The 72,089-nt window shown below is 34.9% G+C and overlaps 2 protein-coding genes and 1 pseudogene across 3 annotated transcripts; 2 read left to right on the top strand and 1 right to left on the bottom strand.

The window, feature by feature from the left end:
- Positions 1-30,822: 30,822 nt before the first annotated feature.
- Positions 30,823-31,612, bottom strand: LOC108328784 (non-specific lipid-transfer protein 1). Its single transcript, XM_017562671.2, has 2 exons — positions 31,202-31,612; positions 30,823-30,973 (listed from the first exon to the last, which is right to left on the bottom strand). Exons 1-2 carry the CDS (start codon positions 31,537-31,539, stop codon positions 30,961-30,963), a joined length of 351 nt encoding a protein of 116 aa, XP_017418160.1. The 5' UTR covers positions 31,540-31,612; the 3' UTR covers positions 30,823-30,960.
- A 1,145-nt stretch (positions 31,613-32,757) lies between these two features.
- On the top strand, positions 32,758-45,775 carry LOC128195627 (protein transport protein sec31-like). 2 transcript variants are annotated; one of them, XM_052873860.1, is made up of 9 exons: positions 32,758-32,902; positions 33,763-33,821; positions 37,726-37,811; positions 39,947-40,259; positions 43,762-44,263; positions 44,336-44,462; positions 44,541-44,819; positions 44,911-45,015; positions 45,095-45,775. In XM_052873860.1, exons 4-9 carry the CDS (start codon positions 39,950-39,952, stop codon positions 45,611-45,613), a joined length of 1,842 nt encoding a protein of 613 aa, XP_052729820.1. In that variant the 5' UTR covers positions 32,758-32,902; positions 33,763-33,821; positions 37,726-37,811; positions 39,947-39,949; the 3' UTR covers positions 45,614-45,775. The 2 variants fall into 2 exon arrangements, with proteins under 2 accessions (XP_052729820.1, XP_052729821.1); XM_052873861.1 differs by lacking the exon at positions 39,947-40,259.
- Positions 45,776-52,058: 6,283 nt separating this feature from the next.
- LOC108328778 (non-specific lipid-transfer protein 1-like) lies at positions 52,059-52,822 on the top strand (annotated as a pseudogene).
- The last annotated feature ends 19,267 nt before the right edge of the window (positions 52,823-72,089 follow it).

Below are 72,089 nucleotides of genomic sequence, written 5' to 3'. Positions count from 1 at the left end.
AACTTTATATCACTAGTAAAAAAATAGTCTTTTAACATGCTTAATATGCCTCGATTTTCACAAAACCGAAACATATTAAAACGCGGTGACATTTTTGTAATTAAGACGAACTTATACGCCTCGGTTCAGTGGGAATCAAAGCCTATGCACTCTACTGCTTTGGTTATTTAGGAAACCGAAGCATAAAACCCTCTACGAGGCCCTACAACTTTGGTCTTTTATGAACCGAAGCCCACCCAACCTTATTTCATTTCTCTCAATTCGTCTTCGTCGTGTCTACTATCTTTCTTAGAGAACTTCATTTCTTTTCAACCACATCTTGCACCTCAAGGTATTTCTTCTTCTTCACCGAATCATCATCGTCTTCATTACCTTCCGCGTCTCCTCCAACACCAAACCTCATACTCTGTTAGGGTTTCTCTTCCATTTCGCCTTTCCCTTTGTTTTAACTGATTAAAATCCATTTTCCATCTTTTCCACCGATTAAATACCATTCTACAGATTGATTCTTCGATTAGCGTCATTCTCACCGTTCAATCTCCATTTCACATCAGTTAATCGGTTCATTTATGTTTTCCCCCTTTTCTAGGGTTCCAACAGTCCATTTTAGGGTTCTTCGTGTTTCTAGGGTTTTGTACCGTTTAATCCCTAGCTTCTTGTGTTCTAGTGAATTTGTTCTCACTTTTGTGTCCGGTTAGGGTTTCACTGTTCTTCTTCGCTTCTTCGATCCATTTCAAGGTTCTTTGAGTTTTCGTCAAATTCCCCTGCGTTTCTATGTACGAGGAAGCTTGAGTATGTTCGATTCATGATCACACAACTCCAATAGATCTTCTCCTCAGGCGTCTTTCATCAACTTTACTATGAGGATTGTGTCCCTAAGGTGTGATTTTGATGGGATGGTATTTTTTTTTTGTGTTTGGATTAGCCTCTTTTGTTCTTTCATTATTTCTAGTTGTAGAGAAGCTTATAAACTCTTCTTTTCTTTATAGTACAAGCAATGTGGGACTTCACATAGCTTGGACTTAAAGAAAAAGAAGAATAAATAGGCTTTCTCCTTTTGTTGTTTGTAGTGCAAGTAAACATGCATAGTTTGTAGTTTTTAGTTTCTAGACTTGCTACGAAGCTTATAAACCCTTTAGGAATGGAAGAATTAAGAGATGTGGGACTAAGAGCACTTGAAAACGTGGCTGTCCAGACTTGGAAGCATTCCAAGTCCCACATCCCTTAAAAATCTCCAATTACTTCATCCTAAAGGTTATATAAGAAGCCTAGGGGTCTCCTTTTGTAGACACCTTTGATTGAATGAATATAAGAGTGATTTGCATTCATTTGCTTATCTTCTTTGAGATAGAATTCTGTCTCTAAGTCATCTTTTGGGTCTTATCTTGTGAGAAGCAAGTGGTGATCCAACCTTTGCACTTATCTTGGATCATTTCAAGTGGCGTGTCCTCAAGTTCATAAGTTCTCTCTTCCTTATCTCTTCCATTTTAAATCTTTTCAATTGCCATTTCTTAATTGTCTTTAGAACATTTATCTCTAAGCATGTTATTCCCCATCATGTGGTATCATGAGCCTTAGGTTTGATCATCTTAGGAATTGCATGTTAGAGTAGAGTAGACAAGCCTTTTTTTTTTTTCAATTCTCGCGCTCTGGCGCACATTGCATGCTTGTCCAACTTGTTTGTTTTCGTTTGAGTTCATTTCTTATCCGTTTTGCATGAATTTTTTTTTAAGTTTCGTTTGCATGTCTACTTCAATGTCTAGTTTTTACTTTGTTTCAATTCACTCTGTACTATTAACAATAAATTGTTTTCTCCATTGTGTTCATCCAGTATTCTGCTATTGATAGATTTCTAAAACTTTTTGCATTGTTGCTTGCTGTTTGATGTAATTGGCTGGCTGGAATTCATTCCTGGACCGTGAGATAACATCCACACACTCTTAAGAAGGGAATCAAAGCTTTATATCAAGGCTTGGAGGTGATAAACTGTGGCTGTCTAGAGGCTTGTGCAAGCATTTTTCTTTAAACCGCAACAATGCTATTGGAGGTCTTCAACAAGTAGGTGTCCGTATTCCCTTTTGTGTGCTTGTTCCAGCTTTTATTCTTGTCTTGGCTGGATTTTATATGTCTTTTATTGCTTGTTAGCTTTGCTTTGAGTCATATGTTTGTTCCTCTTTAGGAGTTTTCTAGAAAAATTTTCTGAAATTGCATAGCTAAGAAATTTTTTCCATCTCCATGCTTTGTATGCTGAATTGAGTTTGATCATCTTTGGATTTAAGTGTGTGAACCTTGCTTATATGATCTGTATCCATAGAGGCATTAAACAAGTTCAATTGTGCTTTTAATCAAACACAGTTTATTCCGTAATTATTCCTTGGCCGAGACACTTTTGCCAAATCTGCTTGCTGAAAAAACAAAAAAATTTAAACCAAATCTAGTGTTGTTTGTTGTCTGGCCAAGAGCTTTCATCTTGTGTGGTTTGTTTCATAGCTTCTATTAAAGCCTCTTTTATCTTAAAACATATAGAATCTATAGGTTTGAGGTTTGCCAAATTATTTCCAGCATTAATTAGATCTTACTCTTCATGTATGCTTAACATGTTGGTGTGATTTTGCTTCTTAGTTGTGTTAATTTTGTTTGTTGCTGTCTTCTTAATGTGCCACTGTTTTGACTCCAATTTCTTATTGTTTTGTCTCTTCTAAATCTTTAGATTACTACCACCTTGTTTTGTGCCAAGTTTCTTGTTTTCTAGGTTCATTTTTCACCAATTGTCTTGCTGTTTTCATCCATTGTTTTGGCTTCTAAGGTGTGCTGTCTTGGTTTGGTCTCCCTTTTTGGTGTTGATGATTGGATTGTTCATTTTTCCACTTGCTTTAGCCTTGAATTGGTACTCTAAAATTGTGACTTTAGAGATATATTACTATTTTGAAAGAAGAGTGCAAGTGAGTGGAGTGATCTTGTTTTTTCTTTCACCATAAAACCTTGAGTCTTGAGCCTAAATTTTTTGGTGCTATTGGAGTGAACCTTGGCTTCAATTTGCGCCACTTTTGTTGTTGTTTTAATACTGTTCTAACTTGTTTTGATTTTGAAAGTGTTGCTGTTGTTTGCATTAGAACACCATGTATGCAGGTTCAAGCAATTCCTCTTCCAATAGAGCTAGCCATCATGGAAGTCCTTCTAGTAAGTTTGATTTGATGAAGGCATTTCAACAAATGCAACATCAACTTGATTCCATTAGCAAACAATTGGACAAGGACGCGAAAGCAAAAGGGGATCAACCTCATGGTCATGATCATGGTTCCTACAAGAAGAAGCAAGAAGCTAGAACCGTAAATGTATACCTTCCCTCGCCAAAGAAGCATCAAGAATATAAAGCTATGGACCAAGCCCTTACACTACCAAAGTTGAACTTGCCTACTTTCAAAGGGGAAGCCGAGCCGTCTATTTTTCTAGATTGGATAGTTAAAGTAGACCAAATTTTTTATTTGTATAGTGTAAATGGACCTTTGCGTGTAAAGTTAGCATATTTAGCTTTAGAGGGATACGCCAAACAATGGCTAAATAGGAGATACTTAACCATGGCCTCACCCGCGAGTACATGGGAACATTGCAGGGACATTTTGTACCAACGTTTCGTACCTCCATACTACCATAGGGACCTCTTGATTAAGCTCCAACGACTTACTCAAGGTAGACGAAGGGTGGAGGAGTATGCTCGCGAGCTTAAAGTGCTCCTACATCGTACTAACCTTAAAGAAAATGATCATGCAAAAATAGTTAGATTTATTAGTGGACTTAATAGCAACATCCAAGATATAATTGAATTCCATGATGATGAAACTTTAGATGTAGTTGTTCATAGAGCCATGAAAGTAGAGAAGAAACTCTTGAAAAAAGAAGCTTGTCACAACAAATTTTCTAAATCTTCAAGAGATGTTTTCTACAAATCCTCATCATCAAAGGATAAAACCAAGGATGTTTCTAAGGAGCCCACTAATAAATCTTGTCCTCATTCTTCTTCTAACCATTCCTCTTCCCCAACTAAATCTCCTTCTAGACCAAGTCACATTAAATGTTTTAAATGCTTAGGATATGGTCATATAGCCTCTGCCTGCCCCACCAAAAAGGCAACATGCACTGAGGGTGAAGTAATTATGACTAATGAGTCTACCTCTTCCTTACCTTCACCAACCTGTAGCTCTTCTTCCTCATCAAGTGATGCCAAAGAGAAGGTCATGCTTACTTGTTTAAATAAAGCAAGAAAAGAAAGAGAAGAGAAAGTAAAAGAAGAGACTGAGAGGAAAGAAAGAAAGGAGAGAGAAAAGAAAGGACAAGAGGACCTTGTGAGAGAAAAGGAGAAGGAAAACGTCCTACATACACAGGAAGTGCTACTGAAGGCACCTTCTACTCCCATCATTCTACAAGATTCAAGCAAATTTAGGGGAGTTTTTCCATCCTTCCATTTTTCTCCAATTATTAAGCTTTCTTCTTTTCCTCAAAACTTTTGTGAAAATATCCCACCTTTCGCATCTCATATTCCCACTTCTTCACACACCATTTCCAAACCACATCTTGAGTTAATGTTTTCTTTTTTAAACTTAACTCAAGAAAAAAATAAAAGTTTTTCTAAAGAAGGATTTTTAGTTTTCATTAAAAAAACAAATCCAATTTCAAAGACCCATTCTTTCAATATTCCTTTTCTATATACATTGTTTGGTAAACATCAATTCATTCACAAAATGTTTGATGTTTTTTGCAGGTTAACATTTGATCCAGGAGGAGTTCCTTTGGATTATCAACCAAATAAGTCACTCATCTCTCTTTTTTGCAGCTTTTTCAAAGATTCGAGGTCAAATCCTCTCCAACCTGGGGCGGATGATATGATCATACATAGGTAAAAAATGAAGAGTTTCAAAGTGACAAAAAGCACAAAAAGAGTATAATAGGCTTGTATTAGCCTCTTTTGTTCTTTCGTTATTTCTAGTTGTAGAGAAGCTTATAAACTCTTCTTTTCTTTATAGTACAAGCAATGTGGGACTTCACATAGCTTGGACTTAAAGAAAAAGAAGAATAAATAGGCTTTCTCCTTTTGTTGTTTGTAGTGCAAGTAAACATGCATAGTTTGTAGTTTTTAGTTTCTAGACTTGCTAGGAAGCTTATAAACCCTTTAGGAATGGAAGAATTAAGAGATGTAGGACTAAGAGCACGCGAAAACGTGGCTGTCCAGACTTGGAAGCATTCCAAGTCCCACATCCCTTAAAAATCTCCAATTACTTCATCCTAAAGGTTATATAAGAAGCCTAGGGGTCTCCTTTTGTAGACACCTTTGATTGAATGAATATAAGAGTGATTTGCATTCATTTGCTTATCTTCTTTGAGATAGAATTTTGTCTCTAAGTCATCTTTTGGGTCTTATCTTGTGAGAAGCAAGTGGCGATTCAACCTTGGCACTTATCTTGGATCATTTCAAGTGGCGTGTCCTTAAGTTCATAAGTTCTCTCTTCCTTATCTCTTCCATTTTAAATCTTTTCAATTGCCATTTCTTAATTATCTTTAGAACATTTCTCTCTAAGCATGTTATTCCCCATCAAGAAAGATGTTGTAGTCCATGGAATTATTTTTGGGACAGAAACAACAAGGTTGTGGTAAAGCTGCTACGTGTGTTAGAGAATTGTTTGGAGGAGAACGTGTTAGAGGTGGACAATTGGTAGAGGAGGTAGAAAATAGAAGTATTATATATAAGAATTGTTTTTTATCTTCATTTATTTTGTATATTATTTCTCTGATAATTTGGCAGCAATATGTATAAGTACAACCATATAATTGACATGTGATTTGTTTCAAGCTGAAGCAAAGTTTGGATATCTTCTGGAAGCACTTGACATGGGAGCTGCACCACATGGTATGGTGATTATGAAAATAGTTTATAGAATGAGTTAGTTAGTTAGTTAATATATAGTTCATATACTCACTTTCCTCTATTGAAAACAAATATGTTAGATTAATGACATCATGTGTCTAATCTCTTCTGATTATTCAGTGTTGTTGATATATATGCTGGGCATTGTAATGGTTCAATTTATTTTGTTTTGGTATGATCTCTTCCTCCTTTATTTTGGTTTGATGTTTACTGTTAATGATTCAATTTATTTTGTTCACTGTTATCAATACTGGAAACAATGTCTGTAATGTTTTTCTAAGAACTCAAAACTGGAATGAATTTGATGTGATTAATCTCAAAGTCTTCTTTTCCAGTCTTAAAAAATTAAACCTATAGCCATATTTTTAACACGTCCTATAATTTTGGTAATATCATAATTTTCTGCATATTGGTCATATTTCTGACTAATGCAACCTGAATTTTGAAGCTTGAGGAAACCAAATTTAAGAATGTTGACTTGTCAAGTGTAGAATATGCTGACTATGACGAGAAGGGAGAATGCCCAGTCATGATATCCGATCTTCGAGCTACTTTTGAAGTCACAAAGTAGAAAACCGGTTCTTTAAGAGAGAAAAAAAACAGCTTCAAGTTCTGTGTGATTGATGAAGTTTACTTTTCATTGGGATCACTAGACATGACACCACAACACCACTCTAAATATTAAATTTTAAATTTGATTATTAATATCTTTATTTTATTTTATTTTATTTTATTTAGCATATGCTCAAGGCTTAATCTAATGTTGTTGTTCCTGTCAGAATTATTTCACTATATGATATTTGATAAAAGTATTAGGTATAATAAATAGTTTGATTTGATATTTGAGTATTAAATTTATTTTATTGGCTAGTCTTTTTTTTTATTAAATTTTCCAAGATATTGCCTCGATTCAAAAGAGAACCGAGACGAAAAGTCCTTTAAAAAAAGGGGCAAGATCCTACTGCCTCAGTTACTTTTGAACTGAGGCAAAATCCTACTCCTTTTGCCTCGGTCCACAACCGAGGTAAAAAGGGGTAGACTTTTTACCTCCCCTATATATGCCTCGGTTCCAGAACCGCTGTATTTGGGCGAAAATAACTAGTGTCGTTTCCCTTGACTGTACTAGTGTATATGACTCTTGAGTCTTGGAAAAACTATGGACTTATTGCAAAACAAAAGCAATGGAGTATTAGACTATAATAAGCATTCTAGTTTTTCTTGCTTCATACAAAGAGTGATAATACTTATTTAACTAATTGAGTGATGTTAGTTTCTCCTAATTATGTAAAACTAAAAAAAATTGGAGGAATGGAGAAGTTGTAATGAATTGAAATCGTTTAAGATTTAAGTCTGTTGGTTAACAACATATTTAAAATTTAAGTTTGTTGGTTCACAGTTGATTTAAAATTTAAATTTGTTGGTCAACAATAGATTTAAAATCTAAGTATGTCGAATCTAAGTCTGTTCTAAAACAAGACTTAAAAGACCTAAAATAACAAACATAAAAAGCTTGTTTTGTGATAATAAAAGGTTTAGGCATGGTGTGGGTGTTCCTCCCATTTCTCCATTCACCACTGTAACAAAAGGTTTGGAATTATCCAAAATGTTTGTATCGCAATGATCATTCATGTCAATCCATACCACAACTAGTTGTTTGTTCATGGACGAAATGTTTTTCATGGCTTTAGTCATCGTTATAAAGTCCCCTAGGCTATCACCATGGATCCTAACAACGACATTTATGGGAAAGGAAAAGGTTGTAGCTGTGAGGAGGTGTAGAGTGATATGTAATGCTACTATTAACATGACCCATCATCTTTGTTGCAATACAACTTAGGTAATAAAGAGAACTTTTTATATGTACATTTATGGTTCAAAATTTGGACCATTAGATCAAAACTAATATACAGAGTTCCTATTTATTCATACTAACACACACAATTTATAATATACACGACAAGAAAATTGTAAGTTACCTACAAATAGTTATATACAGATTTGGATCTGTAGATAAGGTAGATATTACATATGAATTTTACCAACAGATACGTAAAAAGTGGGGTTACATATGAAGGTTTTTGTCGGTAGTGCAAAAAATATTTTTCATATGTAAAATCTGTATGTACATTTGACACATTACAACATAAACTTTTCGAAGGATATTATTTGTAGGTAATAATACAAGATCCTTAGGTAAATGAACAAAAAATACCTTATGAATCTACTTACAGATTTGGAAATAATTAATCATTAAAAAGTAAAACTCAGGTTTAGCGCAACACACCCCTTGAAATTTTTCACACTAGCGCGCACTCATTCGAAACAGAAAAAAGAGGCTCTTAGAGAAGAAGAAGAAGAAAATGATCATAACCCTCACATCTTCATTTTTCTCACACTCATATCCAGCCTAATCTTTGTTGATTCTCCATGCACACCCACAAAAGAACCATTGTTCCAGCGACGACTTCATAACCATAACTTCCACTCGAGCTTGATCTAGGTTTCTTGACTTGTTGAGATCTCATCCCGCGACCACGAAACCCTTGTCATTGTGTCACAGAACTTTAATCCTGTAACCACTACTATGTCTTCTCACCTTTAACAAAGCTTCTAAAGGTTAGGATATACTCCCAAGTTGAAATGGTATGAAACCCTAGATCCTAGAACTCAAACCTGAATGGTTTATTTTATACTCAAACCCTAGGGTGTCTTCTCTATTTATCTATTCCAACCACAAGCCTCAACAATAGAAGTGATTATTGTGCACTATCATCTAGCCAAAGTGATCATCATCGATGATGGTCGTGACTAAGTGTTCATTGTCATTGCTCATGGTTCTCCATCCTCCACCTTTATTAGAGACATGAGGGGTTTCTCCCTCTTTCCCTTCCTCGTCACCTCCTTTCATCCATTAATCAGGTTCATTGCCAATAACGAAAGACGAGCTCAGAGCAACTAGCAACTTTTTAGGGAACACATATAATGCCACTGTCGCAACCTCTGTTCTCCTCCTTCCTCTATTTTTGATTTGTATTGTAAGGTGTGAATTGAGGAATGGTATTCTCTGGGTTGATGGTTGAGGATTGATTTTATGTGTGCACAAAAAAGTGAAAGTGATTATTGTAGGTATCAGTGTCTCGTGCAACAAAAAGAGTTTTTAGAGCAGAAAAGCGTGTTGTGATCAATAGCCAAGATAAAAGTGGTTCATTTAAGAAATCATGTTTTTCTCTTAGAACTTTTATCAAACAGTTGGTAGATAACAAGAGTAGAGTAAGAGAAGATCACACAAAATATTTTATCCTGGTTCAAATCAAAAGATTCTACGTCCAGTCGTTAATCACTATAAACAATGATTAACTTTTCACTAAAATATTGTTCACAGATTACAATAAGATGAAATAAAAATAAAGAACAGAAAACACATTCCTTCGACAAACGAACGGAAGAACCTGCTCAGTCAACTTGAAGAGAACCACTTCGACCTTAGACCCATAAAGCGCAAGCTTCTCCTATTCACAAGACTTGATATGAGCACCAATAACACTTGAAACCTTCCTCAAAGAGTATCTGTATTCTCAAGTGGCTTAGATTGACCTCTAAGAGGTTTGGTAAAGAGTATATATAGCCCAGAGGTCAGAAACTGAAAAGACAACTCCCAACTACCATTGATAATCGATTATAACAAGTGATAATCGATTATTCGTATCCGTTATGGGGTTTTCAAAATGTTATAATCGATTATCCTAAGGAATAATTGATTATTTGCGCGACTTTGGTAGTATTGACTCAGACTGAAATAATCAATTATTTTGAGAATTAAACCATTATTTACGCGAGAAATGGTTTTTAAAATTAGCTCGTGATAATCAATTATACACCAAATAATCGATTATCTACGCAAAATTTCTAAAAACAGGAAAACTTCTAAGTGTTTACATCAACAAAGTTATTCTTATTACAATTGATTCTACAAAAATGTTTTTAAATAAATACAACATGAGTTCTTCAAGTTCTTCTTCTTGTAGCATCATCAAAACTATAATATCTTCAAGACACCAATGCTCCTCATTGGTAACAATCTCCCCCTTTTTCATTATGATAAAAAAATCCCTTGTTTAAAAGCATCTTTGAATTTCTGCACAAATTTCAAACTTACAAACATACATGTTAGTAATAACTACAATAGTAGAAGTTTTTCCCCACTTTTTTTATCATAAGCAAAAAGTAAATGAAAGTCTCCCCTCAAGTGTTGCTCCCCCTCAAAAAGAGAATAAATGCATTTCAAAACTTAATTAATTTTTTTTTCATAATATGAAATAACAAAGTACATTAGGGAGATAGAGCAATCGTAGAAACTCAAATCCTAATACAAATAGATCTATAAAAAGGAGGGGTTGGAGGATAATATGATGGTTGAAGATTTAATCGCCCCTCAATATTGCCCAATCTAGTGTCAAAGTATTCAAACCTCTCAGTGACATAATCATAGTGAGATTGTTGCATTTCAATGATCTCATCAAATCTTGCTTGATGAGCCAAACTCATGTCCTCCATTTGCTTTGAGAGATTGGCAAAATATTCTTCCATTGAGAATGTTGAAGATGCAGGAATAGAGGAGGGACCAACAATGGATGGAGTAGCTTCTCGTACCGGTTCTGCCATGTGAGCATCTTCATCGTCATCTTCATCACTTTGATTTTCTTCATCCTTGTGAAGAAATACATTTCCCTGGGCAACAAAACCCATCTGGCGAAGGGTTGTTTCTCTAATTTCAGTGTCAATGGATTGGATGGCTTGGGTATCCTCACCTTCTACATTTACTCCTTTGAATTCAAGAATCCGTGAAATGAGGAGAGCATAGGGAAGATGATAAGCTTAGTATTTTTTGCGTTGAGCATAGTATTTGTAATGAATGCAGGCCAATCAATATGAACATGGTTCAAAATTCCATGTAGAAGGAGAAGATCTTGCTTAGAACATAGAGCATGATTTGTAGCACGAGGGCAAAGGATCCCAAAAATTACATAGTGGATCATCCTCTCCTCCACTTTGAAGCCACCTACCAGTAATTGGCGTCGATTTGATTATTGGTTGGGATTTCGCAGAAAAGATTGATAGGCGGGAAGGCAGTTAAAATCTGGAACATCGAGATGAAATTTTACTGCATCAACCCAAATAGTGATCTTGGCGACATTTGTCCAGATATTGTCATCAAGAATGATTGGTACCCCTTTGACCTTGGAAGTCACAATGCCATTATAGTATCGTAGATTGTGGTAGAAAACCCTAATAAGATCGGGATAGATACACCCCTTTTTCTCAACCAAATTTGTGAGACCTTGGGTTTGAAATAAATTAAGCAATTGAAAGCCATAAAATCTATAGTATTTCAAACCTGACATACTTAACTCCCATTATGCATCACTCTTGCAAGAAATGAGGAAATTCTGCTTGTTTCTCTGGATCGGAGATCCATCCATCAATGGTGGCAGAACGGGGAGCTCTAGGGCGAGAGGAAGATGCACCTCCAGTGCATCTTCTTATAGTCATCTTCCTCCTTGAATCAGACATGATTCCAATAAAGTGTAGAGAGAAGATGTGGGTAATAAGAGTGAGAGACTTGGTGAAAATTGAGTTTGGCAGAATATGAGTGCAATGGGTGGTTCTTAATCGATTATAAGAGAGTATTTATAGAGAAAATGGAGAAACCGTTTATGGCCATTTTTTAACGTTGCAACGACTCTATTTTTGAACCTACGTAGAGTGATAATCGATTATCACTAATGATAATCGATTATCTGGTTAAAAATTATTTTTCATATAAGAATTGATAATTGATTATCGATGAAGATAATAGATTATTTGTTCATGAAACCCAGATTTGAAGAACAAGCAAGGAAAATCGATTATGCCTCGCAATAATCGATTATTTGTTAACCTAAAGCTTTTTCTAGAGACTAAAGATAATCGATTATAGCCTCCTGATAATCGATTATTTGCGTTGGTTTACGAAAAACTTAAGAATGTCATGAGTTGTAATTCTAAGACATATCTATTACTCTAAATTGTCTTCTAAGAGCATAAAATCTATCCTTGGGTAATGCCTTGTTGAAAATGTCTGCTAATTGATGTAGTGTATCAATATATTCTATTTGGCAATCAACATTTTGAATGTGGTATCTCAAGAAATTATGCCTAATCTCTATGTGTTTGGTTTTGGAGTGCTTTATAGGGTTCTTAGTCAGATTTATGACACTAGTGTTTTCACATTTTAGAGGAATGTGATCAAGGAATGTGATCAAGGAAGATATCAAAGTCTTCTAATTGTTGTTTGATCCATAAAATTTGGGCACACTAGTTTCCAACAGCAATGTATTATGCTTCAGTGGTAGACAAGGCTACACATGCTTGTTTCTTTGAGTGCCAAGACAGCAAAGAACACCCTAGAAAATGACATGTTCCATTAGTACTTTTCCTATCAATTTTACAGCCCCCATAATCAGCATTAGAATATCCTATTAAACTAGGTGTTGCATTTGAAGGATACCATAGACCAAAAGAGGTAGTCCCTTTAAGATATTTAAAAATTCTCTTAACAGTAGTTAAATGGGATTCCTTAGGATTGGCTTGGTACCTAGCACAAACACATACACTATGCATAATATCTGGTCTACTAGTTGTAAGGTATAACAATGATCCTATCATGCCTCTAAACATTATTTGATTTACTTCTTCCCCAGATTCATCTTTATCTAGATAACAAGATGTTGTCATAGGGGTGTTAGCTTCTTTAGAAGTGTCCATCCCAAATTTTCTAAGAACTTCCCTATAATATTTGGTTTGGGAGATAAAGGTTCCCCCTTCCATTTGTTTTATCTGCAGTCCTAAGAAAAAGTTTAATTCCCCCATCATAGACATTTCAAATTCACCTTGCATTATGTTGGCAAATTCTTCACATAAGGAATCATCAGTTGACCCAAAGTTGATATCATCTACATACACTTGAACAAGCAAAATATGACTTTCAACTTTCTTAATAAATAAGGTTGAATCAATCTTTCCTTTAGAGAAGTCATTTTCAATCAAGAAAGTGCTAAGTCTTTCATACCAAGACCTAGGTGCATGTTTAAGGTCATATAATGCCTTTTTCAATTTATAAACATGATCAGGAAACTTAAAATCCTCAAACCCAGGAGGTTGACTAACATACACTTCCTCCTTTATAAAACCATTTAGAAACGCACTCTTTAATTTCATTTGATATAGTTTAAATTTCATTAAATATGCATAAGCAACTAAAAGTCTAATTGCTTCTAACGTGGCTACTCGAGCATATGTTTCATCATAGTCAGTACCTTCTTCTTGACAGTAGCCTTCAGAAACTAGCCTTGCTTTGTTCTTGGTGATGTTTCCATCTTCATCCAATTTGTTGCTGAACACCCACTTTGTGTCAATCACTTGATAACGCTCTTCTCTAGGAATGAGTTCCTAAACATCATTTCTTTCAAATTGGTTTAGCTCTTCTTACATAACAATGCACCACTTTTTAAGTTCTTTGGTTCTATTATCCAGAGGAATAATCGTGACTTGGGTAGTACTAACTCAGACTGAAATAATTGATTATTCTAAGCAATAATCAATTATATGCGCGAGCAATGGTTTTTCAAATTAGCTCGTGATAATTGATTATTACACCAATAATCGATTATTTACGTAAAGTTTCTAAAAACAGGAAAATTTCTAAGTGTTTACATCAACAAAGTTATTCCTATTACAATTGATTATGCAAAAAGGCTTTTAAATAAATACAACACGAGTTCTTCAAGTTCTTCTTCTTGTAGCATCATCAAAACTATAATATCTTCAAGACACCATTACTCCTCATTGGTAACAATTATGGTGTTAGGAGTTGTGAAGATGGCATGAAGAAGAAAATGAGGTATGGAAAAGAATGAAAATTCTATGATAGATCATGATGATGAGTGTGGAAGATGATATATCCATCAACTTGTTATCCTTTCATCGCAAAGGTTAGTTTCAACTCATAAAACATGGGAGCTTTCCTTTTAACAATTTTATTTTTACTATCAAGTCATTTTCATGTATGTTGCTTCTGATTTTGTGAGAGTTTTATTTTTCTCTCATTAGACTAAAAAAGAAAGGTTGCAATAGGAAAATGAAAAGAAAAGGTGAGTGCCTAAAAGGATATTTCTATTTGTGGAGCCTTTCTCATCTCCTTATGAGTACTTATTTTGCGTGGTTCAAAGAATTCTACATTTTGTTTGGACTGTAGGGTATTATTAAGTATAAATATCCTTTCAATATTAATTGGTTATTTTATTAAATAGTATCCAATATACCTAAATTTAGGTAGCATATATCATTTAATTGATTCTTTAACTGAGTGTAAATTTATTTATTCATGGTATTTCACACCTTAACCCAAATGCGAAAATTATATTTCTTTCTATAGACCTCTATAAAATTTGTGGTACTAGAGTGAAAAATATTATCTTAAGAACATTTCACAAAACTAGAATTGAATTGTTATTGAAGTAACTGAAAATAGAAAATAGGTAACACTGGTTCAAACTAAGAAATTTTTTTGTCTAACCATCAACATATATAAATCACTAGTGCAAAAAAGAGTTTTGACGTATGTGTTTTTCGGCATTTAATGTCTAAAATAACACGATATCATATCAGAAGACAGTAAATTGACGTTAGAAGCAAAAAGTTAAGACGTTAATTGATGTTGGAAATAAGCATTTTCTGAAATTTTCCGATCTTAATTAACATCGGAAAATGACAATTTATCACGTTAATCAACGTCTTTTTTTGCCATTTTTAAACTTCAATAAACTCTTTTGTTTATTTTAATTAATAGTGATCCATTTTTACAACACTAAAAGATCTAAAATGTAGAAAAGCAATAAATGTAGTCCAGTTTTTAGCATTTTATACAACACGAATTATGAACTATGAACTATAAACAAAAACACAAAAGATATCACAAGTGAATGATGTTATAGTGAATAGAAGTATAAACTTGTGGTTTTTGGTATTGATATCTATGATTATTGTTTTTTGTTGGATTTTCTTTTTACCACTCCTTAAAACCCCCTTTTCAGGGAGAAAATATAAGGAGCCCTTACATTAGGTATGAAGTATAAAATATATTTGAAAAGTCAATTTCGGTTGGAGGATTTGACATTGTTGAGATTGTTGGTAGGGGAGCACTGGTTTAGCTAAACCCACAACCTCAGTAATATATGAGTTTTTGAGGATGACGATGCATAATTAATAACACATGTGTATTATGTGTTACATGTTCTATGCTTACATGTTATATGCGTATATGAGAACATGATTGTGTTGTTGTTGTGTTGTTCATTGCATTTCACTGTGTTGTATATGTGATTTTATACATGAATGCATGACACATGTTTTTGGATGAGAAAAACCACATGCACTAATGTTGAATTTTAATTGTGTGGCAAAACAACAGTTTTAAGTCGATTTCGTTACGGTGTGAGTCGATTAAACCTTTTTGAAAGTGTGCTGTGAGATTTTTTAAAGAGAAAGTTTTTCAAAACTATGATTTACACTGTTACATAGTCGACTATATGCGTGTTGCATTCGACTAAGTCTGTTACTGTTTTGAAATTTTGTTAATGCTTGATATAACTGTCGAACAGTCATATTTTTAAATATATTGACCAAACATTAAATGTCATTCGACTACATTAATGGTGAATTCAATTAATTGCTTTGACTGCTGTTAACTGCTATAACAAAATTGTTATATTCGACTACATTAGTAGCTCAGTCGATTAAATTGCGTCAGAGATGTGTTATATTATAAATTGACGCGAATTTGATTTCTATAAGTACTTTTGTGAATCTAACAGTTTTTGTGATATTTTGCAGAAAGTGTTATCTTGCGAAAGAGGAAAAGAGCTCCAAGAATCAAGAAGTGACCGTGGTGATCATCTCCTTGTGATTTCTTGAAGAACAAGTTTTCTATGTATTGAAATGGCTGATCAATTCTTTTCATTTGGGTGTAACTACGAGATTAGAGTTTACAATCTTGTGAAGATTGGATTGAGGTTCCCTGTTGTGATTATAGGAAGAAGAGCATGCGGCGTTCTTGGCTTTGAGAGGTGTCTCAAAGGGTTTAGACAATAAAAGAGGGAATTCTTGCTGCTGGTCTAGTTATTGTACTGCCTATATTTGATTAGAGGGTTAGAGAGGTGTTTTATATTTTTGACGTGAGTTCTCTATAAAAGCCTTGTTGTAAAAACCTTGATCATTATAGTACATTTGCTTCCCGTGGTTGGAAGGACACTAGATGTAGGCAGGTTGGCCGAACCAGTATAAAAAGCAGTTTTTGAATTTTTTGATCCCTACTCTTTTACTTTTAATCGACTTTACTTTGTACTTATTTGATTAAGTTTCCGCTGCATTAGAAAGTATTTTACCTTGCGTTTAAGGAAAGCTTTAAAGGCATCACCTTTTGCGAAAAAGATTTTAAAAGACTTTGTTTTTACGTTTCACCAATTCACCCCCCCCCCCCTCCTCTTGGTGTGAGAAATTGAGCCATTCTATTTTAACAGACATTATTACATATCGATTTATGGTAGAAAAAAAAATTCAATCACGTGACAGCCCGCATAGCCTGCTCTTCCTTCTAGATTTAAAAAAAAAAGGTTTCTTTCTATTTGGCGTCATTTTTTTTCTTTTTTCCAAACTTTATAAAAGAAATTCATATACTTATACTTTGAATTTTGATCTAAAATATTTTTGGGGGCTTCTCATGATATTTTGTTGTTTTGAACAAATTTTCAAGTCATTCAAAGTTGTTTTGAATATACTCTCAGTTTTACCCTAAGCTTGGATGTCTAACTTGTATTTGAAAAGCAAACAAGTTCAACAATTGAGAAATGTGATAATTATTTATTATTCACACTTATTACAACCTTTTTATCAAAGATTTTTGTGTTCAATCTCATGGAAATATATACAAATTGTGTTTAATTTTTCTTGAAATAGTATAACTGTTTTTATGTGTTTATTTTGAAGAAAAATGAAGATTGGAGAAGAATAAATTGTCACTGCCTACACTACTCCCCCAGCCAGCAATTTCTCTCGCCGAGCTAGAGTATGAAGATCACTCGCTCAACGAGTGGATTAGCTCACCTAGCAAGCCAACACTTTAGAGCACTCGCCCAACGAGTGATGCAGCTCGCCTAACGAGTTGTCATTTTTGGGCACTAACCCAACGAGCTCTTATACTCGCCCAACGAGTTTTGGACGTTTTGGAACACTTTATAAAAGTGTCAAGAACAAAAACAGAGGCAAGTTTTGGAAGGGGGAAAGCTACAAAAGCTTAGAGCCTTGAGTTTAGGTGCTTCCATTGTGCAAGGACTCCATCATTTCAACTTCATCTTGCTTCCTAGATGTATAGTAGTAGCTAAACTCCATTTCGTTACGATTGATGTAATGTATCGAAACTCTATTTGAAATTTTCTATCCAATGCATTATCTTTCATGGATATTACATTCTATTCTTATTATTCATGTATATGATGTGAATCTGTATTATTTTAGTGGTTTTAATCATTGGAAATGCTTTGAAACCATGGATATAGGTAGAACAACCAAGTGAGTTTGATTCTAGACATAGATTGAAACATTTGGTCATTATAAACATCGTGTTTAATATGAATATTGTGTTTGAAACATCTAAGGGATTAGGTTTTTTACATAAAGATTTAGACCTTGTCATCTAAAGGATTAGAGGCATATATGCTTATGATGTTAACGCTTGATTATGTGACAAATATATTGTGTATATTATATTGAGTTTTCAACATAAAATCCAACCCTAGTGAACCAATACCTGGATTTATTTCATAATTTATATATTTCAAAATTTATGTTTGTTTGTTAAAAATCCATTGATGTTCATATTTCTTGCCAAGATTAGTAAATAACCACAATTAGTTAAATCAACATAAATCTTTTGGAAAAGACGATACTTGGATTTACCATTTATATTACTTGTACAATTTGGTACGCTTGTCAAACCTTCAACAATTATACAACAAACAAGTTCAACAATATCAATATCAATATCAACAAGTTCAACCCTCTTGAAAAAAAAAACGAAAATGAAAACTAACCTTCTTGAAGGTCGGTTCGTCAGAATAAAGTTTTTCCACGTGAAAGAAAAACGCGCCTATGAAGGAAAACATGAAACCAATAGATCAAAGCAAACGAAAATCATACCTAAAATAGTTAATCAACATGCATTTGTATAAATGAAAGAAATATTACATGTGTAGGTCTCATGCGAAGATATAGTAGATGAATTTTCAACCTCCCGCCCAAATTTTATTCAATTCACTAACATATAATATTTGAAAGGTGATATTTTAACGTTTTATAACCTTTTGACGTTTGAAACTAAGGCATTTGACGCAATATGCGACTACATTTTCACCTTCGTTCCAAAGATTTTTGAGAAATTGACCCAATATTACGTCAAAATTCTCAAATTTTTGACGTCTAATAACCAATTGACGTTGAAAAAGTCTAAACTGAACTTTTATTTACAAAAATACCACCGGTCATTTTTAATGTTGGCATTTTTGTTTTTTGACGTTGAACGCGAGACGTTGAAGCCTTATTTTGCACTAACAAATGGAAATCGCGATGGTCAAAATGAAGTATTATGTCTTATGAATTTGGAATAAAAATGTCATCCTAATCTAACGGTTAACAAAGAAAAAAATAAAATCTTTACCAAGGGAACTCAAAACTAGACAGTATAAGGAGATCTAATTTTTGTACTAAAATGTGAGAATTATTTCTCTTAGCATAACCTTCAATTATAAATCTCATCAATCATAGTGGAGAATAATATTTTAATAATACTCTGTAAACATTTTAGCCTAATCCAATTGTTTTTGTAAACTTGTTGAAACCTCTAAATTCATCGTGACGTTTCGCTCTTAGGTTGCTGCGAAGGAGAACCCAGCCTCTACTGCTTCGAAGGAGAACCCAGCCTCTATGATCCCCACCGTGATGACAACGCGCCGAATCCAACCTCTCCTCCTTGCGAACCTCCAAAAACTAAGACACAAGGGAAGAAGGAGTGATACCTTCCTTCCTTGGATCAATAACCACAAAAGAGAAGAGAAAGATAGAAGAGGAAGGTTCCCTACTTAATCAAACCCTCAACTAGGAAGACAAAGAACGCCCTTGCGCGAGCAGGAACCCGAATTATGGGAGTTTTGGTTCAAGAAAAAAAATGGTGGTGAAGCGTGATGCGTTGGAGAGGACGACTGCCGACAAGGATGGCGGTGACAACGCTGGATGGTGCGACGACTAGGGTTTCTTGGAGAGAAATTAGGGTTTGTCTAGAGATGGTGATGATGACGTGCCAGGGTGGTAATGTGGGAGACTTTTTTAAAAAAAAATTAAATTAAAAAATACTTTAAGTCCACCTATTAACGTCTTTGCGTGCCACGTGCTTATGAGATGCCACATTGGTATTTGCACCGTTATGTTTTTAACGGCGTGAGCGAAAAGGACTGGATTGAACATTTTTTAACGAAATATGGGGTCTTACTAAACTTTTTTAAAAGGTAGGACTACTTTGAACCAAAACCCTAAAAGTACGGACCAAATGATGTATTAAACCTTTTTTATATTAAATATTTAACTATGAAATTTAAATATGATTAGTAACTAATATGAAAATAGAGAGGATGTTACACTTTTGGTCTTAAATATTCATTTACAATTAATGAGTTTCAAACCTTCTCTTAATGGGATAAGTTTTCAAACTTTATTGTCTTGCATGGACTTATACTCTTTATTCATTACTTTGATCTCGTTTTTTGAATTAGGATCTTGCATGACTTTGCAAAAGTTGGTTGGATCATCTCCCAACATATAATTATTTTCCTTATTTTCTTGGAGAAATACCACATAATCATCTACGAAAGAACTTGTTTTTACCACATATGATTATTAAGAAACCAGACCCACTACGGCTTTCCCGTGCCTCCACCACTTCAAGCCTTGGATGCGGGAATGAGAAACCACCATGGCTTCCCCATGACTCCAAACCCATCGCCATGTGCAATGAAGAAGAAAAAGAATAATGGTTGGATTTTGTAGAATTAGGTCATGGGTTCAAAATCAAAAAATGGGAAAATCAATTGGGGATTCAAAAGTAAAGTAGTTCAAAATTGGGAATTTTTCAAAAACCAATTAAAAGAAAAATCATAAATTTCAAAATTAGGGTTACTACAAAAATTAGGTAAAAACTTATTATGGTTCATGCAATTTAGGAACAAGCACTAGTGTAGTCAAAGGAAACGATAGTGGTTATTTTTGCTTATAAGTAGCGGCTCCTGATCCGAGGCATATACAAGCGAGGCAAAAAGTCTACCACTTTTTGCCTCGGTTCAAAATCGAGGCAAAATATGGTAGGATTTTTGCCTCGGTTTACAAGTAACTGAAGCAATCTAATTTTTCCTTTTTCTATTTTTTTTGACTGACTTTTCGCCTCGGTTCCTACTGAACCGAGGCAATATGTGAAGCCCTACTGTCTTAGTTGGGACCTGAACCGAGGCTATAGAGTGTTTTTTATTTTTTATTTTGTTGCTTTTTTGCTAGCTTTTCTGCCTCGATTGTGACCTGAACCGATGATATAGAGGACTTTATGCCTCGATTATGGTCACCACCGAGGCATATTCCTTTGGATTTTTTTAAGAACATGTCTGTTTCTTTAACATTCCCAACTGCAAAAACACACCTGCATATATTTAAATACCCAGAACAGTCCAGAATAATCTAGAAGCATAAATCAATTCAATGTAATCATAAATCAATTTAGAAGAATAAATCAATTCAATGTACAAAGTTAAACTAATAATAAATATGCTGAGGTAGAATTTACTATATCCTAATATCTACATAATATTATAGACTTGAGTTACATATTTAGCAAGTGCTTTCCTTATGTTAAGGGACTTCTCTGGAATTGAAGTAGTAAAATTGAATCTCTACATAAAACACAATGATTTCAATTAGTATATATGAAATGTAAACTATAGAGAAAATAAAATTCAAACCAAAATATTACCGTTTCCCATCCACTAGTAACATGTGCACGAATAATGGTCATCATCCAATACATGATGTAGTAACCACAATCATATGACCTGGTTTGTTTATTACACTACAATATATCATCATAATTATAAAATGTTAAGTAATATCATTGGAATGGTACAAAATGTAACAAAGTATGGACTAAAATACCAAACCTTAAAGGGCCAACCATGCAAGCTTTTTAGCTTTAGCAGTTGATCTCCCAGAAAACATCATATGTTTTGTAAGGGAACTATTAAAAAATATTGCTTTAGCATACATTTATATAACAAAGACAGTTCAAACATTGAGGTTCTTACCAATCTACTACTTGTCTAAAGGGGTTGGGAGGAGACTTACATGATATACTAAAATCGTACAACAGTGTTCTTCGGTATGAAGATCACAAGTAGCTGCCATTGACGCCTGAAATTGGTAATAACTTAATTGTCATATACTAAAATCATAAATGAAACTTTAAAGTTAACAAAATTCACTTACCCAAGTAAATATAGCTCATTCCCCATTGCAAATCAGCTGGTGATGTATGCATGGATGTCATCAAATTTATTTCCTTCGTGAGTCATTTGGAGGTCAATGAACTCATATACATCATTAAACTCCATCTTGTTACTTACACCAAAAATATACCTGAAATGAAGAAATGATCTGATATAAGTAACTTAATAAATCAATCTTATATAAAAAAGTTCTCATAAACTTACATCATCCACAACTGAATGAGTGAAATACTAATCTCTTCTCTCCTTGACGCAAGCTCCTTAAAATCTTGTTGATGCAAGTACAATGGGATCTCAGTGTGTCTTCCAAATGTAGTAGAATCCCATGGTACAATCATCAACGTATCTGCAATGATGTTACAAAGCTTATCTAACGCACCAAGAGGGTCGTTCTTAGATAAATGAGTCTTCTTCGGTGTAGACTTCCATTTTTTTTGTCTACTATTACATGAAAACATGGTTATGTTATGACGTCAATAAGAAGTAAAGTTTAAAATTGGGAAGTATATAGTAGGAGTTTTTACCAGGGTCAGATACAACACCAACCAAATGTCTAGGTCAGGTGATGAAGCACTTAAATTCCTGTGCCACAGTCACAAACTCCTCTGTAGGTAAATGAACAAACGCATTTGGTATGACAACTTCATCGACCGTGACCTTGACCTCATCTTCTCCTAGCTCCATACCATGCACTACAATGGATGCCTCATAGACTGTGCCTCGAGCCACTAGCATGGTCCCGGTAGGATGTAGAATATATAGCTGACATGGACGAGTATCGTCCATGTCGTCCCCTAAAGCACTAGCAGTTGAGAAACTTCCTTTGCCGCTTCGACTTGTAAAATTAATTGTTAGGTTAGACAAAAAGTAAATTAATAAACAAAAATGATTATTAAGTTTACCTATAGGAGGCACAACATGTTCCGCTATAGGAGATGACAGCGAACACATGCCATAACTCTCAAACTGTTGGAACTGGCGCATAACCATTTCAACGACTTCATCATATAACTCTGCCTTGACCTTTATTATGATCTCCTGCGTGATCTCCTTTCTGATGTCTTATTTCAGCCTTTGTTCATATTGTTTACTTAATCCGTATGAAGATGGACGCGAGGAAGACCCAAAGAACTATTTAATGCCTATGTCAGTTCCAGCAGCACGCACTCATCCTAGGTGCTCAAGTCGTCCAATAGTAGTGGTAAGAATATCCTGATGACCTTCTTGTGTGACCTTGGGAGCTCTGCTCAACCAAGGAGTCTTGTAACATAACAAAACTTCAAAATTATTTAAAAGATCTCTGTAATATATATATATATAACAAAATTGTTGTCAAAATAAGATAAATGACATCTTAATATTCTTTTTTATATGTCTCTAGCATTGTCGGAAGTGTAGGAGCCCGATGATCTTAGACGAGCTAACTTCCACTTCTCGTGTCGAGATGGTGGTGAAGGAGGAGGAGGAGGGTCACCACCATCAGAAAGTGGAAGCCTACTATCTGACTTCTGCTTAATTATTTTTTCCTCAAGCTTCCTATATCCACAACGAGATAGTAAGTATGGATTTTTATTTTGAGCACTTATACCCTATGCTTTAGACCTTGTTTCCTGTGACAAAATGAAATAAATTTTATCATATAAAATTGGGGGAATTATGAATTGAATGATTTTACCTACACTTACCTGCCACGACTCGGATGAACAAAGTTGTAAAATCTGACGCCAAGTTTCTTCGTCTATTGCAGAATACTTTGACCCTGGAGTTTCATTTCTTTTTGCTCCAAATATATATATTGACGTCAATTTTGTCTTAAAACCCTGAAATCTTTCAACAATTGCAGATAAACCTACTCCTTAGGCTCGCGACATTTGGAATATCAAATGTCATCTGCAATAAAGAAAGTAATAACCTTATATCAATACAAATTTATCAATATAAAGAAACTAGAATTTGGAGCAATATTGATTAACTTACTAATAGATCTTGCCATATTAGATTCTGATTAGCCTTAGATACATGGTGAAATGATGGATTAAGGATAGAGATACAATCACGTGCTAGTACTCCAAGGTAAGACCTAAAAACATCTGCATTTGGTCTAGATGCTACTCTGGTGACCACATCAATAATGATAAGTGTTCTCTCACTTGCATTTTTTCTAAGTATAAGTTGTCTTAACCTCGTCGCTCCTCTGGTGGGTCTAGATGTGGGGACTTCATCCCCTGATGAATGTGGTGTCTCAGCCATATATCTGTCACAATAATAAATAAGATGAAAGATTAATACAAGACTTATAATATAACATATTATTTAAGAAAAGCCAGAAATTTTTACACAAATATGAAATTCATACATAATAATATAGATTAGTCATATGTATATTCCCTCATTGTGATCTTCCCGAATTGCATGTACATCATCAACTAGAGGGTCATCATCCAAATTTATTGTCGTTTTAAATGGATAGTTGTCAACAATATGAAAATTTCTTAGATTCTCTTCTTTATGTTCATTTTTTTTCCTTGAAGATAGTAAATAATTTTGGTATTGAATCTCAAACGAGAAACTAAAGTTAATTCAAAACAAGAATATAAACAAATAATTACATATGCAACATACAATATATTCAAGTAACAATATATTCAAGCAATAATATATTCAAGCAAACAAATAATTACATAATTTGTTTTCAAAACTAAATTTGATAGAATGAATACTAAGACTCCAAGGATATTTAAAATAACATCAACTTCTACTAAATAAGCTTCTAGGTTCTTTACCTTAAGTGTTTAAATTGTTTTCACTTGCGCTAATATTATGTGAATAATTATCTAAAATAAGGGAATTTTAGTAGTCCATCTTAATTTCAGTTTTTAACCCATATAGTAGTCCATCTTAATTATATGAAAAACATTATCCTAACACCGATTTTTTAATCTATATATAATTTAGTTAGATTCTAATGTCAAAAATAATGTTGAATCAATATATAATATAATGTTAAACCAATATCAATATATCTAATTTTCTTATACACATAAAATAATACATATAATGTTAAACCAATATCAATCAAATACTACATCAAATACCATATATCAATCATAGAAAAGTGAAAATGTAAAGGGTTTTAAAACTTACCGTGGCGGCAACGGACGACAGCAAACGCAGTGGAGCGGCGGCACAGCGATGGAGACGATGGCGAAAGCAACGCTTGGAGAGAATACCCATGCAGTTTGCTCGAGAAATAGAGTCACCCAACTTAGACAACACTTCGCCGGAGACAATGGAGGCACTGGTGGTGGACGAACTGTGGCGGCATGGCGATGGACACAGCGAGAAACCCGCGAGAGAAACCAAAATGGAGACCGCGAAGTGGAGATTTCTTTGCCCGAGATAAGTGAAGGACTTGAAGACTTCGCATTTAGTGGTGCATTTGGTGGTGCACAATGGTGGTGGAGGTCGTAGGTGAAGAAGAAGAAGGAGGGGGTGCACGGAAGAAGAGAACTGTAAAATTTTTTCACGTTTCTATAATTTGAATCAGTGAAAGAGCTACTACCTCAGTTTCAAAAATAACTGAGGCGGTAAGCACACTACTAACTCGGTTCAACTGCAAATCGATGCCTAAAGAGCTAAAAAAACTTCAAAATAAACTTATATGCCTCGGTTGGAGGGCAAAACGAAGCATAAACATCCCATGACATCGGTTCGTAGAAAAACGAAGCAGTGGAGGTCAACAAAAGGGATTGGAACGTTCAGTTTCAAAGAATTTCAACAGTTGACAGGACCTACTGCCTCGGTTCTGCAAGTAACCGAAGCAGTATGTCCCCTTCAGATGTTTAACAGTTGAAAGGATTGACATGGTGGTCAAATGCGTAGATTTTTCTGCTTCGGTTGGCTAGAAACTAAGTTAGTATAGCCTTTAGGCCGCGGTTCAAAGCAGAACCAAAGCAGTAAGGCTTTGACGAAAAGTTGTCAATCTGACTTGCTAAGGGTTTGGGTGGATTTGCAGAGGGTTTTATGCTTCAGTTTCGTAGATAATTGAGGCAATAGAGTGCATACGCTTCGATTCCCAGTGAATCGAAACGTATAATTTTGCCTTAATTACAAAAATGTCATCGCATTTTAATATGCTTCAGTTTTGTAAAAACCGAAGCGTATTAGGCGCGTTAAAAGACTATTTTTTTACTAGTGAAGACTTAATTATGAATCTAACTTACTCTAATACTAATTGTTAGATAATACACCTAAAACATGAATAATTAATAAACAATCAAACCCTATAATTAAACGAGCAATCCCTAAAACTCCATAGAAAATAATATCCAAACCTCCATAAAACACTATGTGGGAATCATTGAAAACAATATAAATGCAAAATAATATATGATACGGTAAAACTCCTGGGTTCCCTCTTGATTTTATTTTCTGATGGAGATAAAGAGAAAGAAACAAGCAAAAAAGAATATGTACGTTTTCTACATATGTGAATCATAACCCCTTCATGTTACTTTTGTCAATAATTTTTTTTTAATTTCAATATTTCTAATTTAATCCCTTGTTAAATTAAAACTTATTTTCGATCTCTACACAATTAATATTTCATGAATGTATCTTTAAACATAAACTTATATTATTTAAATCATTTTAATAAATTGACTAATAAAATATAATCAACTTAACACATTTTATTATTATTCTTATTCTTATTATATATATATATATATATATATATATATATATATATATATATATATATATATATATATATATATATATATATATATATATATATATATATATATATATATATATATATATGCACAATTATATTTACGAACAATTATTTGTTGAAGAAAATGGGTGGCATAGAAATGATGATTCTTGTATCTACCCATCAAAATTGTAATTAACATATTGAGTCAAACTATATGTCTCTGTTAATTTATCATCACCCCTTACTACTAGTTTTAGTAGTGATTTTAGTTTATTTAGTGACAGTATTAGAAACTAATTAGTAACAAAGAAATTTCCGAGTTTAAGTTTGGACATAGTTTTATGTTTACAAAAAATAAAAGGTACAGATAAAAGTTGAAAATTTAGGCTCATTTTGGATTAATGAGATGAAAAATGATTTCCTTGTTTATTTCACATATTTTATTGTCTACATTGTTGCAGAGTTTTTAATCTTTACGTATAAGGGTGATATAATAACGACGGCAAATCTAACTAAATAAATTTATATTTGGACTGGTTAATGTTGATGCTGCTGCATACTTAAACTGCAGCTGCAATCAGAGTCACTGTTGGAGGATTTGATCATGTTGTTGCAAAGACAAAAAATAGTTCTTATGATTGTTAATGCATTGTAATTATTTTCTACATATTTTCTAAAATCTCCAATTCTAAATTATAAATTTTATTTTCCAATATTTTAATTCCTTAATTTTTAACTATTCCTAATTTTGATTCATTAATATTTTCCTTCATATTTTGACCTCTCTTAATTTTCAATTCCCATTTTTGAAAAGTATTTAATTACTGTTAAACTGTATCTTGTAACAAGTTATTGGAGTTGCTATAACTTTCAATCCTGTAAAACAATTCCTAGTACTTCTCCCAATATCGCTGCTTTTATAAGTAAAAAAAAATATAAAATAAAAATTAAATAAAATTATGAATAATTAATTTATGTAAGACAATCAAAGGCCAAAACTGTAAAGTTAAAAAGTAAGAGATTGAAATTGCTCAAAATAAAAAATAGGACCAAAAGTGTGAATTTTTGTAAAATATAGAACCCGAATTACAGTTAAATATTAATTCCTATTCTTAATTCTTTTATTCATACCGCATTTCAAATATCATAATTTTCTGTATCTTTTATTTGTTTTTGGTCTACCACCCCAAAAGACTCCCTCCACCTCCTCAATTTTTTTTATTTCAAAATTATCCTTTCTTACATTTATTATATACTTTTTTAACTTTTAATGTTAAAATCCTAATCTATTTTCCCACTTCTCATTTTCACTTTCAGCAGCACTAATACCCTGTTTTCTTTCTCTTTCCCTTGTTTTCTTTCTCTTTTTTCTCTGCAACCCCACCACTCACTTTCCTTTTCTTTCTCTCTTTCTTTGCAACCCACCCCCCCCCTCCCTTTTTTTGTTTCTATCTCTTTCTTTCTCTGCAACCCCCCTCTCTCCCTTTCGTTATTTCTCTGCAGCCCCACTCCCACTCTCCATTTCTCTCATTCTCGTTTGGTCTCTAAGAGCTTAGTGTTTCTTTTCTCTTCTGTTGTAATTGATTGTATGATATGTGTTGTATGTGTTTTGCATTGTATGATATATGCTCTGTGATTTTTACGGATGTCAATATCCGTTAATGAACGTCGACATCCGATGGAGGAGAAGGGCCAACGAATCTCCTTGCTTCGTTTTTCGTTTTCTTGTTTTTTTTAGGTTATTAATTTAATTATATTTAGTTGGTTAATTTTTGTACATTTATTAGTTGCAGGTGATGGAGTCGGGGTCCACGGCTATAGAAAAGAAAGTGTGGTTGTGCAGATATGTATGAGTGTGCATCGACTGAATGGAAGAAGGGTTCATAAAATGCATAGGTTAGATTTTACTAGGTTTATAAATTTGAATGGTTGAAGAGAAGAAGGATGGGGGAGAGTTTATTGGGTCATGCAGTATAGCATATGCAAAGGGAAGAGTGAGAAAAGAAGGAAGTTGGATAATTGGATGATGTTATGTTGTGGTTGGTGAGGGAGTTATTGTTACGTGAACATTAATTGGGAGAGGAAAGAAGATGAGAGTGCATGGAAAGTCTACTTGAGGTGCAAGAGTGTGTGTGTGTTTAAGAAGGTTGCCTTTTTATTTTGTTAGGATGTATGATGTCTCTGTAGAGGCCTTTTTAGTATATAAATTGTAGTGATAGGTAAAAGGTGGTCTCATAGGTGGGAAAAAGAGAATTGGTATATGCAGATGTGTTTTTATACTTGTTAATGGTGGAAAGAAAGCATGAAAACTGAAAGGATATGGAAAATCTAAACATCCGTCCACGGATGTGAGGATGTGTTTCCTGTGGAAGTGGAAGGGTGTGGAGGTGCATTCATGTAGGGGACCATTAATATTTTATTAAAAAGTGAATGGATGTTGGTGAAAATTAATCTTAGTAATAATTATCGAAGGGCAAAAAGAGGAATGGGGAGGTGGAGAGAGCGGTCTGTAGTGGTGTAAGGAGCAACTCACCTATTTTTACTCTAAAATAAAGCTTTTAAGTGGTAACGTTATACCTATCAGCTCAAGCCCAATTATATGGGCTCCAATGCTAGCCCAAAACATTGTTACTGCTGGGCCATTTCCTCCTGCTCCTCCTTTTTTTTTTCACGCACTCCATAAAACTTGATATCTCCATTTTTACCCTTTATTTAAATTATAATAAAAATCCAAAATTAATCTTTCTAAGGGAGATCAATGTGCATAGTACTTCCATCTCCAAGCTTCTTCATGCACCAAAAAATCCATGTGCACCGAACCTCCCTTCATATCCATTCACAAGCTTCAGGTCACCCATGGTTGCTCTCACCTCCTTATCCTTCTCTCTCCGCCCCCTCTCTCTCCATATCACCATCTGCATCACCAAAACCACTTTCATCCCGAGGAAACAAAAACATGCAAAACGTAAAAGGAAGAAGGAGGTTACTAAAATACGCATGGCCGTGGCAAAGGCGAATCCGAGTGGTATTGCAGCAGTGGGGTCTTTGTGGGGAATGGATCATTGGCGGCATTAGTGCGTCTCATGGCAGGCTCATTGGCTTCAGCAGTTAATGCATTTGAGCACGGTGACCAAGTGGGCCTGGTGTTCGAAATGTACAGTTTCTTTACGCTGTTGAAAGAGACAATTAGGGGCACGCCAGAAGAGAAAGACACTGAGAAAAGAAAAATATCACAAAATCCATAATGTATTTTGGGTTATTTAATTCTTGGGAACGAGATTTTAGATCTTGCAAGCATTTTGAATTGTATAATCTGTTATGCTTTTAAATCCAAAATCTAGTTCTAGAATGTAGAATCCAGTATACATTTCTAATCTAAAAAGAGAAAATCACATGACAGAGATTTTTTTCCACGAGTATATCCCAGCCACCTCTTACTCTCCGGAATGCACTATGCAACAAGGATGAACCACTTTATTTTCCTCAAACTTTGAGCAATGGATGTATGGAGCGTTGAAGCTATGGAGGTGCAGACCGTTCAAGCTTCAGCAATGGAGATGCAGGGAATTCCAATTTCCACCGATACAGAGATGTAAGTCGTTGCAGCATTCCAACAATGGAAATGGTGCTTCCGACAACGAAGGTGCAGACTCTACGGAGCTGCAACGGCTAGGTTTAGGGTCACTTTCATATAAGGATTTTTAATAACTTTTAAATCAAGTGTATTTAAGTCATTTAGATTGAGCTATCGGGTGCATAAAGTAAATATGGAGTAACGAAAAAAAAAAGCCTTCCTGCTGCCATCGGTTAGGCTCATGTGTTTTGAAGGGTCTTAAGGCTACATAAATAAATATTTGTAGTTCTTCCAAAAAGAAGAAAATGTCAGTGTTAAAATAAATATTAATTTTTAATTTTAATTTAATTTTCATATTTTTTTAAAATAAAAATCCTGGAGATGAAACTTTATAAATAATTAAATATGAGTTTATTTTATATACACACGTAAATAGTTATTCACCCATTTATAAAAAAAATTAATCAATCTATTTATGCATTGTATACACCTATTTGCAAAAGAAAAAACAAATTGGATGCGTAGTAAAAGCGATGTATTGGATATGGTGAGAATAAATTGAGTTAGAGGTTATCAACTCTACTTAGAAGAATCCTACTTAAAAGAGATTTTATAAGAAGTCGTGACGTAAAATTTATAGAAAACCAAATGAAGTAATGAAGAAGTCTAGCCCAAAAGAAAATGACTAGATTAATAGACGAAAAAGTAATTGCGATTTTCACATATCCATCAGAGAGCAAATTTTAAGATTTTCACATATCAACCGTTGCATATTTAATAGATTCGGAATGGTAGTTAGAATTTTGTTCCCCCATTGGATCAATTTAAAGTGGCACAAGTAGGTTTTAGTTTCTTCAATTTTTTATTGCTGATAAAACATAAGCATCAATCACACCGAGGAAAAGAAAAAACTAGAAAGTCTCATGAAAAACATAGAAATAGAACAACAGGGTCGAGAATCACACACACTCATTCACATTCTCTTATTTTCGTAATAAGGTTTACACTGATGCCTCCTCACTATAGATCCCGAAATAAGAGAAGCTAACCAATCCTTTCAGAACCTGATGCTGCACCGTTACAAAAACAAAGGCATCAACTTAAAAATATCGGTTTTTACTATAGCACAACTAACAAACGAAAATGATCAGAAACAGTATAATAAAAAATGTACGTAACTTATAAATATGATGAGAAGTCAAAATTATAGAATTGAACAACATAAAGTATGGAAATGTAAAATCATACAACGTTTTAGTTTTAGTTTTTGTAGAAACAAGAAGAGCAGAAGAACATACTTTTCACAGTTGGTGGAGCGGCTGATCTTGTAAGGAACGCTGACACCGCAGCGAGTGGGGAGTGCCTGAGCGTAATCATCGTTGATGCCGAAGTTATTAGCATCTTCCTTAAGACAGTTGCAGACAGTTTGTTTTTCAGAGGTTGTTCCAGCAGCTCCCAGAATGGTCCTAACTCCTCCGCAGCACGCATCTGAAACCTCTCCACCATTGGTTAGGTAAGATAGGCACGGTGACATGTATGTTGTCACTTCGTTGCATGTAATGCCCTGCACCATCATCGGTGCACCCACCACAGCCATGCACATCACAACCATGCATGCAACCTTCAAGCTGGCCATGCTTTCAAATACTGATATTATATCTCTCAACTTAACTAGTTCGTAGGCTAAAGGAAAAGATGTCACTGCAATGTGTGTATGCTGTTATGCTTTTGTGTTATAGGGTGGTGGTGTTTTTATAGATGCTTTGACACTGAATTTTTAATTTAAATTTGAGTCCAAGATACATAAATATAACTGTATTTTTAGGCTAATATTTAAGTATTGTAGATAGTATTTCATGAATTTATTGAAATTCATGGGGATTTATTGTGATGGGTGTGTGGTTAAAGAGTTTGGTGTTACGTGAGTTCCTTATGCTCTGTTGGTATGGAGTTGGCCACTTTATTGCGCAGCTGCTCTGTTCTTGAAAATGATTTAAAAATTTGGATTTGTTGTAGTGATTGTATTTGTAATCTAAAAGAAATCGAAGCCTCCCACAAGGCAAAAAATTAAGATTTGCTGAGAAAATTATGATATGTTTTGTGAAAATGTTGAAACTTTTTGTAAGTTTGGAGTTGGAGTTTTGATCTTTATGGAGCTTTGAAAGGAGATAGGATCTAAGTCCACGAGAGAAACAAGGTGAGCAAAAGCAAGAAGGATGAGACAGAATAAGCATCGATGTTCTGTTTATTTTTTTTAAATATTACATAGTGTGGATTAATAACCAACGCTTGTCCTAAATATATATATATATATATATATATATATATATATATATATATATATATATATATATATATATATATATATATATATATATATATATATCTACTGTGTTTAAATTCTTGTAATGATTTTCACTCATGCTTTGTCCTATCACTACAAGATTTTTGCTTATTACCGAAGGTTAATTACCGAAGGCCTAGGGACCGTCGGTAAATAAAGTTTTTCGACGGTCAAAATGAGCATTACCGAGGGACATGGTGAAATGAATTTACCGAAGGTCAAAAGAGCATTACCGAGGGGTTTGGGGCCTTCGGTAAGAGGCTCGACCCCTTAAACTGAGTAATTGGGCGTATTGGCATAGGTCGTTCCTAATTTCGTAAGACAACACCCTATTCCCTCTCTGTTCTCGCGCCCAATTTTGTAAAAGGTAAACTCTGCGTTGTGCTCCCTCATCCCCTCCCTATCCGTTCTTGTCCCCAATTTGTGCTTCCCATTGTCGTCGCCCAAGTTTGTCTTCCTCTCCCTCTCCCTTTCCCGTATGTCCGGTTAGATTGTAGGGGTAGGGTTCAGTGGTGTTCCAGCAGTGCATTGGCATTGCCGTTAAGAGGGTGGTCCGTTAACATTACGAGGTCTGCGAAGGCGTAGAGAGGAGGGTGCTCCCGTGACGTGAGGGCGGCTGTCGTTGTCAAGGGAGGCTATTGGGAGACGCATTGAGGTATGTTCTTTACTGGCTTTTGGATTAATAAACTGGGACAAGTTTTCCTTAATATTATTGGAAAGTCAAAATAAAATGAAAAGCAAGTTATTTTGAATTGGTTTAGTTAAATGGGAATAGGAATAACAAGAAAGAAAGATGTAGATTAGTTGGTAGAAAAGTGGTTCGTGTTGATTTGAGGAAGGAACAGATGCAGTATAGTTACCCATTGAAGCATGTTTAGATGACTGAGTTAACATAGTAGAGATGAGAAGCAACATGCAGAGGAAGCAAAAGAAGAAAGTGGTTTTGGTATTAATATTTACTACTAGGTTAAGAGTTAGTGTGAGATACAAAGAACCTAAAATTAAACTACCTAAAATTAAACTGGAATAAATTGAATAAATTGATTGGCTTGTTCTTCCGTAGCTGTGTGCAATGTCAAACCTCTCTGAGAAGTCAAGTCTCCAGTCAAGTTGTTTCCATTTTCATGTAAAACCTGTCTGACAATACAAGTTGTTTCCATTTACACGTGGAATTGTATCAGCAACAATTAGACCTGTTGGTTATTTGCTCTTGCAGCCATTTATGATTGAAATAACTCTTTTGTTCTATATTTTCTTTTGCAAGATAAAATGTCTTATAAAGTGAATGTACTTCTGTGGTGAGTAAGTACAGATGCTTTCAGCTTTGATTTCTCATGATTGTAGATCATGATTCACTTTAAATTAACCCTTCATACATGTAATTGTCTTGTCACAATCCTAGGTAAATATATATAAAAAAAACCATGGTTAAATATATATAAAAAAAAGCTTTATGAATTAACCCCCGTTTTTTGTTGTTGTTCCTAAAATTGTTAAGTTTGGTTTCAATTGTAGAAGTTGCTGGTGCTGAAGTAGTGGAGTGTGCTTGTGTGATTGGTCTCTCTAATCTCAAGGTAATGGATAAACTGAATCAATGTTTTTGTAAGTTGTGTTTTAGTAGCCAGTCTTAGAAAATTCCATCTTGTTCTTGACATGCTAAAGTAAAGTTCTTTACCAATTTGATTACCTTTTTGTCATACTATGAGTGATCCCATAATATTTAGAAATAAGTGTTGGAAATCCCATGTAAGAACAAATTACACTGTGTGAGTGTGAGTGAAATCTCACATTACTCAAGTTAGGATTGATAGAACGTTAATCTTACTACTTTAATATCATTTTAAGATATGTATAGTTTGAAATTATTAGCAAAGTGTTAGATTAAGCAAGCTGTTGAAACTATTGATGTAGAAGGATAAAGTACCTTAAACTATTAAAGGTTGTACACACATTCTCAATGGTGCATGATGTCCATTGCTACGAAGCAAGGAATTCTTAATCTTCAGCTAATCCAGAGTTTGAACATAGTTTTGAACTCTTTTTACGTTAAAAATTAATTTTTCACTAACATTAGAAGTAGAAGTGCCTAAACAAATGTAATCTGAGATACACTGAGTCAGAAATGGACAAGGTTAAGAACCTTGTCCTTCCTAGGCAGTTAGTCTTTTGTTGATTCTTACCTTAGTGTGTAGGTAGAAATCTTTCAAAACTTTTTCGATGCAACAAAGCTATCAACCTAGAAACCAAAAGAAGGTTTATCTATATGAAACACGCTCCTAAGTCAAAGTCCAAGTGCAAGTGACAGTTGGAGCTAAGTGTGGGTGTTGTTTCACAAAGTGCCGGTCCAAAATCATGAGCAAAAAAGGCTTATGGTTGCTGAAACTGCAGCTGAAATTGGTGCTGGAACAACAAGAAAGAAGTGCAGTCGGAGTCCAGGCTTGAAGCCCTTTTAAGACCTTATCCACTTCCTAAAAGATGCTACCCCCTTGGACCAAGGAATGTGAGGTAAAACAGCTGCACCAATTCGTCACGACACCCAAAACCAACACCAAACAGTCAACAAAAAGCAGTTGACACCTCAAGCAGTTTGAAATTAACACTTGGAGTATGTGCAGACTGTTCAACAGCAAAGAAAGGAACCACAATAGAAAATCAATAGTCCACTTGGCAAGATCAAGCAAATTCAATGGTTTGGATAGTGAAAAATAAACTTCCAATGGTGTTTGCAACTGAAAAATGACCAAATGAACAGTGCACACAAGTTTGAAATGGTGAAATAAACTTGCAGAACTGTTTAAATCCCACTGAAACAATTAGATTCATTAATTCACAATAACTTTGGCCTAAAATGCAGCAAACTTTGATGGTTTAAAGGTCAAGTCTGCATATAGGCTTTTGAAGGACCATTTGACAAGTTCACAGTAGTTTGTAATGACCAAATACACTTGCATGAGTGGTTCAAAAACAGAAAGGTACACAACTTCTCAAAATCACTATTGTAGTTGCTATTTATGCAGCAAAAAGTGCTAAAACAGCACTATAAATGACCAAAACAGCACTATAATGCAGAAATAACGTGACAGCAATATATGGAAGCCAATAAAAGTGATTTTTAAACACTTTGGGGCTGGAAGAAAGGCTAGCACACAAGAGGAACTTAAGATAGGGTGTAGAACAGATTAGAAAAGCAAGAAAAACCCAAAAATAGTGATTGAATTCTGTGCTGGAAAAGTGTTTGATGAAAATTCAAAATTGTTTGATAAAATGCCACAAAGAACAGCAGATTTTGTGTTTTGTGGTTTTTGACCTTTCAAATCTGGATAGGAGGGTTTAAAGTGCTTTTTATGATTGCTATACACTTGGATAAGCATATAAATGTATTTGGAAACCTAAAACCAGCTTTTGCCAATCCAAAGATGAAAAAAACCAAAGAAAAACAATGGCAAACAGCAATAAAAATGAACTCTGCACCTTACAAAGTGGCTGGAAAAATTAACAGCAGTGGCTAAAATGAGCAACAGTGATTGTGAGGTTCAAATGATTTGTCAATCAAGTTTATATCATCAAATTGGATGTGTGCCAACACTTAAACAGCCAAGGAATACACTACAACAGAATTTCACTAGTGCACTTCCAAATATAGGCAAAAATGATGGTTTAAAAGGTGATTTTGCATATAGGTTCAGAATTCACCAAATGAACAGTGCACACTAATATCAAATGGTAAAATACACTTGCTCAATTGTTCAGAATGCATAGAAATAGCCAGTAGATTCGTATGACAGTAGGAGTTGCCAAAAATCAAGAAAATTGGACCAAAACTGCATCAGATTTGAAAACTAAGTGGAATCAAAGCTGGAAAGCACCAACAAAGATTATGAAAGTCCTAATTGACTAGATCTAGCTTTAGAATATGAGCTAGCAGAGAATATGAAAGTCCTCATCTTCCACCTTTGTTCATAATTCACTAAAATGTTAGCTAACCAAATCCAATCAGTGATCATTATCAAGCACAACACTATTTTTTCCCTACAAGCCTCTGTACTTGCAAGCTGATTTCTCAGATTGATTCTGCAGCTTTCTCCATGTTAGCATTGTTTGTTCTCTCTAACAACCTGTTGTCTTGACTAATAGGGTGTTCACTAATAGGGTCTTGACTAATTTGGCTATCGAAGTTGCCAATTTCATAAAATTTGATTGGTGGACAGCTCCTTTCAATTGACAAATTGTGCTCCTTGTCCACTACCTAAGATGCCACCTTAGTTGGAAAGTGTTTGTAGAACTGGACTGCACCCCAAAGTCTTTAGAAGACCACTATTTCACACAATAATTAGTACCAAACTAGATGAAAAAGTGGACCAGAAATGTAGAAGGACAGCTCCAAATTCTGACTTCAATTGGTCAATTTTAAAATGCCTACAAGCTTAAAACTATTATAAGTGACTTAGATAGATATGCAATGATATTATTCCAGTTCAAAGCTCTCTGTCACACACATTCATGCAGTGAAAAAATATGGATACATGAACCATAATAAGTGATCATACTAATTAACATCATCTAAGGTTCGTCACACCATACACACCCTCCTTGAAAACCACAACTTTGCTTCCTTTCCCTTCTTCTTATAAGCTTTTCATGCACCATCTGGACCTAATCTACACTGGTCCTAATCCTCTGCATAACAGATAAGTGCAGATTTTTATAAGTTGTATATAACAGATAAGCTTTTCAAGGGTCTTCTTTCTGTAATTTGTATATAATGTGGCTGGATTTTCAATGTGGCTTCATTTTCAATGCTGTAACAAGTTTAATACAACAATTACAACCTTTATAAACTGCCAAATAGCACAACATCCCTCTCCATGTTTGATGACTTAATTAGTAAAATCAAATTTAATTTGTTTGAGAAAGCTTTTGAACACTAACCTTTTTCACGATTTATTCTCACATAGTATATATGTATATATCTTAAAGAAAAGAACTTTATTGAATAGGAAATGGGCTAAGCATATGTTTATTTAAATCAAAGGACCTGACCAAGATTTCATCAATATAGTTGAACAAGAAAAATGATTTAAGATGGCCTGATCAAACAAGTCTACAGGACTTTGTTTTCTTATATTTAATTGTTCACACTTTAGAAAAGCTTAAAATAGGAAGAAAGAATTAAAAGTAAAGTCTTATGCACCTCATTGGGTCATAGTTTGGTTTATATGAAAATTTTCTTTCTAAACCATCACTTTTTGAATTAAAATGGAAGTGGAGTATTGATTTTGAGCTGCAAGCTGTTTATAACTCATTTTAGAGTTTAAACACAAATAAAATCATCAAACAAAGTTGCTTGAACATTGAGCTGTGTGTTTAAATACCTTTTTGGATACTATTAGGTAATGCTTAAACTGTTGCTATGGTTATTAAATTAATGGAACAATATCTAATGAATAACCTTAAATACACTTCTATTTGATGTCTTAGGTGAGTTTTTAAAGCAATTTGGGCCAGAAGGGGAGGAAGGGAGTCTACAAAGAAGACTTGAGCAGGAAAGGATAACAAAGGCGAAGGTATGGTCACCTAAACTAAAATTGCATGATTATATGTGATATGTTATTTTCATTCTTGTTTCATGAATTTGATGTTGTTATAAAATGTTGTGAATGTCCACTTTGAATGTTAAGTTATGTTGAATGGAGTTTATGATACTGTATACATTGAGTTTTGTATGAGTGTGAGTGAAATCTTCCACTATGAGCAGCCATTATGGAACGTAAGCCTCCTACTATGCCTTGTTTACTAATACAAATTAGTTTTATCAACAAAAGAAGAGTAGAGTTTCTACTTTTCCATTCTAATCTTGGCTGTTTCATTTCTCTTGGTAATTGAGCAAAATAAAAAAGAGATAACAGAGAAAATTAAAGATGAGATATGAGATATGAACAAAAATTCCCAAAAATTATTAAACTTTACATTATAAAAAGTTTACAATGTTTCCAAAATGGTTGTTTGAATACAACACATAACAAGATTTAGGTTCAGATGTTTAAAGCAATAAAAAAGGGTGTAGAAATGAAGGAGGCACACAAATAGACCTTAGGAATGGATCCAGAACAAATTATAGAAGACCAAAAAAATAGAAATGCAGATTGAAACCAAGTCTGCAGATTGAAATGCAGATTAAAATGGTTCTTAAACAATCAGTATCCTACATTACTGATATCTACAGTCTAGTTTTGTTATGACTAGACCAGAACCTATATGTATTTAAACATAACTACAGAAAACAACAAATTTAATAGCTTCTGTTCTGTTTTTTCCTGACAAGCAAAGTTAAGAAATGCTTGTGGAATTAACTGTTCAAACTTTTTGATATGACAAGCAAAGTTAAGAATCCTTTTTAACACTTTGCTTTACTTCTTTTAATCATTTAGTTCTATTTTAAATCACTGAACCAGGTCTTGCTGCAACCGAAATTGAATTTTAAAGCAACTTCATCAAAACAGTACCTCAATTTTCAACTCTGCACCAAAAATTGACTCAAGATTGATGGTTTTAAAAGTGAATTCGTGCACAAGTGATTCTGACACTTTGGTAACACTTTCAACTGCTTTAATTCATGAATTTAAACTTTTTTGAACTCTAATTGGGTTCAAAACCAAACTGTATAACAGATTCACCCTTCTACTTGCTAATTTCACTCAAAATGGAGGTTTGAACATACTATTTTGCACACAGATGAATCTGAATTCAATTGGAATGTTCTAACAGTTTTATAACAACAAATATGACTTGTTTAAACTGAAAAATAGCACAGAATCACACAAGCACGAAAATGACAAGTGTAGCTTCTTTTTCCCCTTCCACTGGACAATGTAGCTTCTTTGTCCCCTTCCACTTGACAATGCAGGAACTGATCAAAATAATTAAAACAAAGAGCCTCCAAATAAAATGTCTCTTCATAAATGTCCTTGATGCATCTTCCACAGCTAATGCAGCGTGTTATGCAAAGAAGTAGATGAAAAAGCTCAAAATACTACTCAAACCTCCAAAAAAATTTTCACAATTTGCAAAGTGCAGTAAAGTAGGAAAATATACTACAATAAACTATCCTAACAAGTTAAGAATGGTAGAACCTACCTATTTAAGAACTCACAGTAAAAGATATAGGTAAAAGTAGTAGCTTAAACTAAAATTTTGACAACTTAGAACCTAAAACTAGTATCTCAAATACACTAAAAGTGCAAACCTGCATTTAGACCATCAGTGAATGTTCATCTATATGTTGTATGTTGATGTATATATTGTACGTTCGTATATATTGTATGTTGATTTATTAGGCTACGAATTGATTAAGTTAATTAGTCATTTAAAGTCATATGGTGTTCAAAACATTCTCAGTAGAATGAGAAGGGTAACACTACCTTAACCACTTACAATTGACAAAATATATGAAAGTACTCTATAAAAGAGAACTTTAGTAATGTCAACATATTGACAACCCCCAAATTTTATTTACAACCACTTAGGATGTCAGAGGCATTTCAATACTGAGGACTTGTCTTTGCATGCCCTTATTGAATGCCTATGACCATAGTGTTGAAATTGCCTTCCATGTTCGACTTCAATAGTAATAGGTTTATTACTTATGTCACATGGAGTGTTGCTGTTTTGGCTAAATTTTTATTTGTTTGGCTTGTCACAGAACATGGCCCATTATCCCAACCATCGTGGATGGATGTATGACCGTTGTTATAGTGGAAGGAGAGGTTTGAAAGAATCCTTTGTCATCGGAGTTGAAGAGTTCGTGGAGACGGCACGACGATATCAATATTATGCCCTTGATGGAGGGATTCGATGTCCATGCATCAAGTGCGAATGTACAAGCATTCTGAAAGATGAAGTTGTCAAAGTTCACCTTTACCAAAAAGGGTTCATGCCTAATTACACGGTCTGGACATTTCATGGTGAAGAAATTCCTTCGACCTCCACTGCAGCTGAAAAACGGCTTGCATCAGGTTCGAATACTGTTGTACATACATGTGAGATAGATCAATTTGCCTACATGCAAGAGATGGTCGACCATGCTCTTCGTCACCATGTTGCAGAAGCAGACGATAGTCATGATGAAGAGCCTCCAAATGAAACGACGCAGAGGTTTTACAATTTACTGACAGAGGCAAATCTACCTGTATTTGAAGGTTCATCTGAGTCAAAATTGTCAGTGTGCATTAGACTCATGGCTGGCAAATCTAATTGGAACGTTCCCATTCAAGCAGTGGACTTCTATACAAAACTGATGTTAGATTTGACACCACCAAACAATTTGATGCCGAAGAATTATTACCAAGCCAAAAAATGTGTTTCAAAGTTGGGATTGGATGTGAAGAAGATTGATTGTTGTGTTAATGGATGTATGTTATTCTATGACAATGACAGTGGCAAAAATGATGCACTGTTGGTGGAATGCAAGTTTTGTGGCTCACCTCGATATCAGACAATGCATGCTGGACGGAGGCAAAAAAAACCAATTCCATTAAAGTCCATGTTCTACTTGCCTATAATTCCAAGATTACAAAGATTGTTTACTTCAATGCAAACAGCAGAACACATGACATGGCATGATGGTAACAAAACTCCGGGACTTTTGCGTCATCCTTCTGATGGTGAAGCTTGGAAGCACTTCAATCGTAAACATCCATCCTTTGCTAGTGAACCGCGTAACGTCAGACTTGGTCTATGCTCTGATGGGTTTACCCCGTACATTAAGGCGTCTGCATCACCGTATTCATGTTGGCCCGTGATAGTTACCCCATACAATCTACCACCTGAGATGTGCATGACAAAGCCTTACATGTTTTTATCGTGTATAATACCAGGTCCATCTAATCCCAAATCATTGATTGATGTTTACTTGGAGCCTTTGATTGATGATTTGAAGAAGTTATGGAATGGTGTTTGGACGTATGACGTTTCAAGGAGGCAAAATTTCCTTATGAGGGCAGCCTTGATGTGGACTATTAATGACTTCCCAGCGTACGGCATGTTATCTGGTTGGAGCACACATGGTCGATTAGCTTGTCCACATTGCATGGAACATACAAAGTCATTCCAATTGAGTCATGGCCGGAAAAGTAGTTGGTTTGACTGCCATCGACGATTCTTGCCCATTGATCACCCCTTTAGAAGAAACAAAAAGGCATTTCGAAAAGGACAAGTTGAAACGGATATGCCCCCGCCAAAGTTGACTGGATCACACGTGTGGAGAAGAGTGAAAGACTATCCAAAAGTGACTGAATCTGGTCAGAATAGGCTAGAAGGGTTTGGGGAATGGCATAATTGGACTAAAAGAAGCATATTCTGGGAACTTCCCTATTGGAAGGACAACTTGCTAAGACACAACATCGATGTCATGCACACAGAAAAAAATTTCTTTGACAATGTCTTCAACACAGTCATGGATGTTAAAGGTAAGACAAAAGATAATGAGAAAGCAAGAAAAGATTTACCTTTGTATTGTGGACGAAAAGACTTAGAGTTGAAGGCACAAGGTAACGGCCGATTATTTAAACCAAAAGCAAATTACACCATGTCAAAAGACGAGACAAGAATAGTGTGTCGATGGATCAAGGAGCTTAGAATGCCAGATGGATATGCTTCTAACTTGTCCAGATGTGCCAATGTTCAGAACGGTACTATTCAAGGGTTGAAGAGTCATGATTGTCATGTATTCATGGAGACTTTCATCCCTCTTGCGTTCAGTTGTTTGCCAATGCACGTGTTACATCCACTGATAGAAATCAGTAACTTCTTCAAAGATTTGTGTTGCACGACACTAAAGGAAGATTCCCTTAAAAAGATGGATGAAAATATCCCGATTATTCTCTGCAAATTGGAAAGAATATTCCCTCCTGCATTCTTTGATTCAATGGAGCACATTCCAATTCATCTTGCATATGAAGCTTGGCTTGGGGGACCCGTGCAGTACAGGTGGATGTATCCCTTTGAAAGGTTTATGGGAGAATCCAAACGCTCAGTTAAAAATAAAGCTAGAGTGGAAGGGTCAATTTGTGCAGCTTACTTGCACAGAGAGACAACTTATTTTTGTTCACATTATTTCAAGAACTTCATGTTGTCTCCCACTCATGTCAGAAATGAAATGCAATGGCAAGTTGAACCACGTGAAGGTGCATTATCAGTTTTCCGACAATCAGGCCGTCACGCAGGGAAAGAATTCACTCACTGGTTAACTGATGCTGAATTCAACTCTGCTCATGTCCATGTCTTGATCAATTGCAGTGAAGTAAAGCCGTACCTTGAGTATGTCATCATCCATCTTTAATCTTTCAAACGGTTTAATTGTTATACACTAATGAATTTCATTTGTACCAGCTCATTTGTTGTGGCTGAGCAAGTCGCAGAAGGAAATACTTCTGCTAGAATACACTCAGAGTTTCCGCATTGGTTTAGAAATCAGGTCCGTAGTTTTTCCTACGTTTAGAGCAAGGTTAATTTGACTATTGCTTTTATAATTTTGTTACTACCTTTGTAGGTTTTTAATCAGGCATTAACTCCCACGGTTCAAGAGTTAAGACATCTCTCCAATTGGCCAATGAGATGTGTCAAAGAATGGCACACTTACTTCATCAATGGTTACAAATTCCATACACATGAATGGTCTAAAGGAAAGAAAACATCAAATTGTGGTGTGTATGTCAAGGGCCTAACAGAGGGGTCTTATGATGATTTCTACGGCATCATTCATAAAATATATGAGTTAGAGTACAACAGCACTACTTCTCCAAACAGAGTGGTACTCTTCTATTGTGAATGGTTTGATCCTTCTAGAGCTGGTACTAGAGTCGATCCACGCTTTAATATTGTCGAACTGAACCAGAGATTAAGATATGGGCCTTTTGATCCTTTCATTCTACCATCTAATGTGAGACAGGTTTATTATGTGCCATATCCACCATTTCGCAATATTGACAAGCGTGGTTGGGCCGTAGCAATACAAACGAAGCCTAGAGGTCGCATAGACTCAAATGAAGTTGAGGAAGATGTAGCCTACCAACTTGACCAAATGTCACAACCACGAGAAATTATCGAAGTTGAACGTATAACCGCATTGGTCGACCCTGATGGTGATGGAGATGAATTAGAAGCAACAGTACAAGGTGATGAAGAACAAGAGGAAGAAGAAGAAGAACAACAAGAAGAAGAGGAAGAAGATGAAGAAGAACAAGAAGAAGAAGAAGATGATGATGATGACGATGAAGAAGAAGAACAAGCAGAAGAAGACGATGATGAAGATGAAGATGAAGATGAAGATGATGATCATGATGACGATGATTGAATGTTGAACATCTATTGTAGCAAATTGGACTATCATTTCATTACCATTATCTAAAATACCATCTTTAAGTTGTATGCAATTACTTGTACATTGACTTTGAAAACAATTCATCCTTCTTTATTTATTTATATTTATTCGCTTTGTATGTAACCATTTCAATGCAGTAATGACAGGACAAGGTACAGAGCGTCCTGATAAAGGAAAAGGGGTAGCAAGGCCTACAAAGAGGAAACGGCAGGCACCAAAGTATGTACTTAGGGTGCCTGCTAGACTACCTACCCCTGCTCCCGGTAGTTCATCATCTGTGGGGCCTCCTCCTACCCCTAGTATACAAACTCCTACACCAGCAGTAGACCCTACTCCTCCTCCTCGTGCAGTACACCCTTCTACTACCACTACAGTAGACCCTTCTCCTCCTCCTGCAGCACACCCTTCTACAACCCCTGCAGCAGACCCTCTTCCTCCTCCTCTTATTGCCACCCCCACTCCTCCCCCTATTGTTATTACCCCCACTCCTCTCCCTGACCCTACTTCTATACCTTCCTCATCTTCTGTACCTCCTTCTGAGACTGTCACACCACTTGGTGATCCAGATTCAAGTGGTGATGCTGAAGATCTTGACCCGCCCCTCCATGATCGACCATGGATTGAGCCCTATGGTAAAGGGTAAGTTTATAATCTGTTGATATCATTTGATGTTTAAACCATATTGTAATTGAAATGAGTTTTGTTATGCAGGTTTATTCCATCTAGGGTTGCTTCCCAGGCCATCACACGTTCAATAAAGCAACAGTTTTTAACTCCATGGCCTACTTGGGGAGCAATACCTCATGACGACAGAAAGCCATTCTGGCAGCGCTTTCAGGTGAGCAATCTATTACACTAATGTCCGTCTTATTTTAGTATGTTCTGTAATCAATGTTTGTTCTCTTTAATGTTACAGATGAAGGTGCAGTGGAAACCTGAACATGAAACTCAGATACACAGAAATTTCCACATGAAAGCATCTCATCGGCTGTCAGAGATGTTTAGGGATGCCCGGATTGCAGGACAGCGCCCTAACTGGCTGGGTGAGCACATTTGGAACTCTTTACTGGCCCATTGGAATACAGTAGAGTTCCGCAATAAGTGTGCCAAAGCCCAGCGGAACAGAGCGTCTGAAAGGGGTGGCACCCTGCATACTGGTGGGTCGATCACCATTCATGAGCATGCCATTCGTATGGTATAATCTCATTACATAACTTTTTCTTTCATAAATAAGTTATGTATATTGTATTTCATATGTACGCTTGTAATTCTTAATTATGTTACAGGCACAGGCTCTAGGACGGGCGGTCCATGTTGATGAGGTCTTTGCACAGACTCATGTTCGGAAGGGAACTGATCAATTTGTTGATGAAAGATCTCGGAAGACTCATGTAAGCAAATAACACTATTAGTAATTGTTCATTTATGTTATACTATCGTTCCTTGACATTGCTTTTAATGTTTCAACAGGAAGACTTTTCTACGAGACTTTCACAGGTTAGATCTGAACATGAGTCAGCTCCTACACCGGATGATGCCAGTAATGCAGATGATGACATCCGTAGGACGCAGTGCTGGATCGACACCGTTGGTGGGAAGAAAAAGGGACGAGTCTATGGTGCGGGACAGCTTGCTGCAAACTATACAGCATCCAGAGGAGGTACTCTGAAGCACCAGCCTTCTTCTTCCACCAGTACTCCTGACGAGGTTCTTCAACTCAGGCGGGAACTCCATGAACGTGACCAGGAGCTCACTGATCTCAGAGCAGAGTTTACAAATTTGAAGGCCCTGGTCATGACTGTCTTGCCTCAAACCTCACAGGACGTACAAAATATCCCTCCCACCCAATCACGACCTTCCTCATCACCTGCTGCCACTCAGCAGCCCACTTCAGTCCAACCCTCATCAGTCCAACCCACACCAGTCCAGCCATCAATAGAGGAGCAGGATGATGAAAATCATTCTGATGATAGTTATGTACATTATTAGGTTTCATTTTCTTATTACTTGTTAGACAAACATTTGGATATTAGAACATTTTGAGTTGATATCATTTCAATGTTAGATGTACTTACAGACTTTGGATGTTACAACATCCTTGTGTTACATTGTTTTATGTTTGAACTATAAATACATTAATGGATGTCCTGTGGATTATTTGATGTGCCTTGGATATTGATCATTGTTTGGATCTTTGAAATGCACATTATGCATCTTTGTATGTGTTTGAAAACTGTTATGCAGGTCTGTTTGTAAATGAAATTTGTTATACAGGTCTGGGTTGCAGAGGGAAAACCATTTCTCTGAAACCTGCTCTGCATTTTACCGAAGGCTTTTGCCCTTCGGTAAATGCCCTCGTCTGCCCATTATCGAAGGCTTTCGCCCTTCGGTAATTTCCGAGGGCTTTCGCCCTTCGGTAATTACCGAAGGCTTATGGCCCTCGGTAATTACCGAAGGGCGAAAGCCCTCGGTAATGGTTAGCGACAAGGGATTTACCGAAGGATTTTTGGCCGTCGATAGGCCTTCGGTAAACATCCATTATCGACGGCTTTTGGCATTTTCCGAGGGCTTCTGGCCTTCGGTAATGCCCTACTTTTTTGTAGTGTATAATTATCCCACTTAACCTCAATCTAACCAAGAAGAAAAATGTTGAGATTAAATATCAAAATGTTATTCTCGAACGGAACTTATATTAATTCTTCATCCTTTGTACAAAAGAATGAAAAAAAAAAGCGTAAAGATGTTAACATTACTCCTAATTACAAAATGCATTTATTAACATTACTGAAGTCCATCTTCTTTATGTCAACTACACGTAACGAGCGAATTGATGACACCAATACTAATAAATCATAAAGCATATTAAGGAAACCTATTTCTTGCACAATGACGTTTCAAGGTGTGGGGAGCGTTGTGCAGGAAGATTCGTTATCGGTTCGATACTAACAAGAGAAAGCGAAAATGTGAAATTGACAAATTAGGGGCAAAATGTTTACTTTACCTTTTAGTTCTGTGACTCAAAGCCTCTAAGTTCCTCCAGAAAATGAATGAGTTTCAAAAGTCTTTATTAGAGTATTAGAAGCCTCTCAAATACAAAATCGTTCAATATGATGACAAGTAATCTAAAGGAACATAAACTTGTTGAACTAGCCTTTATATCTAAGGCTGCTTCCTCCAAAACATAAATACAACTCCGTCAATTATTAATTAAAAATGAAAATGTGTTTTTCATCTAATAGTATATGAAACAAGTAGTATGTATATATCATCATTATTTTATTCACATCTTTCATCCTTTTTTCAATTTTATATTATATTATTTTTAAATTCCAGAACAATACAAAACTTGATTTTTAGTATTTAAATTTTAGAGCCATGTATAGAAGATAAATTTTAGAATTTAAATTCTAAAAGTATGTAAATGTGTAAGTTTGGATAGCCATTCATGTTTTTCGAGAGAAATGAGTTTCATGCATGAAAAATAGATAGTAAGAGGTGTGGTGTGGGTGCAACATTTAAGAAGCAGACACCAGTAAAAAAACAGTTTTTTAACACGTCTAATACGTCTCGATTTTTACAAAACTGAAATATATTAAAACGCGGTGGTATTTTTATAATTAAGACAAACTTATACATCTCAGTTCACTAGAAATCGAAGCTTATACACTATACTGCCTCAGTTATTTACGAAACCGAAGCATAAAAGCCTCTGCAAATTCACACAACCCTCTGTAAGTCAGACTGACAACTTTTCGTCAAAGCCCTACTGCATGGGTCTTCTTCGAACCGATGTCATTGGGAATTTATGTTTCGGTTTGCCTTCAAACTAAGGCATATAGGTTATTTTGAATTTTTTTTTAGCTCTTTAGGGATCGGTTAGTAGATGAACCGAGTTAGTAGTGTTTTTACTGCCTCGTTTATTTGTTGAACCGAGGTAGTAGCCCTTTCACTTGTTCAAATTACTGAAACCTTTTCTTCTTCCCCTAGCACACCTCCTCGTTCTTCTTCTTCCCTTGCGACCTCCACCACCACTGGGTGAACCTCCACCACCAAACACATAGTCCACCGCTACCTATAGACAAAAATAATCGTTATCGTTTCCATCAACTGCACTAGTGAGATAGACACATTTAAAAGGTTTTGTCTTTGTCAAATTTGTAGACCGGTTAGAATTGGATATGTAAAAATTTTCTAGAAATGGAAAAGAGTGGGCGAAGTTTTATTGAAAGCAAAAAGAAAATATAGTTAGAAAATTTTTTAGGACACAATTTCGTTACAGATTTATCAGTTGAAAGACATGGTCATATTTTACCGATAAATATATTTATAGAAAATTAAAAAATGAGATTATTATTTGAAAATTACCGACAAATATAATAGTCATTAAATGCTTATAATTGTCCTAAAACGAAGGGTGAGATACATATGGTTATATCCGTGAAAGATAATTATAACAAACATATGTAAATGTTGATATTTATCATCTAAAAAAAGTGAAACTATCAACAATATTTCGCTTTAGGTACTATTTGATTTTTATTTTATTTTCTTAGAAAAGTCTTCTATAAAATTTCAAGCATTTTAAGAAAAATAATGGAATGCTATATGTAAGGACTTAGAAAATAGAGTATTAGAATAGATAGATGTATTAAAATAATGAGACGAGCATTTTTATTTTAAAATAATTTTATAATATAAATAGAAATTTCTAAAGCTCGGTTCATTATATAAATCACCTCTATCTTTCTAGAACTTTATTCTCTTTGAGTTCTCTGACTTCTCTCTACCTTTTCTCACTATAGAGTTATCTGTTGAACGATCAGGAAGCGCCTACACGATCCTGGTGTCGAGAGCAACAATGTAGACCGATCAATTTCTTACTTTGAGTCAGTAAGTCGTTTTTCCCTTCTTCCCGTACGTTTTTGACCCTTGATCATGCAATTGTTTCTGTTTGCATGTGTCTAGTAGTTTCTTTCTTCAATTCTCAGCTCAATTTAGGTTCTAAGAGCTGTTCTCTATCACCAATTGGTGAATTGTAGGTTTTTGTAGAGTTTCCTTGCGGTGCAAGCATCAATTTTGGGTTTCTAGAGCTGGGTAGTACTTCTCTAAGGTAAGGAAAGGTGGATTTTTCTCTGTTTAGTTAATTATATTATGCATGTGTGAAGAGTATGTTAGTTATATATATAATAAGCTGAATTGTTGTCTTTGATGTTATAATGAATGTGCTTATTGTGACTATTCTAAGTGTGTGTGAAGAAATTATAAATATGAACTGGTTTGAATGATGATTCTGATGTTATAGACTAGATGAAATGTTAAAATTTGGATGTGATTGACTTATGAGAAAGTTGAGTGAAGTATACTAGTTTTAGGTAAGTTTTGAGGAAGTGGGGTAGTGAAATTTTGAATTAGGAGCTGTAGGCCGTATTGGTAAGTTGGAATAGGTTATATAGGTCAATTAGGACTTGCTTGAGTCCTTAAGTGGCTGAAAATAGTGCTAAAAGTAATAGAATGGGATTTGAGTCTCTAAGTTGATAAATTTGATGTTTTGGAGTGGAAATTGATCCATAAACACTTTAGATTGAGGTTAGGAAGGTTTTTAATCACTTACACAAATCTAATTAGGTATATAATACAATTTAGGAGCGTTAGAAGTTGGGAAAAATAGATAGAATTGGTAATTGGAGTTTGAGTTGTATAATTCTGCAGATTTTCATTCTACAGATTATGCAGACTCGCTTTGTGAATAGATTTGCATAGCAAGTCACCCTGACGAGATGCTCTCTGCCAAGGCATTCGCACAACAAATAGATGCGCTGTGCAAATGGTTTGAGAGGGTTGCTTTCTGTTTAACGATCTGCATGGCGAATTGGAGCGCTATGCGAATGGTTGGGGTTTGAGACTATTGCCATTTTTTTCAAATAGCGAATATGTGCGCTTTGTGAGTGTTTAGGGAGTCCGAGCCACTGCCTAGGGCTCTCGCATAGCGATTTAGGGTGCTATGCGAGGGGTTTAAGGTCTGATACAATTAGGAGTTTATTCGCATAACGATTTTGATCGCTATGCGAATGGTCATGAGGAGTGGGTCTCTGTCTGAGGATTCGCACAGCGAGTTAGGTCGCTGTGCTAGAAACCTCTAGTTTCACTCTGCCACTGTGTGCGCTGTGCGACTGGTTTGAGTTTAGATGTTCTTTTGTTCTTTTGATCTTTTGTGGTTAGAATGATGGTATACTTCGTTTAATATTATATATGAAAGTGTATGGAATTATATGAGTATGAGAGTTATGAATGGTGATTCAAAGAGAAGGATAATATGATTTCAATGCGGTGTAAGTGGGTAGTAAAGTGGAATCTCTCGGGGAGATACTTGTTTGTTTAGAATGAATACAGGGAGCTCAGTATTGGGGGTTATCCTAACACTCTAATGATCTTTCATTCTCACATAGAGATGATTAATTCATGTGGTGAGAGTAGTAGGAGGTCTTAGTGTAGGCGCTACTTGAATTGCGCGGTAACAAACTAACCTTGTGTGTGTGGTAGGGTGAAACCTATGGCAATGTGATAGACGAGGCCCAAGCCCAATTATCTTAGTATAGTATTTCTTTTATTTTTATTAAAGCATGTGTAAAAGGTGTTAGACATGTGGTAGATATGAGGGACTTTTTGTCCTATATATAGACATGCCACCACCTCTTGTAAGACACTTTTGAGAATATTGAATTGCATTTCTGTAGAGATGACTCCAGAACCAATTCACCCTTGAAAGTCAAGGCCGGAGAATCCAAGGGATTCTCCCCGGCCACCTTCCATTTACCGCCTTACCATTCTCTTTCATTTCCCATCAGATTTTACTTCTACACACAACCATTATTCTCACTAATCCGCTTGTGGCACGTCCCGCTTCAGCCACGTCTTCACGCCGTCCTCACAACACGTCTTCATTCACACTCAGTCTCGAAACCTCTTTCGAGCGTCACATTTCATTCATGTAGCACCACATCTTGAGATCTCCCTCGACCCAAACCCTATTTCCAGTCTCTCTCCCCGACGACCGCCATTTTTGGTTTCACCCTCACCAAATCTCGACTCCATCTCGAATCCCAACCAAGGACAACCTCTTCCATCAGGTTTGTCTTCCACGAGAGTGCCTCCTCCATCAACCATTTTCCTCACAGATCCACCATCACAGCATCAAACCATAAGCCTTTCTTCTACCTTTCAAACTCACTAGCGTAGACCTAACCCTCATCTGCTAGGGTTTACTCGAACCTTTCCCTTCTGTGCCTCTTGACCGATTGAATCCTTGTTTACCTTCATCTCTACTGGTTAAATGCCTCGTCTCAGTGATTTCATCGATTGAAACTTTATTCTAGCACCATTTCACCTTCGATCTATGTTCTCCACCGATTAAACCCTCTCCTATCTCCATCCCTAGAGTTTCCACCGAACAAACCTCCAAACCTAGGGTTCTTAGTTCTTCAACTGTTTTCGCTGCCTCATTTGCTTCCTCTGCGTCTTTTCGCTGTGCATCAATGTCAAGGATGCCTCGAGGAGTCGAAATCGCTCAAGCTTTCATCTTCTCCTCGGAGCGTCGTCCATCACAATGGCTTTGCAAAGCAGTAGAGGCCACTACAAGTGCATAACTCGCCATAGCTCGGTATTTATTCTAAAGTCCAAACGAGTCAAGTTTTGAATATAACATGCTAGGATATTTGATTCTATTACTTTGCTTGAGTTATCTTGTATATGTTATATGTTATTAAATTAGGTGTTTTCTTGTGTATCTAGCTTACCTTTCTGCTTGTGTTTGTATTTTGTATGTGTGGTGCTTTTCTTTTGCAATGATCATCCTATAAATAAAGTTTTAAATTTTACGATTATTTTGGATGATTGTAAAAGTTTATACTTTACTTCCTAGTCTTTAACTGTTTTATTTATTATATGATTTATTACTATATCTTGGGATCTTACACTATCTTAAAAAAATTTCAGCCAAACACTCAGTATAAAAATTATAGGATATGGTTCAGTGAAGAAATTGTAGCCTGTAGTGACACCCACTAAAGGGAACAAATGGTGCAAAGAAGGAGTAATTGCCAAACAAAAAACTCCAAATTTTTAAATCATTTTCAAGAACAGAGCAGCTGCGCAATAAAGTGGCCAACTCCATACCAACATAGCATAATTAGGAACTCACGTAACACCAAACTCTTTAACCACACACCCATCACAATAAATCCCCATGAATTTCAATAAATTCCCATGAATTTCAATAAATTCATGAAATACTATCTACAATACTTAAATATTAGCCTAAAAATACAGTTATATTTATGTATCTTGGACTCAAATTTAAATTAAAAATTCAGTCTCAAAGCATCTATAAAAACACTACCACCCTACAACACAAAAGCACAACAGCATACACACATTGCAGTGACATCTTTTCCTTTAGCCTACGAACTAGTTAAGTTGAGAGATATAATATCAGTATTTGGAAGCATGGCCAGCTTGAAGGTTGCATGCATGGTTGTGATGTGCATGGCTGTGGTGGGTGCACCATGATGGTGCAGGGCATTACATGCAACGAAGTGACAACATACATGTCACCGTGCCTATCTTACCTAACCAATGGTGGAGAGGTTTCAGATGCGTGCTGCGGAGGAGTTAGGACCACTATGGGAGCTGCCGGAACAACCTCTGAAAAACAAACCATCTGCAACTGTCTTAAGGAAGATGCTAATAACTTCGGCATCAACGATGATTACGCTCAGGCACTCCCCACTCGCTGCGGTGTCAGCGTTCCTTACAAGATCAGCCGCTCCACCAACTGTGAAAAGTATGTTCTTCTGCCATTCTTGTTTCTACAAAAACTAAAACTAAAACGTTGTATGATTTTACATTTCCATACTCTATGTTGTTCAATTCTATAATTTACACTTATCATGATATTTATAAGTTACGTACATTTTTTATTTTTAAGTTGATGTCTTTGTTTTTGTAATTGTGCAGCATCAGGTTCTGAAATGATTGGCTAACTTCTCTTATTTCTGCCACGGGATCTATAGCGAGGAGGCATCAGTGTAAATCTTATTATGAAAATAAGAGAATGTGAATGAGTGTGTTTGATTCTCGACCCTGTTCTTCTATTTCTATGTGTTTCATTAGACTTTCTAGTCTTTTCTTTTCCTCGGTGTGATCGATGCTTATGTTTTATCAGCAATAAAAAATTTGAAAAACTAAAACCTACTTGTAGAAATCTTTCTTACCTTATGTTTCGGATGTGTGGGGCTGCGTCGTCTAATGTCCACATCCTTCCCTGCTCGTACTTCGTATGTCCGGCTCTCCGTCTTTGCTCCTCAATTTTCTCTTCTGTGCGTGAGTGGGAGACCTGCGAAAGATTCTCCGATGTCAAAGTCAGTTTGAGAGCAATGACTTTTTCTATCGAACAGTAATAAATGTGCAGTAAATGCAACCTATCTACCACTCACCCTGGATCTGTATTTATAGTTTTCGCCATGGGTTTGGGATTAGTGAAAAGTTAATCACGGCCCAAATTCAGCCCAATAGCTTTTAACCACTACTTTCCTTAAACCTAGTTAATTAGCGGTGTGATCGGCCGGTCTCGCGAGGTTTGGCGTTATGACCGACCGACCCATACAGGCTACCCGGTTGGTTAGCGGTATGGCCGACCGGCTTCATGTGAGTTTTTGTTTCTACAGGTGGCATGTGGTAAGGTTACGTGATCGTGGTAAGGTTACGTGATCGTGGACGTATGAGCGTGATTGTAGACGTATGGGCGTCCGATCTACCACACCCAACCCTTCCTGATGGTAAGCAGAAGGGTAGTTTGTTGGGTCCATTGTGGTTACGTGGACGTCCGGCTTGTTTGGCGTCCGGTCCCTATTGGTACATCTTATTATATGACACATCTTATCTTAGAACAATATTCATTGATAATGTTTTAAGTAAATAAATCATAATGAGGTACATGAGATATAATAAAAATGTTTCTAGAAAGAAAAAACAGAACATAGTAAAAAATTGAAAAATAAAATAAGAGTACAAGATACGCGTAAATTTTTAATATAAAAAACTCTTCAACATAATGAGGAAAAATACAAGTCATTTAAATAAAAGAAACATAGTCATTATAAAAAATAAGAAGTAGAAAATAGTTTTAATAGCTACAAAAGAGTTCTTAACGTAAATATTCCATACAACTTAATCAAATAAAATCAAAATGCTATATAACCAAAAAAATAAACTTTTCTTAAAATAGATATATTCATATGAATAATTTTTCCCTTCTTAAAACTTTCAATTAATAATTCAACCTTTGAAAAGGAAGAACCATCCCTTGTAAATTTGTTCTCCATAAATTAATTTGATCTAATGGTGAACAAAATTCTAAATACAATTCCAAATCTACACTTCGTTGAATATGCAAAAATATGGATGAAAATCTTAAAATTTGCACGGAAGATATGTGAAAATCATAATTATTTTTCCCGATATCATTGACGTCATATTTTCCTTGAGGTTATATTTCATTGTGTTATTTAGTTCTTTTTATAAATTCCACATCAGGACATCTCACAAACTTTTTGAAAATAGAAGTTCTAAGTAGGGTTAGATAACCTGGAATCATATTTGATTAATTGTTTTTAGTATGCATCCAACTAATTGCAATAAAATAATACGTTAGAGCGAAAACTTTAGTTGCAAAATAATTAACGACCAATTTTAACTTTAGTCATTAAATGGCCATCAAAATTTAATTAGTCACTAAAAAATTGTCATCTCCAAATATAGAAGACTAATTTAACGACTGAAAAGTGTTAATAATTATACTTGCCAATTCAGTTGCAGAAATAAAGTGTATAGTGACTAATTTTTCGGTGGCAAATCAGTTTCAAAATATTTGGTCATTCCAAAATAGAAGACTAATTTAACGACTGAAAAGTGTTGATAATTATGACCAATTTAGTTCGAGAAATAAAAATAAATAGTGACCAATTTTTCGGTCATTAATGGGTAAAAAAGTTTAACTTTAAAAGAAGAAATTGATTGGTAATTGAGTAGAGATGACAAAAAAATTCACGAGTACGGATATTCGCGGATAAAATTTACGGCGGATAGTTACTACCCATGAATATTTATTATCTGTGGGTAACGGGTAACGAGTATTTTAATACCTCTCCTAAATGGGTTGAGTGCGAGTATTAAATTATCCGCTCCACGGGTACCGCTACTTGTAAAAAATAATAAAAATATTAATTTTTATTCTTTTTAAATTAAATTTAATTAAAAATAAAATTAATTTATATTTTATTAGGTTAAATTTATTTAAAATTAAATTTTAATTTATATTCAATTTACTTTATATTATATTATATAAATTTAATTTTTTTATATTTAAAATTAAAATATATTCTTTAAATTTTTTGCGGGCATTGCGAGTACCCACGAGTTTTAAAATATCTAAGAGTATTTTCTAAACAGATATCTGCGGATGAATTGCGAGTCGAGTTGCGGATAAACATTATCTGTGTCCGACTCGATCCTTGTCATCGTACTAATGACTAAGAAATTTTTTAAACTAAAATAAATGTGGTTGATTCAGTTGCAAGATTATGACTAATTTTTCAAACGCTAATACATCATAAAACTTTAAACTTAAAAAAATTATCACTAATTTGGTCACAGATAAAATTTAAATAGCTACAACTAGTATGTGGTCACTAATGGACAATTTTTTTTATTAAATTAAAATGATTTTTAGTGAGTAAATTGGTAGCAAAAAGTAAAAATATTTAACAACAAATGACTTTCAATATAAAGAGAGGTAAACGATGACAAATAAGCTAATTAGGAATAATTAGCAACTAGATATTAATAGAATAAAGAAGGGAAAAAATTTATAATTGAAAAAGCAAATTATTAAAAAGTCCCTTCCGTCCAACACAACTAAAATCATATACATACCAACAGATATAAATGACGAAAATAACAAAAGAGAAACTAACTAAATGCAGCCATCTTCTCAGCCAAATGGATGAATTAAAATATGACTGAGTTTTCCCCCATCAATTACAATAGTAAAATAATGTATTAAAGTTATCTTTTAACCAATTTCTTGTCTCATAACTAGATTCAGCAGTTCCTCAACGAGGATAAGCTAATGGATACCTAAAAACACCAACATAAGCTAAAGAACATTTGGGATCTGTTCCCAAAATGTTTAATATAAGACAGATATATGAAATTACTTAATGAAAAATAAAACTCAAGGATATTTAAAAATTGGTACGTATGAATTGATCAAATATTACAATAATTCATGTATAAAAATTGTGAAGGAAAATGAGATTTCTGAGAAGATCCAAGTAAAATAGGCTCGGACATTGACATTAAAACAGAAGGTATAAACAATTCAATAAAATATAAAATATGTCAAAAAAATTAACATAATTAAATTATAAATATCCATTATTTTTAGGTTTGAGAATAAAATATAATAAAGCTCCTAAATTAAAATCATATTTAACTCTTATTTTATTAGTAATTACAAATTATTTAAATATAGAGAGCATTATAGGGTGTTCCAACCCTTTTACAAACATAAAAAATGTGAAATGACAAAAGAATTGTTTAACATATCTAAATCATAAAATGAAAAACATATGTTCATCACTTTAATCCTAGGTCCCTTTTACAGACAAAAGAACGTATTATCTCTTTCATGTCATGTCTTATATATAGTCCTTCTAACTGGTATTTAATCCATTTAGTTTCAGCCTTTGCAACTGCTTCCAGTCTCTACTAAGACTTGTCTTTGCACCCACATCTCCCCTACTAAGAGTTGTGTCATGAAGTTGATACTGAAAGCTATACCTTATATACATGGCCATTAGCCTATTGCTCCAACTGACATCTTGAGAATTCACACTTTTTTAAATTAATTTTGTGAGACTTACAAGGTTCTTTATTTTTCTACTTTTGTCTATACTATATTGTATATGTATATATTAGTCACTAGCAAAATTCTTCTAATTTTGTTATATCATACTAGTGTATCTTTTCTCAACTATTCTCACACCGCGTTTTCATAGTGTCTCTCTTTATTGTTTGTATTTGTAGCTTTGAATTTATATACAAAAAAACACATTCAATATTTCACCACTCATTTTTCATGTCCTCACTTAGTTCACCTAAAAATAATTTAGCTCCATGCTTATTTAAAAGGCTTATCAAATCCTATCCTCCCACTCTGGATCCTTCCCCACCTTTAACATGAATTTTATGAACTAGATTATAAGTATAATTTTGAATATGAAAGTTTTGTTTATGGAATTTTGTTTGTTATCAAGTTTCAAGCATTTACTTGAGCTAAACAAAATATTCCTCTATGGTCTAACTTAAAAAAAGATTTTGTTTCTTTGCTTCCACATGTTCAGCACAAAGACATATTCAAATCATATTTTCTTTGTTGATCGTAATCCAAATAGTTGGAAATTTGTATGGGTTGTAGTGTGCTAATTTCAACCCAGATACTGCCTATAATGCTGTTAAAACAGGTCACTTGACCCAACCCGACTTAATCCACCACGGATTGGTTACTTAGTGAGCCAATCCAACCCGACTCATTTATTAGCGAGCTAGATAAATTTGAAAATAATAAAAAACGGGTTGGTGTTTGAAAAAAATTAAGTGGGTTGGGAAGCCAATCCGGCTCACTACGGGTTCAACCTAGATGAGCCAGATTCAAAATTGACCCACATAAAAAAATACATTTTTTTCAAACTCAATCCGACCCAAACCCGTGATGGGCCTGGTTGACTTGCGGGTTGTTACCCATTTTGATAGCTTTAACTACCTATATCCAATACTTTTCTTCACTAGTACAAAAACAACGTATTACGTCGGTTATTTTTGGTTTTTAATGACGAATTCGAGACCGACGTCATATCGAGTGACGTAAATTTTATGTCGAGTATCACTGGACGACGTTACTAGAACAATTTAACGTCGAGTCGATCGAGAATTGATGTAACTCTAACGTCGATTTTGTGCAACGACGTGAGGTTACGTCCACTAGTAAAGAGAATGAAGTCCAATATTTCAATAAATATTTATATTTATAGTAAGATTTGTCATCTAATGTACGAGGGAACTGACGTAAAGTTGACGTCGCTATGGAAGATAATGGACGTAATGTTCACGTCGAAGTTCAAAGAGGATGTCAATTTTTGAGTAATATTTGAATAAATATTTATATTTAAAGGAATATTTGACGTCACGTATAAGGGGAAAGACATAAGGTTAACGTCAAACTTGTCGACATATGACGTTACTGTCGTTGTATGAACGTCGAACAGTGTATACTTCGACGCTACCTTCAGTGTTTTTTTTTAAATTTGATTTGGTTTAGCTCATTTAACCAAACCTGAAATACAGAAACCAGTTTTCTAAATTATATATATTCACATAATTAATTAATTTAAACCATGCTATCATCAATTCCAATTAAATAGTAAAACTAAAAGACGCTAATGCTATCATCAAAACTTAAAAGAACCTAGTTTTCCATTCATCTATTCACAGTATTCATCTATTCAAAGTATTCATCTATTCACAATAATATATTAACAGTTTAAAAGTTACACAAGTAAGCAAATGCTACTATCATGAAAGGAAAAACCTAAAGCTATAACTATTTAAAATGTTTATTCAAATATCCTACCCAATCCTCTCTTATCGTCTTTATTACTGAAGTGGACAATGAAGATGTAGTGTTGAACTGCTGCAAAATCAAGGAAACTTTACTATTATATTCATTTTAATGTCAAAAGTTTATTGATATTTGTAAGATTTTCAAATGTAAAAATTTCTACCTTAGTCCATTCCCCTCTGATTTTTGCTCGGATGATTGCCTTTATCCATGACATGATGTAGTAGCCACATGCCCAGGAATCATTGTACTTATTACACTAAACATGTGAAAGAACTTAGTCAAATGTAATGGTTTAAATTTGACTACGAAAATTAAAGGTTAAAGATCAACGAATTCCAACCTTAGGATGTATAATTTCAAGTTGTTGTCCTCTGGTCATAGTCACAACTCTAAACAAATTTGAAACATTAGAAACATAAGTTAATATATTAATATCATAATGAATTGATAAGAATGAATGTAATACTTACGTTTGTATCAAGGACTTCAACTCTGCTTTCATCTTCCTATGAAGAGAACAAAACCATACAACTTGTGCTTTTTTTGGAATGATCACCATGAGTTGCCAATGCCCCCTATCATGTGCCAACAAATAGTGAGTTTATTGATTAAAATTTGATAAAAGTTGACAATATTGGGAAACACATACGCATCAATGTATGTCGCGATATATATCTCTCTGTCAGACTCAGTCATCCATGTTTGAATATATGATTTTCTGGAATCTAATGTGTTTTCAGATGGTTGAATGGTTTGAGGTTCAAGAAATCCATAAACTGACGCCCGACCTGATTCCACTACGATGGTGTCCATGTACCTATAAGAATAAAGTTAAGTATATTTATTAAAAAGGAATAATACTAATATAAAAATTAGAAAATAACAAATAAAAAACTTACATGCACCATAGTTGTATGCATGCAATGTTCAACATTTTTTCTCCACCAATGATCTCATATGCCTCATTGAAATTAATATATAATGGAACATGACACTCGAGGCCAAATGTTCTTAACTCCCACAGCAGCTCTACCGGTCCTTTTCTCAACTTATTTAATCTCGAGGTCAATATGGATATAGAATCATGGTCTTCTGCTTCCTCACGAGCCTCACAGGTTGAGCCATTGGTTCACTACAAGAAAAATGATTATTATCTACCGATAATTATATACGGATTTTGATCCGTATGTAACATGGGTATTATATACGGATATTATATACAGATCTTAAAAGTGAAATTATATACAAATATTATATACGAATTTTATATACAGATATATCCGTATATAAAATCCGTATGTATTTTTTGCGCATGGTGGCAGAAGAGTTTCCTAAGGATAATATCCGTATGTAAGTATAGAAGCAAGTGTTACCCACCGATGGTACATACGGATCTGAAAATTAATTTTATTTTAAAAAGATTGAAATTATATTTCATTCGAACCTTGTTTGGTGGAACACTCGCTTGAGGTGTGTTCTCTCGAATCTCTCTCGATCCCTAGCTCTGCATTCTCCACTAATTCTCCCAAATGTCTCTGCAACCCTAACCTTAAGTCTCCACTCTCTACGCACTGATTCTCTCAAATATCTCTGCAACCCTAACTTCAACTCTTCACTCTCCACGCACTCTCCACGCATTGATTCTCTCAAATCTCTCTCGAACCCTAACTTCAACCATCCATTCTCGATGCATTGAAACTCTCATCTCTCGAACGCACTGAAACACTCGAGCTGTGTTCGTGCGAAAAACCTTTTCCCTAAATCTCCTTGTGCCTCGTTGAGGAATCTCGTTCAGCACCTTCGTTTCACCTCCGTGGTTCAGTGGCGGTCTTTGTTAGGATGATGCTAAGACCTTCATCTGGTAAGTAATCCTTTCTTCCTTAATTTTCGTAGTAATCTCTAATGCTAGTATTGCGTAAAATCGAAAAAGGGTCGACCCTAATCTGTGTTTAATTCATTCAGGTTACCCGCAATAATTCGTTAATAAGCATGAAAAGATTTTAGAATTAGGGATTTACTAGTTTTTATCTTCTGAATCCACAGCCACAACCACCGCCATCGCCACTGCCACGGCGAGGCTTGGATAGAATCAGAGCAACCATAGCAGCAATCATGTAAGTGCAAAGCCATAACTTCAACTTTGATGTTTCAATTCCACTCGCGTCAATATTATTGTTAGGGTAAATATATAGAACGATGTTGTGTCGATTTCCTTTGATGCTATGATCATTGTATGTTTAAACATTTTCAAATTCTATATTTGAGATTAGGACAATGATTAGTAGGATAATAAGGTTAGATGTATACCATGGGAACGTAGATATTTTTTCTCTATTACAGAGTAATATGATAAGCAATACTTTGCTTTTTTTTGGATGTTATGGGTTTGATTTTGAATTTCTTAATTTGACATCTGAGTGGGTTCAGCTTAGTTTTGTTAGATTGTAGAGATTTGATTTTGGTGAGGAGGGTTTTTCCTTTTTCAAATGAATGCATTTTTTTCATTTACTTTCAACTGTTTGGATGCTAGACTTTTGAGTTTGACTTTCGAACTCTGAAAAAAATTATGAATTATGGGGAGTTTTGGGGAAGTTAGCGCTTGTGTTATGTTGTGGAGGTAAAGGTAGTGGACAATAGTAGTGATAAAAACTGGTTCAGAGGTTCAGTGGATATGAATATTGTTGATTGATGAAAAGAAAGAACACAATTTTTCTGGATATTTGAGAGATCCAGGACTCTACTTTGCTGTAGTACCGACTCTTCAATTGACTTCCCACTCCTCTCAACACCTCTCCCTATTTATAGGCAACACCGTTTATGTCTCTTAACTATTCTAGCTCTCAACTACACAAGCCTTAGTAGTTTAGGTGAATAGCCTGAGGCTGCTGGCAGAGCTAACCCCACCCAGCAACTCAAAATAGATTTCATTCCTCCTAGATTAAACACAAATATTTGAATGCTTCAATGCTCTTCCTGCACACATGTCTCCTCTTTCTCTTAAACCTCCCCATTCTGTTTTATCCACTCTTCCCCTCCTCTTTCTCTTTCTTTCTATTTCTTGCTACCCCTCTGTATTTCTCTCATCTATCTCACCCAAATTTCTTGAGTGAAGTTTTCCTTTGGAAATGTACCCTTCATACATTAAATTGACTTTGTGTAAAATATATATTGACCTTGTGACTGACATGCATTTGGTATTTCAGTTCTTTTTCCAATCCTTTTTTTCTTAACTTAGTGCCACCATTTTATAACTGCCATGATATTTGCATTGCCATAATTGAGATACTTTTTAGTATAAACTTTTGAAATTAACTTTTGTTTTTTGGTTCAACAAATTATGCAGCACCAGAGTTCACTAGTAATTCAATTGAGATTCCATTTTATTCTTAGCCTTGCCATTAGTGGAGGTCAAAACTTACCCATTTTGTTTTCTTGGTTGAATTGAATGCCAAAATTTTATCTAGAAACTTCTGAAAAATCATAATTAACAGAGTAAAATGAATTAGATAGTATGTAAGTGTTTAGCTACATTAAAAGAGAAGCGCAAAGGTACCCAAGCAACAACTTACTGCATAATCAGGGCACCTCCCTTAAGTATTAGTGGAAAAAGTTCCTAATATATGTTTTGTATTAATTTTAGTGCAACATTTAACCAATAAAATTAATAAAAATTACTTATGTTTTTATTTTACTTTTAATATTATTTTTTATTAACGCAAAATGTTTCATTTTTATTCTTAAACAAGTCAATAGAAAAATTAGATGAAAGAAACTCAAATATATAAAAGTGTTGAATAGAGTGAATTAAAAATACTCAATTTTATAAAATACTTAAAAGATTTAATTAAATGTAAACATAAGATATTTCTTTCATTCAACAATTAGAATGAAAGTTCAAGTTACATTTTTTTCCTATAAGTTTAAAAGCTCTTACTAAGTCTACCAAGTGGGTTTCAAAGTTTGAGATGAAGTATTGAATTCCATGAAAACATTAAGGGTAAACAGTGTGGCTGTAGGGATTTGAAGATGAATATTTTGTTAAGGTACACAATCATGGAATCTTATTCTTCTCTTACCAAATTGTATCCCTTCCATTTTTATATCACTAGCGTTACTATTTAATGTGATCATTATATGTGATAATAATAAACAACATTTCCACATGAGGTTGGAGATGTATGAAGTGGTGCGAAGATGCAACTTATATCTGCACTCATAAGATAGGTGGGAATGGACACGTTAATTTTCTAATTAGGCAGATGATCCAAACATCCTGAAACAAGTTATAGTTTAGTGATCTATAGCACTTGATACTTTTGTCTGCTTGCAGTTATGGGTATAAAACTTTTTATTTGTAAACAACACAAATAGTTCAGACATTTAAAGTAAACCTGAATTTAACAGTAGTGCCTCAAAGTGAAACAAGGTTAGTATGATTATCTGGTATAATTGGATAAGGTATGATTGTATATCTGGTATAATTGGATAAGGTATGATTGTATTTATTTTTGGTCTAATAGAAGGATAAATGAATGGGGTTCTGGTGTTAATAAACTCTTGCAATTTTTATTTTAATGAATATTAAAATGACAATTTGCTCCTCTGATAAATACTAATTTGATTATGATGTTAATAACTTTAACTACTTTATAAATTTTTGCTATTTTTGTTATTATATCACGCATTACTATATTATAAAATTGTGACTTATAAATACTTAATTTGAAAATTTATTTTCTCTTATGGTGTGACAGGATATAATTGTTAGCAAAATGTGAAGATGAAGTTTTGATGATGTACAAATCAAGTCAAGAACAAACAAGACTCATGAAGACTCATGAAGAATGATCTTTTGAAGACTTGTAACCTTTTGTAATATAATTGTATAAACATACGAGAATTAGTAGTTTTATGTATGCATTCAAAAGTGATGTAAAAATAAATCAAAAGTAAAATTCTGTGCAGTGTTAATCGATTAACAGAGGGTGTTAATCGATTAACGTTAATCGATTAACAAAGGGTGTTAATCGATTGTTCCAGAGACGAATGGAGAAGCACAGCATTTCGGTGTTAATCGATTAACAAGGGGTGTTAATCGATTAACGTTAATCGATTAGCAAGGGCTGTTAATCGATTAACATAGTGAACGTTTGAAAAACTAGCCGTTTTTAGAGCCGTTGAAGTATCCGTTGGGTTGTTAATCGATTAACCACTGTAGCTAATCGATTAACACTGTCAGAAAGGTTGAAAACGAAAAATGGAGGAGCCTTTGGATGAGTCTATAAATAGACTCTCATTTTCTCTCAAGAGGAACCAACTACTCTTCCCTTGTGCTCAAATACTCTGAAACTCTTGAGAATTGTGTGCTCTTGCTCAGCTAAGGAAACTCTGTCTGTAGAGTTGGTGAAATACTGCTACGGTGATAGAGGAATAGCTGGTTCATCCTTGGTGCATCTAAGGAAGTGTTTGGAAGAGGAATTCATCCTTCGTGAAGTATTCGGAGGAAGTGTTTCATCCTTTGTGAAGATTCAAAGGAGGTGTTGTTTCATCTCTTGTGGCTTCAAGAGAGGTGTTTTCTAAACTTTTACAAATTGTATCTGTGTGATTGTAGTTTGTAATAGTTTTGTGATTAGTGAAGTGTTTATCTTGTTTTGAGATAAGCGACTGGACGTAGGATTGGTAAGATCCGAACCAGGATAAAATCATCTGTGCAAATTTCTCTCAACCTTACTCTACTTTATTGTCTTTATTATCTGCTAAGTAAGTTTAATTGAGTAGAAATTTTTAAGGCACACGTTTTTAGTAAGAACCAATTCACCCCCCCTCTTGGTTTATTATTCCACGCTAACCATTCCGCTGCAGCCGCTCTGACAATAATTCATTACTAGCAAAAAATAAATAATAATTTATACTAATAGTCAAGACATGAATTGCATACTAGGTAGTAATTACTAGTTTCTAAACCATTTTCATGTGGGCCATTCCAATAGAACGTTCAGTAAAGAATAATAATTTTATTCAATTACTTTTTTACAGTAATGTTTTAATTTATCAATGACTTTGGTCTCCAACTATATAAAGCCCAGAACCTCATTCTTTGTCATTGTTTGTTTTGAAATATAACCTTTTTCTAATAGTGTTAAATGATGTGTTACTCTCAGGAGAAGAGCATGGTGGAAAGAATGAGAAGTGTTCCTCAGCAAAAGTTTTCGAACTTGGCTTCACATTTTTGCAACAATGGCAGGCATTGCCACAAGGCCTTTACAATCAAATGCATCATCATCAAGACTTTTCTATACACTTGGTAAATCTTGTACTCAACAATACAAGAATTGAAGATTCTCTCTATTTGGGGTTTAGAGCCATTGCCTTGATGATAAATGACTAGTTAGTGGTGTTTCAAACACTGGTGGAACAATTCTTAGATAGTTTTTCACAGATAACTAATTGTATAAGTAGTTTAATTTACTATTACATTTTCCATATTATGAATTGTACTATTTATTTATGAATTGTACTATTTATTTATGACTATTATACATTTTATAAATTTAATTCACAATCATGATTTTGTAATATTATAATATATTTGACTTTTAAATGTGAAAGACTTGTGCAATATGATCTTTGACTGAATGAATGGTGTAATACTATAATGGATTAAACAAACATCACGTTTTAATAAAAACTGACAGATATTTGGTATTATTTTTTTACAATTTGGTAGTTTTATTTTATATTTATCAGTATATGAAACTATTAGTTATTGGGTATAGATGTGAGATCATCTAATTTTTTTTTATAAAATTATAGTTATATACGGATTTATCCGTATGTAATTTATATACGAATTTTATATACGGATTTTACATACGGATTTATCCGTATGTAATTTACATACGGATTTTATATACGGATTTTGCCGTATATAATTTACATACGGATATATCCGTATATAAGTTATATACGGATATATCCGTATATAAAGTAGCTACGACAGTTTTATATACGGATTTTTGTCCGTATGTAAGTCGTATGTAATCAAGTGTTATATATGGATTTTGGGTCTTATATACGAATTTTGGTTGTATGTAATTCAATTTTTTCTTGTAGTGGTTGTTTCTCAAAATGGTAGACCTGCAACTCACATTTACAAAAGTTAGGAATCATTTAATTATAACTTGAAGATTTAAGATAATAAAAAGAAGAATATAATACCGCTAGTGGGCCAAAATATGGCATCATCACAGCCTTAGGCCAAGCTATAAATGTGCCTAAGGCCTTTCCCACAAATTGGATTTCAAATGTAGGCACTGACACTCGAGCCTGGGGGTCTCTTGGATCATCAATCATTACCCGCGCGTGAGTGGGCAGTAAAGGAGCACCATGAATGGTCTGGCCTCCTGCAATCTGTCGTCCCACGACCACTACGCGCAGAGGATCCTCATCAGCCAGAAACTCATACTGAATATTGTAATTAGTATGATTTGCAGTAGAGCATGAGCCTTTGGTGCTCACACGAGGTGCAGTAGGATCATCTGTAGGGACGTCCTCCTGCTGTGACTGTTGTTGTTGCTCTTGTTGTTGTTGTTGTTGTTGCTCTTGTTGCTATTGTTGTTGTTACTATTGTTTGGTGATCATCGCAAGTTTTTCTTCGAGCATTCTTAAGCATTCACCCATGCTTTCCTCTAATTCGACTTGCACCTGTTGCCTGATGTTACTAACCATTTCCTGAGTCACAACTTCTGTGCTTCTTGGTTTAGGGCCAAAGTAGTCCCTCAATCCAGTAGCTCCTCCAACAACACGCACATGACCTAGACAGTCTAGCCGACCTGTGGTTGCTACTAGGAGGTCCTCCCTACCTTGTGCCACAAATGTGCCTTGACTCTGTTGGTCATCCAGGTCATCCTACATATCATAATGAAGTTAGACACATTAAAAAGTTTGTTACATAATTTTTTTATGGGTTAAATATGTTTTTAGTCCCTATACTATCACGCGATTTTGGGTTTAGTCCCTCTTTCAAACTATAAGGTACATTTTAGTCCTCCTTCTTAAGGAAACTTTGATTTTAGTCCTCCAAAATTAACACCGTTAAAAACCAGCTGACGTGGCTAACGGTAGACTGACATGATTTTCTTTTCTTACGCTGAGTCAGTGTTTCTCACCTTTTCTCCCTCTCTCTCCCTCGTCTCTTCCTTCCATCTTCTACCCAACCTCCCCACCCTCTGCAAAAAGGTCATTGACGCTGTAACGGTTGTTGATAGCTATCAGGATATTGAATTCCAGAAACACCATGCTACACTTGAATGGGCACTGACTCCTAGATGATGAAACACATTGAATGATTTCAGATACCAACATAATGCACTTTAATGATCTGTGTAAAATTGGCATTAAGAACCTAAGACCGTGAATAAACCAAAATGTCTAGTAACCCGTGCTTCAACTACGAGCAACAATTAAACCACCACCACTCAAATGAATGCGCACGTCATTAGTTCTTAAAATGACAAGATAAAATTATCACCTCATAACATAATGCTTCCACAACAAAAACTTGCACGCAATTCAGTTTCAAATAGTTCATTCCTATATGGATGGGGATTGGGATACCAAACTAACATGCTGAACACAAAGACAGACTAACCCATGACATTTTCATGAAGCTCAAAGTTTGATGGAGCAACGATAGAGCTTCAGCTGATGTTCTCTCCAAAGGTATCTCTTATATTTAATAGTAATTTAGAAAAAAGGCCAAGCATATGGGGATAACATATCAAAGGTGTGGAAACGAGTATGTTTATATGTTTCTAGCTTTTGATAGAAATAATATTCTATTAATAGGAAATGTTAATTTTAAGAAATTTATTCCGATAAATGTATTTATTTGGTAGATAATAATTTTAAAAACAGTGTTTAATTTAAAAATTGAAGAATTAAAAACAGTGAAATAATGAAGCAGGGAAGAATACTGCTTTATTTTCAACCAGGTAATATTTTTACCATTTATTTTTTAATTATTTCTGTTCCATTTATTGTGTTTTTTTTATGTATAAAACAGATACAGGAGTCTGTTGTAGTTAGATATGGATCTGAATATGGATAGGGTTGAAATGTAGGATTTATGTGTATATGCATTCATGAAGCAGACATGGTAATTAAACCTTTTCATTAAGAACAAATATGAGATTGTGACTTTTCAAGGTTTCTTTAACTCATGAGAGTGAGAATTGGAATGGGTTTGGAGGAATGAGAGAGAAAGAGAAGTTGAAGAGAGAGAGGTGACAGTGGAAAAGACTGACCCAATGGAAGGAGACGAGGGAAAGGGAGAGAGAAAAGTTGAGAAAGACTGACTCAATGTTAGAAAAAAAAAATCGTACAATTTCACCGTTAGCCACCTCGACCTTTTTTTAACGCCGTTGGGTTTGGAGGACTAAAATCAAAGTTTCCTTAAGAAGGAGGACTAAAATGTACCTTAGTTTGAAAGAGGGACTAAACCCAAAATCGCGTGATAGTATAGGGACTAAAAACATATTTAACCCTTTTTTTATGAACTATTGTAATTAGTTAAAAGTTTCCACTTACAGTTCTTTGGGATATCTCCTGAGCAGACTGGGATGTAAACTGGTCATTGGACTTTGTTCGTGCAGCCTTCCATAATTCATGTCTAGCTGGTGGAGGTGCTAGATCAGGTGACTCAAGACCTAACTCCTCAACACGACGTTTTCTCATCTTTTTTCTCTAATAACGCATAATCACCACGTGACAGTACGTGTGGTGTATCATTAAGCTTCTGCCTCTGCTAGGCGGCTATCCTTTTCACCTATGAATAAATGAAATTCATTAAGCATAAATAACAAATTAACATCTTGTGTGACTAGAAAAAAATATTAAAAAACATACCGGCCAATCAGGAGTAAGTCTAGATTTTTTAAATTGCACTCACTCCTCCTTAGTTATTTTATATTTTGTACAAGGAGTGTCGTTCTGTTTAGAGCCAAAGACGTATAGACGTGTCATTCTCGTCTTAAAGTCCCTCCACCGGACTGCAATGTGGGATAAAATCTTCTTCCTTATCCTCTCATCATTAGGGATATCCCAATTTTCCTATTAAAAACAAAATTAATGTTAAAGCATGATCAACAAAAATAAGTCAATGATGGAAGTAAAACATCTTAAACATACCAAAATATCCTACCATAGTAGATTTTTGTCAACCTGTGGGACATCATCCCAATAGGTAGCGACAATAGGGACATGATTGCCATCACGCCCAAGTAACTCCTAAACGATGCTGCATGTGCCCCAATAGGCATAAATGTTCGGGGATCAAACTCCACCGTCAATGGTTTATCATTAACCCGACGGGATGTGACATCAGGCATCCGAGTCATAGATCTACCCCCTCCCCCCGTCGGACCTGATCTAGAGCTCGTCATACCTATTTACAAAGTATTAGTAAATTATAGTTAGAACAGACAAAATAAATAAATTGTCAAGTAATTAAAACAATGTTAAGACACCTATTTATCCCATACTCCTTCGTTGTGATCACATCGAGTTGCATGTATTTCATCGGGTACATCATCAACCTTATTTTATTGGTTCTTGATGAGAAGGAGTTGGTCTCAAGTACATCTAGAGAGTCTTCATCATCAGTTGTGTGCATGGCTCTGCCTTCCAATACCACTAACCATTTATGATTCACTAGGTAAGTGAAATAGAATATTTGTCTTGCTTGACTAGCCATAATAAATGGTTCATCCGTGTAACTCATATTTTTAAGATCCATCAAAGTGAATCTGAGGTCTTCTGTCACCACACCAGAATTAATTTCAACCCATTTACACTTGAAAACTGGAACTCTAAAAGTGACAATCAATTTCCCAAATTTCTTGTATTATTCCAAAATAACTGATTGATGCTGTAATTGGATTATTATCCTTGGAACTAGAAAAGTGTACAGCCTTAGCTTGTAGGGTAACTCCACTATTTTGAACTCTACTTTTATGGTCATCCTCCTTTGAATAGAACAAGTAATTATTTATGTAAGCCGCCGAAAGTGATCACATCAGTGTTAGGTCCACGAGCTAGTCTCAATAGATTTTCAGAAACATTCGGAGTCGCATAAATCTTTTTCTTAAACCAAGCTAAAAAGGATCTTTTATGTTCATTAAGTGTCTACTTTTCACTCATACGTGGATGTGCTGACTTAATTTTATCAATGTGTTGTGAAATGTAAGGAATAACATCCTCTGTGTTGTTTAAAATGTACAAATGAGCTTGATTAACTTCTTTTCCACTAACACTTTCAATCCTTACTCCTCGAACTCCCTTTCCTTCATGTTTGTTTTCATGTCTTTTCTTTGGAAGTCCTATTGGGTCAAAACTTGGCATATAACTTGAGCAGAATTCAATGGCTTCCTCTGTAATGTATCGCTCTATAATCGAAGCTTCCGGTCTCAATTGATTCTTAACATATCCCTTTAAGATCTTCATGTATCTTTCAACTAGGTACATCCACCTCAGGAAAACCGGCCCACATATTCGAATTTCTCTTACTAGATGGACAATCAAATGAACCATGATATCAAAAACTGAGGGTGGGAAATACATTTCCAATTGGCACAATAGTCTAATGGACTCATTTTGCAAATCATCTAACTGTAGAGGATCAACAACTTTCTTGCAAATGGAATTGAGAAACAAACTCAAACGTGTGAGAATACCTCTAACAGAGGCAGGTAATATGGCTCGAATAGCTACTGGTAAAAGTTGTTGCATTAAGACATGACAATTGTGAGACTTTAAACCAACTAACTGCAAATCTTTCATAGAAACAAGGCTACTAATATTCGACGAATAACCTTGTGGAACCTTCACACTATGTAAACATTGACAAATTTTTTTTTTTTTGAAAGAGTGTGACAAGCTGGAGGAAGATAGGTGCGTCTTCCTATGGATTGCGAATGTAACTCAGAACGGATTCTCATGTCAAGCAAGTCTTGTCGTGCTTTCACTCCATCTTTTGTCTTTCCTTTAACGTTTAGTAAAGTCCCAATAACACTATCACATATAGTTTTTTTCAACATGCATCACGTATATGCAGTGTCGCACATCAAGTTTACACCAATATGGAAGATTAAAGAATATTGATCGCTTTTTCCAAATGTTTTTCTCAACGGTCTTTTTTTATGTTTTCCGAAGACAACATCAATGTTCCTCACCTGGTCGTATACTTCTTCCCCATTATGTGGTCGGCACACTACATCATCCTCAGGACTTTTATTAAACGCTTTTTTCAATCTACGGTAAGAGTGATTTTGAGGAAGGAATCTTCGGTGTCTTGTGTACACAGTTTTCTGCCCATGCTTCAGTTGAAGATAACTAGTATTTTCTTCACAAATCGGACATGCAAAATGACCTTTAACACTGTAACCACTCAAGTTCCCATATGCAAGGAAATCATTTATGGTGCAAAACAACATTGCACGCAAACGAAAGTTTTCTTCTGAATATGAATCGAAGACCTCGACGCCCTCTTCCCACAACATTTTTAAATTGTCAATTAACGGTTTTAGATAAACATCAATGTCATTTCCAGGTTGTCTAGGACCTGATATCATCACAAACAACATCATGTATTTTCTCTTCATGCACAACATAGGAGATAGATTGTAAATCATCAAAATAACTGGCTATGAACTATGTTTGCTACTTAAGTTGCCATAAGGATTCATACAATCGGTAGCAAGTTCAAGTCTTAAGTTTCTTGGCTCTGCACTAAATTCGGAAAATGTGCCATCAATGTTCTTCCATTGTGGGGAATCAGCTGGGTGTCGAAGGAGATTATCACATTTTCTTCCATCAATGTGCCACATAAGATTCTTCGCATCTTCTTTAACAGAAAACAATCGTTTCAACCTAGGTACTATAGGTAAATACCACATGACCTTAATTGATGGACCTTCATTGTGTTCATCGTTATTTCCATCAAGTTTCTTCTTAAATCGTGAAGAACCATACATCGGACACACCTTCATTGAAGCATACTAATCTCTATACAATACACAATCATTGGGACATGCATGTATCTTTTGGTATTCCAAACCCATTGGACATAGAATTTTCTTCGCGTCGTAATTACGGATAGGTAACGTGTTATTTTCTGGAAGCATCTCCTTCAGCAACTCCAATAATTTCGTGAAACTTTTATCAGTCCATCTGTTTCTTGCTTTCAAACAAAACAATTTCAAAGTAGCCGATAACCTTGTAAAGTTGATGCATCCTGGATACAACTCTTGATCTGAATTGTTCTTAAGACTATCGTATAAATGAGCTCTTCCAAAATTTTCTTCGCCAACATCACGTACCATTTCGTCTAAATGATCACTCATCCATTCGTCAACATAATCCGAACCTCTTAAAGTTGTTGGCTTATATAATACTTCCCCATGCCAAGTCCAAACTGTATAACTTCTCATTATTCCATAGATGAACAGATGATCACGGATGTTGTCCAAGTCTTCATATACTTGATTGAGACAACAAACACAAGGGCAAAAATATGCCCCGTTCATTGGTTTTGCGTGTTCTTTAACATATTGTATGAACTCAGAAACCCCTCGCTCATACTATTCACTAATACGACACTGATGAATCCAGCTTCGATCCATACTACTACACTAAAATCAAAGAATCCACGGAAAAAAAAACTAACTTACG

The sequence above is a fragment of the Vigna angularis genome, chromosome 2, assembly GCF_016808095.1.
Source record: "Vigna angularis cultivar LongXiaoDou No.4 chromosome 2, ASM1680809v1, whole genome shotgun sequence".
Classification (NCBI taxonomy): Eukaryota; Viridiplantae; Streptophyta; class Magnoliopsida; order Fabales; family Fabaceae; genus Vigna; species Vigna angularis.
The sequence above is the reverse complement of the archived record's forward strand: the minus strand, read 5'-3'. Positions and strand labels throughout refer to the sequence as shown.

Coding starts and splice junctions, on each gene's coding strand:
- LOC108328784 (XM_017562671.2), bottom strand. CDS start 31,539: ATGGCCAGCTTGAAGGTTGCATGCATGGTTGTGATGTGCATGGCTGTG.
- LOC128195627 (XM_052873860.1), top strand. CDS start 39,950: ATGGCCCATTATCCCAACCATCGTGGATGGATGTATGACCGTTGTTAT. Junction 40,260..43,761: donor TGAAAAACGGCTTGCATCAG/GTTCGAATACTG, acceptor ATTTCAATGCAG/TAATGACAGGACAAGGTACA. Junction 45,016..45,094: donor AAAGATCTCGGAAGACTCAT/GTAAGCAAATAA, acceptor ATGTTTCAACAG/GAAGACTTTTCTACGAGACT.